Source organism: Tyto alba, unplaced genomic scaffold (genome assembly GCF_018691265.1).
Source record: "Tyto alba isolate M040663 unplaced genomic scaffold, T.alba_DEE_v4.0 Super-Scaffold_46, whole genome shotgun sequence".
In the NCBI taxonomy this organism is placed as follows: Eukaryota; Metazoa; Chordata; class Aves; order Strigiformes; family Tytonidae; genus Tyto; species Tyto alba.
The window spans coordinates 10,494,377-10,566,280 of NW_024881322.1; the positions used below are offsets into that span (position 1 = coordinate 10,494,377).

The 71,904-nt window shown below is 41.8% G+C and overlaps 1 protein-coding gene across 5 annotated transcripts; it reads left to right on the forward strand.

Annotated features, from left to right (window-relative positions):
* Positions 1–10,263: 10,263 nt before the first annotated feature.
* On the forward strand, positions 10,264–40,596 carry DCLK3 (doublecortin like kinase 3). Of its 5 annotated transcripts, none has more exons than XM_042806518.1 (5): positions 10,264–10,455; positions 23,894–25,782; positions 33,132–33,264; positions 34,189–34,356; positions 35,231–40,596. In XM_042806518.1, the coding sequence occupies exons 1-5, from the start codon at positions 10,386–10,388 to the stop codon at positions 35,425–35,427; spliced, it is 2,457 nt and encodes an 818-aa protein (XP_042662452.1). In that variant the 5' UTR covers positions 10,264–10,385; the 3' UTR covers positions 35,428–40,596. The 5 variants fall into 5 exon arrangements, with proteins under 5 accessions (XP_042662452.1, XP_042662453.1, XP_042662454.1 ...); XM_042806519.1 differs by having other exon boundaries at positions 35,234–40,596; XM_042806520.1 differs by having other exon boundaries at positions 34,268–34,356; positions 35,231–35,349.
* Positions 40,597–71,904: the final 31,308 nt, after the last annotated feature.

The following is a 71,904-nucleotide window of genomic DNA, read 5'->3' on the forward strand; positions in this document are numbered from 1 at the left end:
GAGGGAAAAGTGGTGTTTGCAGGGGGCATTTCTGAAGTGAACATAAATTTTTGGGTGACTTCGCATGTTTTCTAGGCAAACTACTGCTTGACTAGATGAAGTGAGGGAGGCAGCTGGATTGCCTTGTGGTGCCTTTGTGTGAAGTGAGGTGCCACATGGGGTTTTGTGAAGGGATCTGCAATGGATTTAAGATGGCTTTGAGGAGACTGTCTGAATTTTCTCGGAAGGAAGGAAATTGCCACCTGTTTTTTCTTTTCTCACCTTTTCACCATTGAAATGTCAAGTCTAGTTTTCCTTGGTTTAGACAGAGACTACAAGGAACACTGACAAATGAGAAAAGTATAAATAAAAGGTTGTAGCCGTCTGTAGCTGTAACAATAAATAGCATTGCCTGTAAAGTTAATACTTTATCCATGTCTTCTGCCCGAGGAGACTGAAAAAGCATTTGCGTCAATGCACTATTCCTCATTATTCAGCATGTACAGAAAGATTTCATCCCTTTCAGCAGAAGGAAAATTGGTCTAGTCTTAGGTCTCTTAGTTCAAAGCAGTTTAAAAGCTTAGTATAGCTGTTTCAGGATGAAATTTGAGTGGAAGTGTGGTAGAAAGGCGCTCTTCATCTGTTGCAGAACAGCTAGTTTAACCCTGTAACATCATCTCAGCAACGGTGCACCTACATTAGCTGTTTCAGTTTGAGCCTCCTGTGAAAACAAGACCTTACAAATAGCATTGGATAGAGCTCTGGAGAGTAAGTTGGGACCACAGATCTGTGCCAGGGAAGGAGGGACAGAAAACTTCTTAACCAGAGTATCTTATGCCAAGTTCTGTTCCAACAAGATGTCTCTGAGATAGGGGCAGCTGTGATCTGCCTGAGCTGGGAGCGGGGACGAGGGATTGTGCCCGTACCATTTGATGTGTAATGTATATGTGTAGAAGCAGGGAAAGGAGGTTGTTTCCTTCTCCCTCTAAAGGAGCTTATTACCGTGTCTGAAGGACACGTGAGAGGAGAGGCAATACTAGGCACAGTCCTCTTGGCTGGTTTCAGAAGCCCCTCAACTTTTTCTCCACTTTCTTTCACTTCACCACTAGAAGGGCAAAACCAGAAAAAAAATGGCTTGCTGCCATGTGAGTGTGTGCTAAAACACCATCTCCATCAAAATCTCAATGAAGCACTTAACTGCCTGCTCTTGCCTTTTACATCTTTCTCCTTTACTTGAGTACAGGTAGATTGGCAGCTATATAGAAGCACTTTCAGTACTTCAGCTTCCCCTGTGTTCTCTGGGGTTGAGCAAAGTTCATTAGGGCCAGTGGAAAACAACACACTTTCTCGTGGTTTTTCACTTTGTCCAGTTATGTGCATCTCTTGCACTCTCATTCTGCAAGACTAAGGAAAAGAATGAAATTAATGCACAAAGAGCTCAAAAGCTTGTAAATAATGTAATATTGCATATTGGCACAGGAAGCAAAGGAAAGTGCTATCAAAAAAAGGTGGGAAGACTTTTAAAGTGCTTCTCCAAGGGGTCAAAATTAATACCATATGCTCATTTTACTGTGTTGTTCTAAAACTGACAGAGTATCTGTGCTGTGGCCCCTATCTTAAAATCTGTGAGATTTAAACAAGTTGTTCTGTGAGCAGTGGGACTAAGCAATCCTGGTTTCCTACGAATTGTCCTTTGCCTCCAGTCTTTTATCTCCCCCCTTACGCTTTCCTCCCATTTGAATAATGTCAGCTCTCCGTTTGCTGTTGATGGAGCAGCTGTCGATGCCAGCCCTGAAAAACAGGGCCAGGGCTAATGTGAAGCTACCCATGGATGTTTACTTAGAGTTGACTGCCAGTTGGTTGTCAGCAGTTGCTTGTGTGAAGAGCAGCTACATCCTAGTTGCTCTGCCCTCATGAGGGAAAATAATTTGGCTTGTTGTGTGCTAGCCGGCTTTAAGTTTCCACAAAGTGTGTACAAGACAGTTATATTTCAAATGTCTACTCTCTTGTCAGGTTTGGCAGAAGTTAGCCAGTGGTTTCAAAAGTATTGGGTGAGGAGAGGGAAGATAACAAATGAGAAATTGGAGAGAAAATCACAGCCTCGAAAGTGTTTCTTCCTCGGCAATTCAAGCTTGAAACAGTTAATGCCAGTATTTCATGTTTGTCTGCTCCTGCTTCAACCTGCAAAGTTGGTATTTTCACGAAACTCTCAATCAGGAGGGCTGAGCATTTTTTTTTATGGTGATACAAATTGTTGTATAACTGTAGCTGAGGCTTCAAACAATCGTTGTTCTATTGTGAGATTAATTTGAAAAAAAGAAGAAAAAAGTTGCCAGAACATGTTCTCCTGTTTTGGTTCTCTTGCTGATTTGGTGTCTTGTCCATCAAAGTGCAGTATAAATAGCTAGTTCTAACCAGGGGTCCCAAAAGTTATGGAGTGGCACCAGCCATCCCAAGCATGTGGAAAAGGAGCAGCTGCTGACTGTTTTTACACACCATTTTCCTCTAAATGTTAGAGGTGCTTTGCAATGTGTTATTATTTATATGTCAGTAATACCAAAAAGGTCCTAGCTGAAAGTGGAGCCTGAAGGTACTATTTTTTGTATCTACATTCTGTAGGAGATAATCCTGTCCCCAGTTCCCCTCTATCCCTTCCCACCAAAATACCATAGCTAATTAGGCAAAGAGTGGAAGAGGAATGACGGGCGCCACGAAACGAGGTGATTTGCTCCTGGCTCCAGAGCAGATCGGTGTTGTCTGTGCTGAGAATAGAGCTCAGTCTCCTGCCTCCACATCGGAATCTCTTCCTTGGACTCCCCTACTGCATCGCAAGGTCCCAAATAAAATGTTGCATTTTTAACAGGGTGTTACAAAACTCAGAGTTTTAAGGAAACATTATAAATACTTAATAAATATAGAAAACTATGTAAAACACTTGAAATACACTGCGTCTTGGGATATGGCTGAGCAGTATTCATTCACTTTTATGCAAGGTTGTTAAAACATTTATTGAGACTGGGGAAAAAAAGGGGGAAAAACAAGTAATTTGATTTCAAGGATTCTGCTTCATTGCATGCCTTTCAGACATTCATGAAGTGTCACGCTGCTGTGACCTCTCAAGGAAATTATATTCCTATTAAATGTATTTGTGTTTACTTTATCTTTAATGTAAATGCGTGAACACTCTGTGCATTTACCATGCACAGGCTTGTCTTGTCTCTTGGCCTTGTCAAAGTGATACAATGTTTTTCCTCACCACATTCTTTTCTTTAATATACTTTTCTCTCTTGCAGGACTTTTCTTTTTTTCTTACTGCCTTGGATCATAAGTGGTCTTTATTACCCTATTCTTCTGAACTAAATAGCTAAACGCAGGTTCCTGTGGATATGAAAGGGTTTAGGAGTCATACAAACAAAAATATGTTAACTTCTCCTTGCGTGGGTTGTAATCTATTAGAAACATTCTTATTCCATATGGTTTAACCTTGTCATTTTTTCCTATTGTAACTGACAAACCACAATTAATTAAAGCGCAGTTTTGAACCCAGTTCATCAGGCTGCTACACCTGTGTGTTGCAATGCATTTATATAATTCCAGGTGCCACTTTACACCATCGCCTCTCAGTATTACTGCACTGTGACGGTAACGGATTGAGTAACGGGGATCGCAAGGCAGACTTTTGGGGGTCAGGGTAGTACAAGTGAAAGTAAGTTACGTGCTCGGAATCCTCCTCCTTGCTGGGCACAAAGCAAAAGATGACCTCTTGTTGCAGGGGCTCTGTATTTCTGCACAGAGGTCTGGCTCCTTTCGGCTCTCATGAGGATACGTGAGGGCAGGCTGGTCCCACCTTCCCAGGTGGTCTGACCTGCCTGACGTGACTGCCGAGGGGTCCCACTGGGGTCTGTGTCCAGGGGACCGCCGCCTGTGTGGCCTTACCCCGTGAAGTCTCCTTGGGGAGAGCTGGTGAAATGCTGAATCCCTGCGTGCCTGAGCTCTCTCCACGTCCTGCATGCTTCTTATGGAGAGACTGGGAAGGGCACCGGGAACTCTGCCATGGTCGGCACTGGAAAAGCGTGGGGGAGCAACGAGTTCTGTCCTGGGGAAGAAAGGGAAAAGTGATATTGCAAGCAAACAGAAAGCAACAGCAATAGTGCCCTGTTTGCTGTCTGAATTTTAACTGCAGTGGAATGTATTCAAGAGTGAGGAGGAAAATACGGATCATGGACCTTGTGCAAAAGACAGTTTTCATGTGTCCTTAATGAAGGCACAGAAGTTGGGATGTTTCTTATGATGATGCTAAAGCCCACTTTTTGTATAATTTGTGAGGTTTCTCAGATCAGATCTTCAGTTTTCAAATTCTTGTTTTTCCCACCAACCATAGGCCAGGGCACTGTTTGTGTGACAAGTCCTTATTTCAAAAGATAAACTTTAAATGAGAATTAATTTAAGAAAGATCTACAGCTCTATTACACAGAGGACTTACTGCGCTAACTCAGCGAGTCCCTCCCTTTTGCATGTATGAACACAGCAGGCTGTGGCTGCATTTCCCAAAGATGCAGCAGAGGTTGGGCAATTTGAGTCCTGCTCACTCACTCCTAGAAACAGAAACACATTCTGTGTTCCAGCCTTTTCAGTTAATGCAGAAGTAAGGAATTGCATCTACTTGTCAAGCCCAGCTGCTGAACGTGGGAAGAGAAATGTATATTGCCCATTAAGTTACCTGAAGACGTGCCTCTCTTGCCTTGTCAGGAGCAGCTGCCTTGCTCAGACATGTTCATCACTACTGACCTCTGATAGATTAAGTGACCTTGAGGGAAAGACAGTGTCAGACTGGCACCATTATTTCTGGTTTACTGATCTGTTTTTCCCATCCATCTCTATTTTTCTGGTAGTAGTCCATTTCTACAGTAAGAATACAGGCATGATTAGTACGTATAAACTGTCTGCTTCCAAACACTATGAGTTGTGTAATTTAAAAATGTATCTGTATAAACACTGTCTCACACTGTTTGCAGCTAAATTCTCTGTTGCCTGAACCATTAGTGGCAATGAAAATCAGTGTCTCTCATAAGCCAAGGTTCCTCTTCACTTTACATGAGGCACGAAATAAGCTGATATGCAGCAAATAGAGGTATTCACAGCAGGGAGAATGTTCAAAACTTCTAAGCAAGGAAGGGAGCATATATGTAAAGCTATCCCATCAACCAGGGAATCTGGCTTCTTACAAATCCACAGGGAGCTTATGTGTGTATGTAGGTGTCTAAATACCTAGGGTACTTTCAAGAAACACATCCAGCATTAAATATTGTAATAATAATGGTAAATATTGAGGCACATGAAGTCAAGCAGTTTGGGTTTTGCTTCTATTTCTGTCACTTGCTGTGTGCCCTCACTGAGTCTATTTGTCCCTCAATCATATTCATTTAAGATGATAAAATAAAGTTTATGTACCTTAACTGTTTCTCTCCAACTCTAGGTTTTGATCAGGTCACCTACTAATGAAGTTCCTACGTGCCTTACATCACTGTGTGAGGTTTTGCTGAATGTTGATGAGCTTTGAGATACTTGAATGAAAGGCTTTATTAGGTATATAAAATGTCTCCTTTGAGAACTGTCTTAATGATGAACACGGCATTCCATGAGTCTTCCTAGAAGGTAAGAGTCATGATCCTGTACGTATTAGATTAGCACAGGTAAGGCACGAATCTGGAGTGTCTGGGGATGTCAGGCGGTCACAATTTCTACTCATTTGATACCAATGAGTCTCTCTTAAAAGAATACATTAACAGTTTCTAAAACCAGTCATTGAGAATTATCCCACATCATCAAAATGTTGCCATTTATAATACACCTATTATCAATGCCCTTTTCCATTGCAGCTTCTAATTATCTGAATTTGACACTGATTAAGTATATTCATGACTTAGAAACTGAAATAAAGCAGTATGCTAGAGGAAGATAACACAAATTACTTTGGTAAAACTGAGGTGCTTTTTTTTTTTTTTTTTTTCTAAATGTGCCCTTTAAACAAAAAGTTAATTCTGGAAAGAAGTACAGGATTATGTTCACTATCATTATTCTTGGTTAGGTAATAAGTTGCCAAAGTCTGGTTTTTGCTTTGAGTATCTGTTGGTCTGTTGACTGAGGCTGAGGATGTTTTGGATCCTGATCTTTTTTTTCTTGATCTTGTGAATTTGTTCAGTGCTGCTGTTGTGTAAATGACTGTAATATCACTGTTCTGGCAAAGTGATACATTGTCTTGGTTCCACTAAGGTATTAGGACTTGATTCTATTGGGAGCTATTTTCTTTGTCACTTTTAGCATACATCTAAGGAGTAGCATGGATATAAATTCTTTGATTTTTATTTTTTTTAATCTGTTTCTGAGGGTGGCGGGTAAAACCTGTATTATTCACATACAGTTTGGCATTTGTTTTTTGTGGTTTGAATAATGCCTGTCATTTTTGTTATTTTACTGACGGCTTTTGATTTCTTATTGAGGATGTCTGAAAAATTTGCTCCTGCAGTTCTAACATCAGCTTTATTCAAATTAATTCCTTCATCTTTTGCCTCTTGTATTTCATATACTCAAGTCATAGAACATGAGATGAAGACATGGTTTGAAGAGAACTCAGTCTTATTTTTAGTCCTCTGTAAAGGTCAGATTTTTGTCTTTATTTTTATATTAAATGTATTGGCCTTCTTTTTTTAAAGGGAGCCATATTAACTGCTGTCTTATTTACAATATAGATATTTTTGCAAATATGAAATCATCCCTGTTAGTTCTGCCAGCAGCATCAGTGTCACACATGTCTGTACTTCAAGTTCTGTGTCAGTGAGAGCTATTCTATGCCACAAAGTTTAATGTGCCCAAAGCAACCATCGGCCCCTGGGTGTTTGGAATATACCCAGCACCATGGGGTATTCAGATTCATCTGAAAAGGATACACACACTATTTTTATAGACTAAGGACAGATTATGTTACAGTGCTGGACTTCAAGACTTCAAGCCTAATTTGCCTCCTCGAGGGCTATTAGCAAGCTGGAAAACCGCTGTGTATGAATGACTTCCACATACAAATGCCAAGCTAACATTTTTATTATTGAAACCACATTATGAAACTGCTACTTTTATCCTGATTTCTTCAATATTCTAGGTTAGATTTCTGGACGCTAGGAAGACAGGTCTCATCAGACTTTGTGAATAAACTGATTAAGTTTAAAGTAGCTGTCTTTTTTCTTGTCAATGGGTATTAAGTTACGTAAACCAGAGGCAAATAAACATAGTTCAGTTGTTCCTCTGATCCTGCTACTTCTTCCTCACTTGATAAGGTGTGTACAGGTGGTTTATCATTTTCCAAACAATGTGTTGTGATACCAGAAGGGATGATTGTGTTTGGGGTACAACTTAATAGATTCACCATAAAAAAATGTGGATTTTATTTTAATGATAATTTCTTGAGAACATGGTGAGAAACACAAAAAATGCTATCTCTGAGCATGATCATCTAGAAAGAGTAATTCCTCAAGAGGATCAGTAGGATCTTTTGTTTTACAGATCTGTTATTTAAGTATAGCCCTTGAAACAGAACAGGTGCCAGCAGAATCCTGGGTCTCAAGGGAGGGGAAAATGGAGAGAAAGACCAGGTGATTTCTAAGACAGAAGGAAATACTTGAGTTTAGGACAAGGTCAAAAAAAAAAAGCAGGATTTATGTCTAAAAGAGACTGAACGTCCGTTTCCAAGGGTTTACCAACATGCCTGTTGTCAGTCACAGGCATATGGAGATACTGCGTATGACCTGGGTGTGCAACACATGGAGATGTGTATTTGACAACTTTCTGCTAATTAGTCATTAGCCTGCAATTTCAGTTGGTGAAATTACGCATTCTTACAGGGTAAAAGACTTTTATTGGAAAGCAAATCTTGTGGTTCTTGTTTGCGTTTATTAAGAAATAGTAAGGAAGTCGCAAATGGTTTAGTAGAGGAACAGGGAGGTTGAGATCACCAACTGGTTAAAAAGTGGATTGAAGGGAAATCAGCTTCACTGTCTGTTGAAGAGAGAGGTGACAAATTTCCAGAGGCAAGTAGGAAAGAGGTGTCTTCAAGAAGTCTGTATTCACTCTTCATCTGTTTTTTTTTTCATTCTGCTATAAGAGATATGAGTACTACCAATTTAGTGATGACTTTTGAGTCATGTTACGTTCTTATTTCAGAAACCAACTGCAGAGAGTAAAACCAGATAATTAGGACTGATACTTAGCTCTTCTAAGGATTTTACATCTAGAGACAGCAAATCCCTTTAACTGGTGTCATGAAGCGCATTTTACAGGTGGAAAAGGTCACACACAGAAATGTGGAATAACCTGACAGAGGAGTCCCAGAGCCAGGAACTGAACACAGTCCCTGAATTCTTAAGAGAGTGTTAAGTCATTGAGATGCCAAGAACTGCAGAAATGAGTTGTAGCATTGTTTAAAGACCCACGTGAAAGATGGCAAACAGGAAAAGCCTGCTCCCATTGACTTTAGTGAAGTCAAGATTTCACATAGGCATTGAGTGTGATAGGAGAGGTAGCCTGTAACTTAACAAGTAAAAAATGACTTAAAAGCCACACTTTAGTTACGTTCCTCCAGGAACTAATCCTGAAGACCTATTATTTGAAAATAACTTCAGTGCAAATGGGCAAACAGATAATGATGACTCTAAGATTAAGAAGCTCTAGACAGTGGCATAAGGGAAAAAAATAAGAAAATAAATTTGGAATTAGAGAGTTTTTGATATTTTAAACAACTTGGAAGATTCAAACAAAAGTGAAATTATGCTAGATTTTTAGATAGCGACTTGACAACTCGGTATTATAATGTGTTGCAGGTTTTGACAAGCTGGGGTTTGACCAGTTTACATGATGGTTTTTGTCTACACTTTTATTTTACATGGTTTCATTCACCAGATAAGTCTATCAAAATATAAACGCTCGGTGTCAAAGAGCCAGAAAACGTACTTGAGCTTTATGTCCATGTCTTTGCACTCAATGCTTTAAGAGCAGAGTGAAATACGTTTCAGGATAAATATTGATCAAGATCTACATTTACAAAGGTATTTGTGTCAGATTGTGTTGTCTCAAAAATGACTAAGTATTCCTGAAGTAAAATCATAGAAGACAAATTAGTTAAATGGGGCAGCTGGACAAAACTTTCAGCAAATGACAGAAATGAGAGTATAAGGGTTACGTTTAATATGTTTGCTTTGTCCTGTTCATACAGGGTGAAGCCAGAATGATGAAACACTAAGTCTTTTAGCCTGACCTACTAGCTATCCCTGGCCCCACTACATTTTATCCAATTATACCTGTGGTAAGTCCAGCTACTTCTATTGAGATAGAATATATTTTCCACAGAGACATCTTGCTTTGTTTGGAGATTTCCAGAGAAGAAAACACAGCTTCCCTCCGTAATTTGTGCCAACGATTACTCATTCCCATCGATAACAATTCTAATTTGAATTTGCCCAATTTCAGCTTCCAGATGTTGGTTGTCTATTACTCTTTTCCTCTACAAGATTAAAGGGCCTTTTGATTCCTGGTATTTTCCCCGATGAAGGTATGTACGTGCTGTTATCCAATTGCATCTCCTTCTTAGCATGGTAAGTGGTCCGACTTCTTTTTATACAATCTTTTAACCAGCTTTGTGGCTCGCCACCTCACTCTCACGTATTTTCCGAACATGCCTGTACGACTGCGAGTGCCAGGCGTGGAGCCACCATCCCATGGGCAGCCTTGGGTGCTGCAAGCACGGGGAGATGAAATTAACTCCTTGCTCCTCCTCACCTTCTCACACTTCACAAAGACGTTGGGCAGTCAGCTGTTCGTGCGGCCAACATGCGTTATATTTACCACTTGCCTTTTTTTAATCCGAGACAAACGGAATGATTTACCAAGTCCAGTTGGCGTGTAAGGGGCTACGACGGCGGTGTCGGCACCCGGGAGCGGGCTGGCTGCCGCGGAAGGGCCGCGCGAAGCCCCCACGGCACCTCAAATCGGGCGGGTGGGCTGGGGCAGGGCAGGGCACGGCGACTTCTCGGCGCCGGGGCCCGAGCACGGCGCTGACAGGAAGGGGAGCGGCGGGAAAAGGCGGGAAGCGGCGGCGGGGGCGAGCGGGCGGGCGCCTGAGGAGATGGCGGCGGGGCGGCGCCCGTCCCGCCGGGCTGCCCCGGGAGGGCGGGCGGGCAGCGCCGGGGCGGGGTGTGCACGTTGGTGTGAGCGTTGCGCGGCACCGCCTCCCTCCCTTCCCTCCCTCCTTCCCTCCTTCCCTCAGGCTGCCCTGGCAGCTGGCGCGGAGGTACCGCGGTTGCGGTGGGGAAAAGCCGCGGAACCGAGCCGAACCGAGCCCCCCCCCCCCCCGCCGCGCCATGCCGGCCGCCGCGCCGCCCCCGCTCCACCCCGCGGCGGGCTCCTGCTGCCCCTACGGCCACTGCGCGGGTGAGTGTCCCCGTCCCGCCGCCGCCTTCCCGCGTCACCCGCCCTGCCCGAGGAGGGGGTCGTCTGGGGAGGAGGAGGAGGAGGAGGAGGAGAGGGGGGGAAGCTCCAGCTCCGTGGGGCGTGAGGTGGAGCCAGTGGCGAAACTTCCTTCGCGTGTCCGTGGGGTTGCGGTTTCAGCGCTCGGTGGCGTTTGGGCTTGAAACGTGGGGAGGTTTGGAGAGGGACGGGGGAAGGAGCCGTTCCCGCTTGGGCGGTGGGGTTGAGGCGAGGGCTTTGGGAGGGAAGGAAGGCTTTTTAAAAAAGGGGTGGGGGGTGGGGGGAGTGCGTTTCCCCCGAAGGTGCGAAGATGAGGTGGTTATTCCACCGTGCACCTTCAATAACTTGTATTTTTGATGGAAAGGGGGAAGCCCCCTCCTCACCCGCGCTTTGTATCGGGGGGGGGGGGGGGCTGTGGTCCTCATCCCCGGCTGAGAGAGCACTGCAGCGGCCGTGCCGGGTCCGAGAGCCGGTCCCCGGGTCCCCGGCGTGGGGTCGGCCGTTCCGAAAAGCACGGCAGGGTGTTACCGGTACTGCGATTATAAACCGAAGATGGGGAAGTCACTCGCGAAGTCACTGCGAGCACAGTTCGCTCGGAGCGGGTGCCCGGGGGCTGCTGCGAGAGCACCGGTGCCCGGCAAAAAAAAAAAAAAAAAAGTAAATATCAGCGATGTAAAGGTTTAAAGCTGTTGCACAACCGTGTGTTAAAACACGAGGGTGGTGAATTTTCCCTCAGGGGGGAAATTGCTGCAGCTGGCGGGTCAAAGCAGGGGGGCTGCTGTGTCAGATGGGGATGCTGTGACATGTGGTAGCCAAACCTCCCTGGGGAAGAATGCCGGTCGTGCCCTCGCATCCCCTGACTTCTGTGGTTAATATCGGTTGTGTTCACTCCTATTTAATAATGGAACCGATATTTGTAGGAAAACTATTCCATAACTTTTCACTGCTCAGCGTTATTTTCTGACTTCCTCAGGGGACATTCAGTATATGATGTCAGCAGGGCTGGATGAGCCACTGGTTTGAGCTGATGGAACAGGTTTGAGGTTGTGAGACTCTGTGTTTGGAAACAACCCCATAAACTGAAACTTTTGCTACACTGTATACTGAAAAGTTTCCTTTTTTTTTTTTTTTTTAAAAAAAAAACAAACTAAAACCCACAAACAAACAAACAAAATCCTTGCAACAGTATAACAAAACTATGGCTTCTTCCTCTGAGCATTTAGATTGCAAACTGTCTTGTGCCAGGGGATACCCTAAGAGTTTATCACCAAACCTCGTAGTTCACCATGCATGCTTTTGCTACTAGCTTTATATAGAAATGAAAATGTACACATGCATGTTTGCATGCAAGTTTGTCTTCCCACCTCTTTGTCTCCTTTTTCTTTATCCCTCCCTCCCCTTCCATTCCCACCCCCACCCCCCCCCCCCGGCTTTTATTCTTGATGCTTCTTGTGTTTTTAATATGGTCTAAATCCAGTCTTGACTCTTTGAAGTGTTGAGAACCAGCAGAGTCCCAAAACAGTCAGCAAATGAAACCAAGCTTGCAAAACATGTTACAGCTACTTTATGTAGTGGAAGTGAAGTTATTATAGCAGCTCTGTCATGCTTTTCTCAAAAGTTTCGTGTATCCTGCAGCTCTCTGGATAAAACTGATCCTGCAGAGTTAGAGTCTCTTTCTTGTGTAACGGGTGTGGATCTCCTGAAATGGCATGACTCCATGAAAATTTTTCTAGTATGTTGGGACACATCCGCTGAGAACTAGCTTCTGGTAAATCTCCATCTGTGGTTCATTAACCTGAATTGTTTAATTTGACTTAAACTGTCAACAAAGATAAGATAACTTGTTTTTAATTCAAGATATTGGCAGCTGTTCAAGCTTCTGAATTTCAGCTGTGCTAGTTACCTTGTCTTTATTGGCTTTTTTTTTTATACTTAAGTTAATTGCCTTGGGCACGCTAACCTGAGTTTTGAATATATCTTTACCTTGTAGCATGACTATATGCTTTGTATCTGTCTGCACTGCTGCTTTTTCTAGCCGTGTTCTGCAGAGCTTCACAATTTTGGCATCTGCGGGACTTCAGCATGTGGTGACGAAGGGAAGTTGTGTGGGATTCATTTCCCCATTTCTAAGATTACTTAGCTACATTTGTTTTCTGCAGAAAGATCTATAGTTTTGTAGAAATCAGGAAACCTGGTGGTCCTTCCTTTTTTCCAACAGCTCTAGGGCAAGTTGAGTTGGTTTCTGTCACTGCTTTTCCTCTTTTCATTTGACTTGATTCTTAAACATTTAACAACATTTGAAATCAGCATTAGATATATTTTCTTGTAAATATAATTAGCATCAGAACATTGTGGTGACTTTATCAGCTTCAGTTAGGTCTGATCCAGATGTCAGTCAAGGCAATGTGTATCTTTTAATTAGCTTCAGTGAAACTTGGATCAGAGCTAAAAATGTAGTAGTTGAGAGAGGTGAATGTGACACTTATGTTCTTAACAGTATAATATTTTCCTGGTTTTTCTTATTTTCAGACTACTGGGTCTGTCCTTTTGGAGTGTTCACCAGATACTGGGAAGAATGAAAAAAAGAGGGGGAGCTACTGTCTCGATTGGTTCTAATGTAAATTTGGAGTTTTGGTAATGCTTGCAAATTGTTCATCTTACCTAGCAGTAGTTCGCCTTCACTCCAAATGAAAGTTGGCCATGTTGACCATCTTCCCTTTATTGCTCGTATAGTTTACTCTGTCTAATTATTTTAAGAATGCAAAATAATTATTTGTGTCATATATTCTTAGAAGAAGCTCTCTGTGATCATTCTGAAAACACCATCTCCCACTCAATCAGTATTGCTAGCCTGCATATATACTCCAATTTTGTAGTTTTCTTGTCACCCCAAATAATGTAGTTAATGAAAATGCTGGGAAACGTCTGGTGGTGTGAAAATCCTGATCTTTCTGCTTGTGATCATGTAATCAAGTCTAGCTAGCTCTGGCTTGGAGTTTTCCTTAAGAAACCTATTTTCTTTTGTAATTTCTTCAAAACATTTTATCTTGCAGTATTGGCTTTTAATATACGAGTCTCTTCTGAAAAAGTGGTTCTGTAATAATGGGGTTGGGAATTCTACATTTATATGCGAGTTAACTGCTCTTAAACGTGCTAAATTTCCAAAGAAAACTTTTGGGTAATTGCCCCCTTTGCAAACCAGATGGAGAATCAGACTCTGGCTGGGTCTTTGCTTTAGTTATGAAACAAGGTTATTGGTAATAAAAGATCTGGAAGACTAATTAAACCCTCAGTGACACCTCTGCAAGTTCTCTTATTTTCACTGGGTTTGCTCAGTTGCAACTGATTAGTCATCAAGTTGAGATTTAGGAAGCAATGCAAATAAAGTCTCCCACAAGAAGAAACAGAATCCTGCTCCTTTGACTGAGGCAACGCTGGCTAACAGGATTAAAAAGCATTGAAAGCTTACTTTGTGGTGAAACATGAATAATTAATTTGAAATATATGGTAGTTCAAGAGTCAAGAGCATCAGTGTGAAAGTGAAACTCCCTGTACACTGAGCATTGAGAAACACATGGAGGGCTTTGCCAGATGGATCCTGGCAAATATCACAGTTGTGTAAGATGTTTTTGTTTCTGTCAGTTTTGTTCCTCTCCTGAAAGATTCTTGATGGAAGGTCCTGGACTGCAGAACTCAATTCCTTGGTTACTGGGGCAGACCCTGAAGCTGTCAAACTGCATAAAGCAGCCATGGCTGTTCCCAATAAAATACACAGCCTGTCATCTTTGAAAGAAATTAAATAAATGAGCAGTTTCATAATATTCTTTTTTTGGTTTTATGCAGGGTAACAACTTAAACTGAGCCTCACACCTCCAAAGGCACTGATTCATTTCACGTGCAGTCTTACATTTCACTTAGTCTTTACAGATTATGCATTTGTATACTTCTTTAAAGAGCTTTCTTTATGCTCGCTTTTTAATTTGCTACCCTTAAAATGTCAGAAAGAAGATAATGAAAGGGGGGTTCTTTTTAAAAAATAAAAAAAAAAAAAAAAAAAAAAAAAATTTATGGCACTTGTGACTCATTACCAGACTACATGAAGTCTTTACCTTCATCTGCTGCTCTGGGGGTGATTCAGCTCAGTTTAACACTAACACATGGCAATAGCCATCTGTGTTTGCTGTAAATATTTTATTTTTTAATTGCAAATGGCTTGATTTAGAAAATCCTAAACTGTACAGTGGGGTAGCTGTGGGCCTGCAGGGGAAGGAGGTGAGTGCCTGGGAAGGCAATTTTTGCCCAACCACTGTTGCCAGGTTGAAAAAGGGAGCACAACACCTGGAGAGCAAACCAGGCTGCCCTGCAGCAGTCGGGACCCTGCTGCTCCTTCCTGGGGGGAGCTGGATGGGAAAGGGCCAGGGCAGGCTGCAGAGGGGCTCTGAACATTTAGCAAAGGAGAGGGGGCGTGGGAAGAAGCAAGGAAAACCCTGAGTTTATCTTTGAGAAGAAAGAGGGAAAGGTGGCTGCTAAATGTTATTTATCCCTCGTGGTTCTCATACAGTGAATACAGTCACATGTTGCTGCATGCTGAGCCTCCTACATGCGTTTTGCTGTGGGATGGCACCCACAGTGGGGCTGGGGGTGACACAGAGGCACCATCCATCCTCAGGACGGAAAAATCCAGAGCTCATCTAAGCCATAGCAAGGGAACCCACGTGGACATCCCTCAGGCTTCCTCCTTGTGCTGAAGTCCAGCCAGCTGTAAGGTTTTCTACCTAGTCCCTCCAGATAGTCCTTCCTGTCTTGGCAACTCCTTTGCTATAACATCTGCCTGCTTTTTAGCTGCTCTGGTACCCTTTGCCTTAGGTTACCACTAGGATCTCCCATAAACTCAGAGGTCTCTGTCCCAAAACTGGCAGTGAAAAGGGAGTGAGAGAAATGAGCAGGGAGAAAGGAGTGGAGTTGCTTCTTTCTTTATGGAGTGAAAGACCCGGGAAGGATGAGAATGGACATTTGTGGGGCTGAAAGGTCTGGAGATCTCGTTTCCAATCTGCATGCGATAACGGCTGTTTATTATATATGCTTTTTATTTTAATAATTCCTCAAAGATACGGTTTATGATGCAAATTTTTGAAGTCTTCTTGCCTGCCTTTATGAGGGCAGGGTACAAAAGTAAGCGTCTCATGTACTCTTGTACTCTCAGAGTAGCCACTAAGGACGTTTTCTTTCCTCACAGCTGACACTTTGGCACTCACTTAATGAGACCAGACATATCTGGCTGGGAGAAACTAGTTCTGTTGGTGACATATGAGACAGAAGGAACCCAACTTGACACACAGCTGAGTTTGCAGGGCTGACAGTTAAAAGAAAAGTAATATTGCATGTGAATTTAAGGATGCTTAATGTGAAATTGTGAAAGATAATGAACTTGGCATCCTGTCATAGTAATTTTATAGGATCTTTTAGAGCTAAAACTGTATATTTATGAGATAGAGATATTATTGTGTTTTTTTTCCTTTTTGTAGATGAACCCAAATTATATTTTCTTTGGTGAACTTAGAATACTGCCTGAGCTGCTGTGTGACTTTAGTTTTCTACAAATTGTGTTTGACTGGGTCAGCAATTGATCTCCATTACAGTAGTGCAAATTGGACACGGATGTGCTGACATAAGTATAAGTGGAGATGCCCAGTAGGGTAACAGAAATGATGTTATAGAAATTAAACTATTTCCTTTTTTTTTTTTTTTTTTGTTATTGAGACAGTATTAAAACTGTTCTTGAAAGATTCCAGCTGACAAATGGTATTTGTAATAATATTGAACATGATTTTGTTTCCCTTCTGCACCAGTAGCTAATGCAGATAAGAATTTGTGTAAATTTTAAATGTAATTGGATAAAATATACTCTGGTCTTCTAAAAAATATCTAGATTGTGCTTGTTTTATTTTATTTAGTAAATCGTGTTTATAATATCATATACTGCCTTACAATCAAATATATTCTAAACACTTATGATTTGCTCAATGTATTAAAAAAATGTATTTGTACGAGGCCGGGTGCTGATAATCTAACATTATTCTGGTTACAAAGTCAAGCCTTTCTGACTATTGATTAGCAATGCTGTCCCCCCAACCTGTGTTTCTATGCAGTAAGAGATAAACATTAATTACACTATCAGATGCTGCTTTTTTTCCCCCCAGGGTCTCTGGCTTCATCGGTGCATATGATGGACAAAGCTTACCTAATGAGCATCTACTTACTGTTTACCCTGGCTGTTTGTGCCTTTCACTGCATGCTTTTTGAACCCTGCTGCTAATGCAGGCTTATTAACTTGTGGACTTTTCTGTCACGGTTATTGCTGCAGCAGCAAACATGGATTAGCATCTCTGATACCTGTAAAGGGAAGGCATGAACTGCATTCAGTGGGAGTCAAGGTGGAAAAAATAAAGTCAAAAGTACTTTAATTTGGGGAAGAATGCAACTTGAGATGCCCAGGTCTTGAATTTTGGGATGGCCTAGCATTACCTATGTATTGTGTTATATTACCTTGTGTCTGAAATACCTCTTCCAGTGTATTCTTCTGCATCTGTGAGCACTGAGCAGGTTTCCAGATCAGATCTCAGGATATTATTTTGGCCACCAGAATGTAATCCCATCTGAGAAATCTAGATTAAGTAGAATGCTTTGAAATTGAATGGAATTGGTTGAGAGGAAATCCAGTTCTTCAGGGCTGCACTGCCTTTGTGCAGAGAAACTATTGTTCTTCCTGTATTCTTTCACTGCACACTTTTCAGCTCTTCTAATTACAGATTATTTTACAGCACAGTCCTGATTCCAGTTTATCTGTAAAAGAGGATCTACTGTACCCTGGAGTAGACATGCTTTAGAAGTGCATACAGCTTTTCCTGTCTTGTATGCAAGGAGGAAGTGAATTCAAGTCATGCTGATAACTTGAATTTTGTCTTGTCTTATTGATGTCCTTGGTAATGTTCTCTTAATGTACTCACCTCTTTGTGTGCATGTAGTTTTTCCTATACTTTAAAAAAGAAACATTAAGGTGAACTAATACGGTAAGTGACAAAAAAGCAGGTAGATGTCCTTATGAACAACTGCAAAGGAGCAGACCATGTGAGGACAGTTCTGTTGCTCTCTCTCAATCCTGTCCCTGTGCCTAAGTTCAGCATCCGACCTGACTTCCCAACCCGCTCTTATTCTCACCCTCATGTTTTACTGCTACGCTATTACAGTCTCCACCAGCTTCTACTGTGACAGAAAAATTCATAGAAATTGCTATTAGCCAGTATCAAAGTTTGTAGGAATTGCTGTCAGACTGTGTTTAACTATGGGCCTCTTTGCTCCATTCCCTGCAGTCTATCCCAGTCCCTCTTATAACGTATTTTCTCTTATCCTCCCAGTCCAATTCTTCACTAGGTTTCCTTTCTCAGTTTCGATGTCTGGCCCTGCTACATGCTGCCTGGTTTCTGGATAGTGGTACCAGAAGAGCAATACTCCTTCCAATCCCCTCTCCTATTCCCAGCCCTCCTCTCCCTGCAAGTTCCAGCTCCCTCTCCAAGCTTATACGGAATTGTGTCTCACTTTGGCATTTCCCTAATCAACTTCCATTATATCCTTTGTCATGTCCTGTTTTATAAGAAATTTCTAATCCTGTCTCTTTGCTGGGCCAATTTATCTTCCATAACACATGGGAGGACAGTGACCTCCTTCTCCCTAGGCCCGTTTGTTTGTCTCCATACATGTTTGTCTGTAGTCTTACTTTCCTTTGGTAGCAAAATCCCTGTGCTCCATGTTTTCTTCCCATGCCCCTTCTGACAAGCCATTTCCAGTCTCCTTGGTTTCCATTATTGACTCTCAGTTGCTGTGTGAGAAGCCCAGCCACCTTTACTCAATCCCACACTTTCGATTCAACTGCTCACCTTCCACTTTTTCTTATTAACTTTACTGTCTCGGCATGACAGCTTGGTGAGGTTCTTGAAAGCAGCCAGACACTGACCTCCCACTGAAATGGCTTGCATAATATCTCCAAATGCCCCATTTTCAGATATGCCCTTCCTTTACGATCTGGTCTCTCTGCTTTTGTCTGAATTAAGTAGCTTCTATACAGAGGAGAGCAAGCTGGGATTGCCAAGAGGACAGAAAGACAAACTGCCTTCTCAGTTCTGGTGCCTGATCCTCCTCTAGCAGTTTCTAAAGTAGCTCTTACAGCAGAAGTGACATTTTGAAGCTTGGCTTGAAGCATGCTGTGGTCCTCAAGGACCAGCATACCTCTTGAGCTGTGTGAGCCTTTGGAGGTTGCTCAGGCTGGAACTAGTAGGGACTGTCCTGCTTCATTTGATAATGTCTCGATCCAGTCCTTGTGAAATTTTACCTTTTTTTTTCTACTCAGGATTTTATTTGGTAGCATGACTGCCTTTCATTGTTGCTGGAATAACCACCAGTCCCATCTCAAACAAAATCTCTGCATGGCAGTGAGGGAGGAAAAGAGAGGGTGCTACAACTATGGCTCTTTAGAGAAAAATTCACTAGTAGTATTTCCAACAGTAGGGATGTAAATAATGCCCATGTAAAATTTACTTGCTGTAAAAGGAAGCCTGTGATCATGTTTTGTTTCCATGTAACTAATTTAGTACATTGAGACTTGTCATACTACTGCTTCAGTCTTGGGCACTAAATGTGTGCACTAGCTCTGAAAGTTGCAACATTTAATAATTTACAGCAAGAAGAGGAGAGCAAGATGGCATCGTCTTAGAGGACTCAGATTGCATCCTGGAGCTGGCAGGTGATGCACACTGGTTACATACTTGGCTGCTCGGAGTTAAAGGCTGGAGACATTCATCACCGTCAAGTATTTTAAGATGCTTGTTGATACTTGGACATGAATTAAATGTTTTAGGTTCCAATTAAGATTATTTTTTTTCCCTATGGTGTTTGTTTTGCATGCCCTCAGCAGGAAATGCTGGGGCTTAAGGAAGAAACAGACATTTTTAGTGCTGTTCTTTCCCGTCCCATCTGAAAAACAGAATTTTGTTTATGCTGTATTGGGACCAATATATCAGAATGACTCCCAGATACACAATTTCTGTCATGTGCAACTTAACTCGCCAAAACATTAGCAACATTCTTCATGCAGGTATTCACGGTTGCTTTTGTAAGTGGAGGAATTCATATTGATCCAAGGACCTCTAAAGAAATTCAGGGCTTAAATAACACCATCTTATTCACAGAAAGCAATGCCATAACTAGATCGTATTTTAGTGTTAGCTTCTGTTTTAAATTGTGTTGTAATATTCTATGTAAAAATTTAATTTCACTGCAACCTGTGACTTGATAGCAGAATTGGTTGCTGGGTAAATGGTTCAGTTAATTACTGAAACTGTGATCTCAAGCAGGAGAGCCAAGAAGGAATGCAAGATGAGTGGTAATATTTTAAATAATGAACAAAAACTTATAGACTGGTCAAGGGAAGGGATAAGTTTTGAAGAATAAATGGCAGCAATACATTTCTAATTGCAAGAACTGGTGACCTCAGTCAAACCCTGTTACTCTGCTGTTGTAGGGGATGTAGCCAGGCAATTCCTTAAGATATAGATTGGTTGAAGCTCTGTGTATACACCCTATTCAGAACTTAAGTCTTCTGAATTTACTTTATTTTACTCCAGGTCCGGAGTATGAGCCAAAACCTTTCAAGGAAAGGTCTTCTAGAGGAATTTTTGCCATTTCCCCGCTATGCCTTCCCTGCCCTCAGTGGGATTGACTGTGACTCTCACAGATGATTTGTGAATTGGCTTTTAAAAATGAACCACAGAAGCTGTGCTTCCTGCAGCAACCATCTTCTCTCGCGGGAGCACTTGTGTTCTGGTCAGTAAATGCTAAACTTCTTGTTCCTGCTACCTGTTCAAGTGCCCAAATCCCTGTTTGTCCCATCCTCCCTGCCCCTCTAGGGACTTGATGTGATTGTTTACCCTACAAGGCCATCGTGTCTTCATCGTCTGGAGCTCTGTAACGCTCTGCAAGTCCCAGTTTTCTTTTTTTCTGTGCCCCCATGTGCATCTCAGGTGGCACACGTGGTGCCCCCCGCCAGCCGTGCCGCCTTACCCCTGCCCTTCCACAGCAACATTCCTCAGCAGCCTCCTTGGCCATGCTGCTTCCCTACAGTTCTCTGCTGTCTTAATCATTTTCATCATCCTATATATTGATAGTTGGTGATACACAAGCATAGATAGATAGATGTGCATATGGATAGAAACTGACAGGTGCGTGTATGCATCCATCCATATTAACATTTATAAGAAGTATTTATATTTGATAACCATTAGCTTTCAGTAAGACAGCAAAAGAAAAAACACATTTTATTCTCTGATGTATAATTTGCCAGTACTCAGACTCATTGAAGTGTGTTTCTGATCCCACCTCCCTCTTCCTCCCTCTCCCACTTGTATATAAATATGGAAACAAGATTTTGAAGCAATATAAACTGTAGCTATAGGATTTGTGTATGTGTGTGACCTTTGAAGGCTTTATAGAAATGTTGCTTTAAGTGTGTGCACTTTTCTGACAGATTGAGGCTTGCTTCATGTGTATCAGTTAAAATAAAAACAGCATAACTGGAAAATAACAAATTATGACTGAAATAGTTGTAACAGGCAATTGACGTTCATATTTTATTTTATGTAATATATAGTCATTCTGACCACTACTTTGACAAAATTTGACACTTCCCTTTTTCTCATGAAACATTAGGAGATTTCTTCATACATTGTTTTAAGCATTCATGTAACTTTTTTATTTTAGAAAAATAGCAATATTATTCTTATCCCCCAAATTATTATATCTTAACTTCTGGTTTGTGCCAAACTCTTTTTGGCTCGGTTTTATGCCAGTTTAAAAAGCACAAAACCACATTCCTGGATTGTTCCTAATAATTACATAAAACTGCTCTTATTCCATTAGTTTTAAAATGAAGAAAGAAACTTCGTTTCTGTTTCAAGCTTAGCTGATTTAGTGAAGAAAGGAAACATAATTGATGTTTGGGTAATTGAAACAATCAACAGTGCAGCCAGGCACTTATAATGAATGGTTTGTAGAAAGGTGTGATAATAGCAGCATAGCTGGGAGAAACACAATCTGTGGGAAAAGTCATTATTAGTGCAGCATTGTTTTTTATGTTGTACCAAGATTATAAGCAGCAAAAATGTCATTCACTGTTCCCATAAGCAAGATAATGCTTTGATGACAGTGGGTGCTCAAGAATCTGGAAATGTTGATTAAATTCAGAGCCTCAGCAGTTCCTGGTAACCAACGTGTTCTGGAGTTAATTTAGATTTCAGAGAACTATTATTAAATCTGAAATTTTTTATTTTGTTTTGTTTTTTTTTTTCCCATTCACAGTAGCCTTTATTCTGTGTAGAATGTAAATATCTGATTGCTGAAAAATCACTAGCACATATGTAGTCATCTCTTGATAACAAGAGATCATCCTTAAAAAGCAGAATGAAGACAGAAATAACTTGTACAACCACCAAGCATTAGTCACACGTAGCTCTTATATAATGCTTACGTCTTCAACCAGCGTGCTGGCAGCTGGGCTTCTTTGTAATATTTATTTGGAGAAGAAATATCTGCCTCATTTGGCAGAGGAAGAACATAAAGCCAAGAGCTAAGGGGCATGCTGGGGGCCACACAGCGCTGAGCTGGTGAGAGCATTACAACGAAGAAGTGTCCATCATGGTACATAGAGCAAAGCCAAGAGCAGAGTGGAGGTCTGTAGAAGTGCCGCCTCGTGTGTTTTCCCCCCCAACCCCTGGCTTTCTGGGTATGTTATTTTTGAGGCAGAGCGAGTGACTGCTGCAGCAGCAGTTGTAGTTCCCTTTTTGTTGTTCGAGGTGAGGAGGCGTATTTCCTCTTCCCTCTATTATGCCTTGATGAAAAGGACAAAAAAAAATACATAGCTTGAAACACTGAAAATGGCTTTTCAGCAGTTGAAAACCAACATGTAGTAGGCTTAAGCGTGCCAGAGCTCTTGAACACGTCTGTGCTAACCCTAGCACCAAGAGGAACGTTCATATGCACAGATTTTCCTTTGTGGATTTGCCCACTGCACTGTGACTCCGTAGTCATAGCAAGGTATGAAAATGGGTGGGATTCTCTGAGAGATAAGATGTTTGTGTATGGGAATTTCCTTGTAATGGTTCGGTAATCATTATGGCTGCTTTCTTTTGGTTGGTCTCGTTATTTCAAACATATTGAATGTTTGTTCCCAGTTGAAGACTATTAAGGACTATTAAATGGAGTTGGAAGCACTTGGTGATCTCATTCTGAAAGTTTATTTCTTGAGGCTGAAAAGAATTGCATTGCAATCAAGTTTTAATAAGTACAAGAAATCAGAGTACTTTAAGGGGATGCTTGAATTCTTAGCTTATTGTTGTGTTTATAGACAGTGAATTATGTTATAGCTTGGTTTGTCTATAACCATGTGTTATGTTTTCAGTTCTTCCTTTTCAGAACTACACGTAACAAATGGTGTTGTTTTCTTTGGTTGGTGTTCTAAGATGAGCTATCACAGGAAAAATTGTTGATTTCCCTAGAGATTATTCATGACTTTATGATTTTTACATAATTTTTGGAATAGAAAAGTCAAACCAAAGTATTGGAAAACCAGGACTTCAATTATCAAACAAAACAAAGGTGGCTTTTCTTTAAGGGAAAAATCTAAATTACATTGCTATTAAATGTACTATAAAATTGCTGTAAAATTGTAACAAAAGTAGTGCTTTTAAAAAAGAATTTCATTTACTTAATTTGTTATAGAAGTCTAGAAGCTAAATGAATGGTTCAGGGAAAGTGAAGAGGAGGTAATTATAAGAATATAAAGTTGTACACACATAGCCATCTGGTAGCAATTTTAAAACAGAAGTAATTGGTTTCTTTTACTTCATACAGTGTAATTGTGGAACTTGTTGCCACAGGGTTTACAGAGGCCAAAATTGTAATTGGGTTCAGAAAGGAATCGAGTGAGTTCATGGTGGATACGTAAGAGAATGTTAAACAATCTGGATGCAGTCCTGGCAAAAGTAATCCTATTTTTTTGAGAATTTCTGGAAGGTGGAAGGATTTAGGAGCAGGATCTATTTGTTTCCTTTATTATTATTTTTTTAAATGACATTTCTCTGTCACAAAGTGCATTTGCATTTTCTTGCAAACTTGAAAATGTTTGCAGATGCATGTATGCGGAGTTACTTCCTAGGGGCAGTTAAAGTTCTTCATAAGCTTTGAATGCACCTACCCTTATTCTCCGAGGTCATATACACTGACACGTAGAAAACTATTACTCAGAAAGATCTGATGATGCGAAATAAATAATATGCCTGCTCTTTGTTTGCTTTAGGACACCGAGACTTGTTTGACCATTCGTCACACAATGCAAGCTCAAAAGTAAAAGAGAGGAAACTACAAGGGACTTGTCCTCCTGTTGGTCGTGGAAACTATGGAAAACCATGTTTAAGTGAAAGCAGTCATAGGTCCCCGTTTTTTAATCCCCGTAATGGTTTTCACACGATACATTCAGAGCACAGTCCTGTGAAACCAAGGATTATTACAGTGGTGAAACCCGGTGGACGCACACTCAGAAGGATAACCTTGCTTCTCAACAGGAGATCGGTCCAGACCTTTGAACAGCTGATGGCTGACATTTCAGAAGCTCTGGGATTTCCACGCTGGAAGAATGACCGTGTGAGAAAGCTTTACAATCTGAGAGGCAGAGAAATATGTAGTGTCTCTGACTTCTTCAGGGAAGGTGATGCATTCATAGCTATGGGGAGGGAGCCCCTCACTTTGAAGAACCTAGAAGTGGTATTACAAGAACTTTATCCTGAAAATCCATATGCTGCCAGTGCTGCCATTCAGCAGAATGAGGAGCAATCCCAAAAACTGAAGAGCAGGCTGTATGACAAGGCTTCCAAAGTAGACAGTGGCTTTGATGAGACAGAAATTACCAAGAGCTGCAGTGGTAGCATGTCTCCCAAACTGGTAGCTGGACATGAAGGAAAAAGTCAAGTCAAGACAAAGCAAGAGGAAAAAATGAGAACCAAAAAAAAGTGGAGTAGAGAGAGCTGGGGTGGTGAGCAAGGAGTGAAGTCTTCTAGAAAAACCCGAGAAAGCGAGAGGTACCTTAACCGTGAGAGGAGTCCTGAGGATGGATTAGAAGAGAGTTCAGAGGAGGTGCTGAGGTGTGAGAAGTGTGAACAGGAAAGGCAGGCCAGACAGAAGTTACAAAGGGAAAGGCAGGCTGAGGCCTCATTTGAGAACAGAGACCTGAACACAGGCGCATGTCAGAGGTACAATGTAGAAAGAAATGCAAAAGTCAGGAATTGCCGAAAATCTTCAGAAACTTGTCTGGAAGGTGAGGAAGTTGTTTGGAAGGATAATGGCTGTAGGAGAACATGGAAGCCCCTACATAGGAATGTTAATGAAGGGCTGGAGAAGCAAAAAAGGAGCATTGAGAAGGAAAGGGATGTGGAGAAACATGAAAACCATGGGAAGGAGGTAGTAAAAATCAAGAAGAATGCTGCAGAAGGGCTGCAGCTAACTCATGAAGTGAAGGAAGAGAATGGAAGTAGTTGTGTAATGAACCAAAGTGGTTGGCTAAAGAAAGACATTCCGAGGGATGCTGAGAAACCATCTAAAACACATAGGGAGGGCAGAGAGGGTCAAAGGGCTAAAGAAGAGGGTGCCAGGAGAGAGGGGAATATTGCACATAGAGAGTGTGACATGACGCGACGAGAAAAAACGGGAGAGCGCAGAGTGAATAAAGAAGAAAACAAGGCTCAGGGATTGGAAAACACAAGTCGGAGGCATGCCATTAAAGCCAGAACTGATGTGGAAAAACACTATGAGATTGGCAGAACTATTGGGGATGGGAACTTTGCAGTGGTGAAGGAATGTCGCCACTGTGACTCCAATCAGATCTATGCCATGAAAATTGTTGATAAATCCAAGCTGAAGGGGAAAGAGGACATGATGGAAAGTGAAATTCTGATCATTAGGAGTCTCTCTCATCCCAATATAGTAAGCTTAATTGAAGTGTATGAGACAGAAGCTGAGATTTACCTAATCTTAGAGTATGTTCCAGGAGGGGACTTATTTGATGCAATCATAGAAAGTGTGAAGTTCACAGAGCATGATGCTGCTGTCATGATCACCGACCTGTGTGAAGCACTGGTTTATATTCACAGCAAGAACATTGTCCACAGGGACCTCAAACCAGAGAATCTTTTGGTAAGTATTGGCAAACACATTGCATATGTACAGGAGTTGAATTTATTTTCCTTTTAGTTATGGATCTTTGAATATTTGAAGAGATAATGCGCTGTGGGTGGCAGGAATGTTTGGAAAAACGGGTACAATTTTGAAGTGAAATTACTGTTACAGTTTACTTCACGTATATCTGCTGTTCACTGAAGATAGCAGTGCTTGCAGATAGAAATTCAAATAAAAGTGACCTGGCTTTCAGGGGTAGTGAGCATTTGTTTTTTTCTGGAAATTGGGTATCTTACTTAGCATCTGACTTTTAGGTATACAAGGATGAATTTTTTTGCATGAAGTGTGCACGGGATCATAAGGCATCTCTCCTGCAGACCAAAATTTATTAAAATTACTAATTTAGCTGATTTGTTTAGTGGACTTTTTGTCCACTGCAGTCACACATCCTACAGACTGCTGTGCTGGTCTTCTACTGTAGTGATTTCTATCTTGTGACAATTTTTTTTCTTAGAAGCAGAAGTATGATGCAGTTGATTGAAATATCTGACAGTAAAATGTGAGTTTTTTGGTGAAATACAGCTCTGAAGTCGGCTCAAATACTAACTTCATGCCAAAGAGAAAAGTTTTTTCCATCATATTTCTGAGGCTACATTCATTGCATCCAGCACTGAAGTCAATAGAGTTGCTCACATGTGTGAATATGCATAGAAATGTTTGCAGTATTAACACTTGACAAGACACCCATTGTAGAACAGTGACAGTAAACAACTCGCCCTTGCTAATTAGCTGTTACACTCTTGTACTAGGATTCCAAATTTCCTGAGATACTAAATATTTGCCAGTCTCTAACAAATCGGATTTGATCTGCTGGTGGAAGATTATAGTTAGCCAGAAAAAAAGGTAATAGATGATTTAGTCCTATGTGCCATTCAGTTATTTAAGGGAATTAATTCTGGGAAGATATCAGTGTGAGTTTCTGGAGAGAAGCAGTAGTGTATCCTGTGGGACATGCAGAGGTTGTACAAGGCTGGGCCTGAACTGTTTGCTCCCAAACTTTTTGACTAACCAGTAGCATCTATACTAGGTCTTGCTATGCATTCTGCTTAGTCTGATTAAAATCCTTGGTATGTAGTCCATGTGTAAATAAAAGATGGTGTGTGCAAGTGGCTGGTTTGCAGGAAGAAGGAGGCTTGTAGGCCCTGCCTTCATGCCTTGTTTTGCTGTTAGAACAAAACTTCTCTTAGAATTTCAGAGCTTTATCCAGAAGCTTATTTTCCATTATGAACCAAGCTCTGCTCCTTCCTATTTGCTGAAAATAAGCTAGTGCGTGTGAAACACCTGAGACCAGATGCTTCATTTCCCTCTCTAATATGTGGTCATTGCAATGATGCAGGCAAGCAAAGAGAGGCAAGATACAGGTCCGTTCTGGTTGTTTTCACATTTTGTTCACAGCACTGCAAAACAGAGAGTGCTGGTCAGTGGCAAAGATGTGTAGCACTGAAATAATCATGTTGCCCATTCTGGCAGTCAGAAAATATTTTCCAAATACAGACTGGCCTCTAGCCTGTAGGTATTTTATCATATGAGAACAATGTTACCCAAATACTATGGGAAAGAAAATTGTACCTGTTCCAGTTTCACCTTGCTGCTAATTGGCTGTGAACACCTGTATTAGTTATCATTTACATAAAGCATCCTTTTGAAAAGTTAGCCTGTTCAACAAGCTAAATGAGTTTATAAGCTCTTGATAGTGTTGGATAGCTTGTGCTATCTAATAAGCATCCCTATAAATACAGGCCAGTTGAGCAAGATTCTGGCTTTTCTGACTTTTTAATGTGCTGCCTCTGACTCCTTAGGCTGACTGGAGCAGTAGCAGCAGAGTAGGAAGGAGAGCTGCCCCTAAACATCAGCCAGTGCTGAACCATAACAAACAATACTGAAGCAAATTCAGTGGGTTCATCTGCTGTTGGTGAGTCAGGGGCAGCCTCTGGAGAGAGGAAGCACAGTGCTGGAAGTGCTGTTGTCCTGCAGGGATGTCCTGGGTTGTGGGATACCTCTTGCTTCACTTCAGATTCCTGCACTGCGGGTGTTTAAGTCTGAATTGGTCTCCCTAGACTTTGTACACAGAAGACAGAAACAGGTATGTACTTTTAGGCTGTTGACTTGTTTGTCCTACTTCGGGGTCTTCTTTTAGTCAGGTGAATCTTGTCCTTTCTTTTTTTTGTCAACAGGTTTTTTCCCTAACCCTTTCCAGCAAATGGGAAATTGAAGAGAAAAGATCCTTGGTCTGTTTTATAAAGGAACTGTGTTTGTCTACTATAAACCTACTTTGCGTGAGAATCCAACCCTGTTCCTAATGACTTTTTTTGGCTAATTTCCATCAGAGTTGACAGAGAAGCAGCAAACTGGGAAAAAAATATTTTCATACTTTTCACAAAAATAAGCAGCTGAGTAAAGAAGGAAAACTGTTTATCTCCCTGCAAAGGTGGAAATACACTTTGACGTCTAGTGAATTGTAAAATTATTGACACAGGAGAGAGTTGGAAACCTAGTTTAATTATTAGTTCAATGCACAACTGTTCCTCTTACAGAACTGTCCTCTAGTTTCAAGCTTCTGTAACAGTCCACCATCATTCTTTTCGGTTTTCCCTCTCCCTCTTTCACTACTGTGTCTGCCCACAATGATCAGACTCCTTGCAGCATAGCTGTGAGGCAGAAGGGTGGTGACTTGCGCTACAAAAACAAAATCTGTTTGACAGCTGGTGTGAAGACAGATGCTCTGACTCCCTCCCATCTGCTAACAGAATCACCTCATTTAGGACTAGGTGTTCAGCAAGAAAACCTTTCCTACCAAGGATGAGCAATGCGGTGTGTTTGGTCCCACAAAAGAAGCCAGTCACTTCTTTAATGCTACCACCAGAATTTGGTGGCAAGGTTTTTAGCTGAGGGACTGTTGAATTCTACAGGTGTTGGCATTTCTTGACTTGTGAGAAATTAATTTCAAAGTGTAGTGGTGTTTTTCCATATTATAGCTGTAAAAGATACAGTCACTTCCTCGCACCCTTTTAGGGGTAAAGGGGAGGGTTGCGTCTGTGATTGTATACTCATCTCCATGTACACTTCCCAGACATACTAATGTGGTAATTGTTTAACACTCAGCTTCATAAGTAGTATGTTATAGCTTTTTATATGTTTGAGCTTTTTCCTTTTTTTCTGCCCTCTTTCTCTCAAGTTTTCGTATATATATGAGAATGTCAAGTGTAGCCTTTTTGTCCTTTAACTTCGCTTTTGTGACACTACATATACACAAAGCACTGTCAGAGGTTTCAGGGTGCATTTGAGTTAAAATTCTGTTTAACCAGTTGCTTATTGAGAGTTTTCAGTATGATAAACTTTCATAGAGAGTTTTCTGTAAGATTTTTCAGAGATTCTTCTAGCTTGCAGCAAGGGATGTCTGAAACTCAAACGTGTAAGCAGTACTTGTTCTTTAGCCCTATTTCTAACATACAGAATGGACTAGCTTGCTTTCATGATGTGTAGAAGAAGAACCTCTGCTACCATATATAGGTGCATACAGAGAAATATTAATGCTATTATCATCATTTATCTTAAACACCCTGATGCATTTCACAGGGTAGATATGGAAACAAACAAGAACATGAACTACTGGGAGTCATCAACAGACAGGAGAAAAGGAAAAGATCAATTTATCCCTTCTCTGGAGATGAATTTGGCTTTGTATTAGTGTATTATAATCTTCTGGGTGTATGGCTGGGATATCTAGAAATCCTCAGACAATATTCTAATGTCCTGCTATGGCATCTGTATTTGAGTAGTGAGCAATTCTGAGAGCCTTTAGTTCAAGACTACCAGATACTGGCTTTCCTTGCAGTTGAAGGACATAAGTAGTTGTATGGCCCAAATTGTCTGTCTATAGAAAGTGTACTGAATACTGGTCTTCCTTATCTCAACTCTATAGGCAGGTAAGACAAGGCAACAATTTTAAATGGACTTCTGGAACTATTCTTTGTAGTCTTGAATGCAGAAACAGCAATAGCTGTCTTGTAGGTGTCACAGTAAGGCTAGTATGTTCGTTTAATGTTACCATTTTTGCTTTGTTCTCAACATTTCACAGAGCACATACTTTAGATGTCAGAGGCTAGATTTCTCTTGTACAGGTTATCACATTTCTGTGATACTGCTATGAATAAATAATCTGGCCTTAGGAAGGAATAAAAGCAGCCTGAGAAGCTTTTGTTTCTACAGTGAAGCATATTTTCATTGCTCGAGGTGATACCAGGTGACGGAAAGGTAGATGGGAGAGTACGAAGTTGGGAATGAAGGGAACACTTTGCCCGAGCTGACTTTGAGTTGTTCTGAGCATAGTATTAGTGAAGATGCTGAGGAGTTCTGGGCTGAGGTTTTCAGGCGTGCTGACAGGCTACATGCTGTCTTTGAAATGATTGTCACAAAGCTGTCAAAATATACCCACGGTGCATGCTGTTCCTACCTGTTCGGTTGTTAAATAAAATGAAAGCCCGGTGTTTTTTTCTGAAAGAACAGATGGTGCAGTGTTGCCACCTTGTGCTGTGATGAGAGATTAAGAGTCTGGTGTCCTGATAAAAGAAAACATACAACAGTGGTGTATTTTACAAAGCAAGACTTTTCCTGCTGATTTGGGGACTGGGATTAATACCAGTGTGTTCTCCCCACCCCCCTGCTGGTTTCTAAGAATTTATATAAACCTTTCAGTATTACTTGTCTTAATGCAGTAGCATGCAGGATCTTAGTTGAAATTCCATGTGACACTATTTTCTTACATGATTTTAGAAGCTTTATTTATACAATTGGAAAATATATTGATGCTCATATTTTCATAGTATATATAAAATTGAGCATTTCAATTGTGAGTTTCTGTAGCATTCTACCACTATTACCCCTATTGTTAGAATATAAATCCCGTGAATAGATGCTGCTATAGAATGTAACTGTTACCTTTGTAATTTATTTTACCTTTTTGTCAGCTATTGTGTCCACAACGCATCATAGCTGAGTAATGTAATGGCTATGGCATTTTAGTTTTCTCCTGCAGAAATTTTGACTGCATGGTTGTAATAAGCCTTATTTTCAGTTTCATACTGAAAAACACTTTTTCTTAGAAAAACAGAAAAAAACCCAAAATGTATTGCCTAATCAAAACTAGAAGAGTGCTTATTTTCTATAAAGAAGTTAAAAAAGGATTAGTGGGCTATAATGTATTTTTGTAATGTAATTTTTTTCTAAAAAAAAAAAAAAAGAAAATAACCAAAACCTTTTTGCTTAATCAAAATTGGGCGAGTGCTTACAGTTGCTATAAAGATGATAAACGGGCATTAGTCAGCTGTAATGTAGGAGAGCAAATTTTGTCCTCTCTGTGCCATTAGTTGTCTTGTAATGGAGACCATTTTGAGTTTTTGGCTTTCTCAAGCACTGTCTGATGGCAAAGTATGAGGTGTTAAAGCATGAAGCATACCTGTTGCATCATACTCCAGTTTGTCCATTCAAAACTGGAGTGCAGATTTCCTTGGCAATCTTGTAGACATTTTAGCTGCTGCTGTGTGACCCATAGTTCCAGAGCAGAGCATTTTTCATTTAAAGCAAAGTCATGACATTTCTGAACCTCTTAAAGAATATTTGAATATCAGTCGCCAGTATTAAGAATACTACATTCTTCATGACTTGGCCTTTGAATATAGAATTATACACTAGTTTGGATTGGAAGGGGCCTTTAAGCATCATCTAGTCCAACTGCCCTGCAATAAGCAGGGACATCTTCCATGAGATCAGGTTGTTCAGAGCCCTGTCCAATCTGGCCTTGAATGTTTCCAGGGATGGGGCATCTACCACCTCTCTGGGCAACCTGCTCCAGTGTTTCACCACTCGCATGGTAAAAAATTTCTTCCTTGTATCTAGTTGAATCTATCCTCCTTCAGTTTAAAACCACAGACCCTACTAAAAAGCCTGTCCCCATCTTTATTATAAACTCCCTTTAAGCCCTGGGAGGCTGCTCGAAGGTCTCCCCGGATCCTTCTCTTCTCCAGGCTGAACCCCCCCAACTCTCTCAGCCCGGCCCCCCAGGGGAGCTGCTCCAGCCCTCTGATTTTCATGGCCTTCCTCTAGACTGGCTCAAGCAGGTCCATGTCCTGATGTTGGGGGGCCCCAGAGCTGGCCCCAGCACTGCAGAGGGGGGTCTCAGTGGAGTAGAGGGGGTGAATCCCCTCCCTTGACCTGCTGGCCATGCTGCTTTTGATGCAGCCCAGGACACCGTTGGCTTTCTGGGCTGTAAGCTCACACTGCTGGCTCATGTCCAGTTTTTCATTCACCAGTACCTCACGTCCTCCTGCACAGGGCTGCTCTCAATCCCTTCATTCACCAGCCTGTGTTGATATCAGGCGTTGCCCCAACCCAGGTGCAGGACCTTGCACTTGGCTTTGCTGAACTTCATGAGGTTTCCACAGGCCCGCTTCTCAAGCCTGTCCGGTCCCTCGGGATGACATCCCTTCCCTCCACCGTGTCAGCTTGGTGTTGTCTGCAAACTCACTGGGGGTGCAGTCGATTTCACTATGTCATTGACATATTCTGTTTCTTAAAATAATGTTTCATTAACTGCGTTACAAATTAATGCTGAAGATACATGCATACAAAATTAGAATGGGAAGAAGTGTTTTGATTACTTTTCAGGGGGATGTAGATGGGAATTGCTGAAAAGACCCATTTAGGAGGACATTCTGTGTGGATCCATTTCTCCAGCTCTTTCTGTGTGATGACTGTGACTCATTTATTTTCAGGGCAGCAGGTAGAGTAGCAGAGTAATTTGCAAAGGAAGTAAAGCTTTTGGCTGTTTGTTTGGTTTTCTTTTTACTAGACTGGTATGAAGTAGATGTGGTTTTCAGGTAACACTGTCAAGTCAGTAGCTTACCTGGGAATATTGCATTTAATCATAAAGGTGCCCACAACAGTCTTTGCTTTCCCAGGGGAAGAGTTTACTTTCTCAAGAGGAAATAATAATATTTAATTGATTCTTGTTTATTTTTTTCTTCCTCCTTTTAATTTCTTGGAAATTACAGTGTGCCAGAGTTTGTACAATGAAGTGTTCTTTTTTCTGTTATTGAGTGTCCTCTTAAATATATGCACTTTCTTAGTATAGGAGGAGAAAAAGACACTTTCTGAAGACTGTTTATCAAAATACTGTTTCCATTTGATGTTGCTTTACTTGAGGGCACTATTATTAGAACTTCTTCATGTTTATTATTAACTGCTTCCTTTATCTTTTGCTGCCTTAAAATGCATCTGGACTAAGTATGTGTATTTTTCATTGTGTATAGGTTCAGCATAATGCAGATAAATCTACTACACTGAAACTAGCAGATTTTGGCCTTGCAAAGCAGGTTACGAAACCCATATTTACCGTTTGTGGAACACCCACATACGTTGCCCCTGAAATACTTGCTGAGAAGGGTGAGTGTATATATTTATAATTTGTCATAAATCATACAATTACCCTGAAGTTTCTAATCATGGAAATATTCCAGAATGTTTCAACTTACTGATATGTCTTTATGGGGTAGGAGGTTGGCTAGTGGTGTAATCTGTGAAAGGAAAGGAAACCTTTAAGCTTTTAACAAACACAAGCATGACATTAGTCATGTTTGCATTATTAATGTCTATGGTAATAGAACACTGATTTCCAAGCAGACAATCCATAAAATATCATAAATGCTAATTGCTGAAGTGGGGAAATGAGCAAAAGTTCATGTTGCAACCTGAGGGTATTCAGCCCCATTTCACGACTGTAGCCCAAACAACTTTCCAAGTCCCCTAATGATGCAAAAACATTGTGAACATGTATGTTAAACTTATATAGCAAGCCAAAACATGTTTTGCATCTGAAGAAATTTTAGAGATTTCATATCCAAAAAGATTCAGATCTGGAAAGGAGTCAGTTCTGTTGATGACTCAAGCGAAGCTATTTCTGATTTTTGTTCTGTGAAGCTGGGTTGCACATCTCTGGTTATATCAAGTTTCAATGGAAACTTGGCACACTCTTAGTGCTTTTTTGAGGGGAATCTGAGGAGGACCATTTTAGAAATATATACTGTGTTTTCTCAATTAGTCTCCAATTGACACTGGCCTTGTGAGACAGTGTTTGTGAAACATGTTGAAGAGAGGCACTTTGTGAGAGCTGTAGTTAATAACAGGCAGAGCAGCTCAGCTTGTAAGCATGGTGTACCAGCCACTTATTCTTCTGCTGACCTTATTTTTTTGAGAAACTGAGCAGAGCTTCTGTTTTTCTTGGAAAATAGAATGAAAAAGAAACAGTTCCCTACCAGTTGTGAGTTTCCTTTCTAAAACAGGACTTTTGTTTTTTCTTTTCTTCCTTAGGCTATGGGCTCGAAGTAGATATGTGGGCAGCTGGTGTGATCCTTTACATTCTGCTCTGTGGTTTTCCCCCTTTTCGCAGTCAGGAACGTGATCAAGAAGAGCTGTTTCAGATCATACAACTGGGTCACTATGAGTTCCTTTCCCCATACTGGGACAATATTTCTGCAGGTAAGATTCAGTATTTAGAGCAGATCTGAGAAGTAACCGACCTGTTCCCTGGAGTGGGAGGAACTCCCTTTTATTCAGGACAGTGAGCTCAATGAACTTGGGGTGTCTTACAGGTCTCTTTTGTGTGATTCTGTATTTGCTTTAAATGTAAATTTAGTCCTCTGGTAGTATTGATGGCTGTGAATCTGCATATTAGGTCTGGCTTATTTAATTGATTGCTCCCTTTCTGAGACAAGAGCAAGGTTTTCCTCACCTTGCTTATACGAATTGTCTCTGTAGAAAAAGGTACCAAATTAATCTCCAGGGTTATGTTAGATTATAAAAATGTATCTAAAAATCTCCAAAACTGAGAATTAAATCCTTGGTCTGCAGAACGCAGTGTGGATTTTCTACTGAGATCAATGGGGTCTGCATTGAGTAGTTTTTTCCTTCTTGGACTCGTACAGTGTCTTTTATACACTCTTCAAAATCAGAAATCCTAAAACATCTCTCTCCTTATACAGTATTTTAAAGAACATGCTCAACAGCATTCTACGACTTTTATGCTTCTTGAGGGATGAGATACCCAATACTAATTCCTGTGAACCTGAACCCCAAACCTGATGCCTTCAGCATGCTTTTAAGATAAAATTCCCTTCACTTTCTCCTCTCTTTCTGAAGGGGAAAATAGTATCAGTAAAAGATATGCTGGAGATTTAACATCTTCTGTCACTAGTTCTAAATTCAGTTGTTAGAATATCTCCTGGGGATAGTCACAAAAGTCATTATGGTAAAACTAATAAAAAATAAGAAGGATATTCTGTGTTGGTATAACTGTCAGCAGCATCGTGTCACTGTTCTTTTCCCCTTTCTCCTTTTCTTTCTTTCATAATAGCAGCAAAAGACCTCATAACCAGGCTGTTGATAGTGGATCCCCAGAAGCGCTACACAGCACGACAAGTACTTCAGCACCCTTGGATCAGAACAGCTGGAAAAACTAACAGCAGAAATTTGCAGAGGGAAGTGACAATAAATATTGAACGCCATTTCCGGGCCCAGCGCCGAAAGGAAGTTGCTGATGAGGGCACGTGAAGTCTCTTCAAGCTCATTTAGTCGTCCTTTTGTTGAATAACAAATTATTTGTGTTTTCTTTTCCAAATGAATTGGGCCTTTAGTGTATAGCTGTTGCTGGCTATCGCCATGCCTGTTTTTTTTTTTTTTTTTTTTTTGTGGTTCTGAGATTCTGAAGGACAGAGATTCACATCCACTTCCCCAGATGGTACTTAAGAGTCTCTCTGTTGACAGCAGTGGGGACTGGATATTTCCTGGAGAGTATCTATTATTTTTCTTTAATTACTGATTTGGGCTTTTACATTACAAAATGTATATCTGTTTTAGATAACAGATGTATGCTTTTGTGGCTGACACTAGTGATGACTCTTCTCTTGTCTTATTTGTATGATATCTTCCAGGAGTTTTGTGTTTATAATGTTTTCAAAATAGCAGTCTGCATACACATCCTGCACTAATTCTCTAAACTGTCTTTTCACCAATTCCTGCTAGTAATGGAGAAGGTGAAGGAGTTAAAAAAAAAGTAAATATATTCTTTAGCTGTAGCATATGTTAAATAAGCAGCAAGATACTATTTATTAAGTTGTGAAGGAAGAAAAATCCTTATAGACTAAATCAGATGTTTTATGATATCTCCCTTGGCAACATCTTTCATTGGATGTTCTCAGGGACAGGGTAGTAGATGGTACAGTGTTTCTGTTAAATTATGGTGGTGCTGTGTAGTATGGTAGTTTCATTTGTTTATGAGAAGTGGGAAGGTATTGTGTCTGATACCTTTTCAAGACTATAATAATAACTTTCAAGGAGCTTTTCTTCCTACTCTGGGAAGTATAAGTTAAGCAATTCTAAGAGAACTTTGGTTCTTTTCCCAAAGGTGTATTTATGGAATGATAACTCAAGCTTTTTCTCATACTGATTTTTTTTCTTAGGAGCCATCCACATGCATCTGTGACTCTTCCATGCTGATGGAAAATACAAAGCTGTGAAGCTGCTTTTGTGATTTCAGTTAATCCTTATCTTCACGGTTCCCCTTTAATCAACACACTTCACAGCTTAATTGACTGTATACACTTTTTCAGTGTAGTTTAGCAATTGTTTAGTTTTTCTCCCCTGTTGTCTTCCCTGGGGACTCTTTCCCCTTGCTTTCATGAGAATGGACAATGAGATGAAATTCCGTTAAAATTCAACTTGGGGAAAAACAACAACTTGTTGGATACAGAAAAGTCTCCCAGGGGAAGTGTCAGATGCTTCATTGCATGTTTTTCTTATAATTTGATTGGATGCGATTTTAAAGAAATCCTGCAGGGAAAAAAATACAGTCCTGAGAAGGGACATGACCTAGAACAGCTTTTGAATCTCAGAATTTTTAGTTAACTAATCAAATCCAAAAAGCACTTGAGTTGTCCATTTTATAATGCTTTGTCCATGAGTTCCATGTTCTAGCAAATAATATTGATGTTAAAATATCAGTGGTATTAGCATTGAATTCATAGCTTGTAGAAATGAATGAGGATATTTTACAATTTCAGAGCTGATGCTCTGACTATGTATTTCACAATCAGAAATGTCAGAAGCATTTCAGAATTAGTAGAACATTTTAATAACTATATGAACCAGAATATTATTTTGGGTGAGTGCTAGTATTTTGTGTGAACTTTCTGAATTACCAAAAAGTGTGGGGTACAGTCATATTTCTGTTTCAATTTGTGACTGTTCTGCTGCAAGAATGATGTATGAAAGTAGAGACAACTTGGCTCTTAAAGGAGAATTGCACTTTCAATTTAACTTATTTTTAATATATATTGGAATAAGACTTGCTGTGGAGTTCAAGAATTTGTGAAACAAACCAGTCAAATCTTTACTGTATGCCCAAGTAGTATCTATATGATATGTCTTACCTCTGCTTTAGAGGCCCTGAGTCAGGAAGACTTTCCCTTTTCCCTTTTTAAGTGCTTTCCTGAGTTAAGGCTATGTGTAACCTAATAGTCTAAAAACATTATGTAGTCTTTGAGTATTAGTAATAACTTCTCCTCTGTTAATTTAAGTCTATTTTGGATAGGAAACTGTGGAAAAATAGCTTCTGACTTGCAATATTATATTTTGTAATTATCTTATTTTTAATATAGTCATTTAGGAATAAAGTTTGAAGTGACAAAAATAATATTTTATTGGCAATGAATCTGACAGTTTGGAGGTTGTGTTACGAGTTGCCTTTTTCACCTTCAAGAACCTGTCTACAGCCTTATTCATAGTGCAGAAGATAGAGCGTTTGCTTGTAATTAATATAAAAGTAATTATTTTTTCAAAGATTTTGGTTTTCTATCAAGTTCTCTGCGTCCCAGACAGACTAAACATGGACTGTGCTGCGAACTGTCACCGCATTGCATCTGTAAGTACAGACACTGCTGTGGCAGCGCTGAGGGACTGGCTTGTTGGTGTTGCTAATAGACATGTGGCGTTAGGCCCTCCTTCAGGTTGGGGGCTGAAAAAGCTTCCAGGTGCTTCTCAGGGTTTTTGCCTCTTTCTTCCTCTCTCCTACTTAGATATTCCTCCTTTTCTCCTGTTGCTTCCAGTGTTCTTGCTCTGCCTCCATGCTACTCTAAGGGGTCCGGGTCCCCAGTCCTTATGGAGTAAGTTGCTTGAAGCAATGAGAACACATATGATTTTGGAAAGCTCAGCCTCAAGCATTGCTTGCTGATGTTGAAAGTTAATAAGATTAGAGAGGTCTCACACAGGAAAACAGTGAAAAGCCCTTATTGGTCTCAAAGATGTCCCCTCACTACTGACTTTTCTCAATCTTTTCCCACTGCATGACATTCAGACTCAGACCTGATCTTTATGCTCTGTAAGACAGTTTCTAACACCTCAACCAAATTCAAACTCTAGAGTTGAGGAGTTTTGCTGTTCTGACTTCCTTTCCTGAGATTTTTCAAATGATTATTGGCTCCTTGGGTGCCGGAGTCATCTTCCCCTTATGCTTGCATTTCTTGGTTGGTTCCTTTGTCTACAGGAGGTCTGAGGAGGCTCAAAGCTGGGGAAGATTAAAGTCTCACAGAGAGCAAGTTCTTGCTTATTTGTTAGGGAGAAGAAATATCCCTCCTTGTCCTTCATTTAATCTGTGTGATTTAGACTTTCATACAGCCTTATATTCCACCGAAAGTAAAACAAGCTGTAGTGTTTCTAACTCTTTAGATACTAACAATGAAGAAAGTCAAAATATACCAGCAAGAAAAACAAACCAAAAACCCCAAAAAGTTAAGTGCGGAAAGTGAATTTGTACTGCAGACCTCAATAGAAAATATCCACTTACAGGAGATTTGCTAGGTCTCGGGCAACAGAAAGGAAGAACCTGTTTTTCCTGCAACCTTTTGCAAATCAGCTGAGTAGGAATCCTTTCATGTTTCTTACAGCTGTTGGTTGCCAGAGATCCTGACCAGGTTCTAGTTATTCCAGGGTTATTTCATTACTCTCTGGTATTGACTATTCCAAAATTTTTAGAAACCAGAGACCCTGACTCTCTGTTATCTTAAATCATAAACATAGTTGGTTGCAGTTTTTACACACTCTCGTATTTTCATGCCCTAACTGTAAGACTTCTCAGACTTTTGAGGCACCAAGATCCAACCATATAGACTTACGTCATCAATGTGTGTCACTAGGAAATTTAATTGCTGGGTCTGCACTTAAAATCACAGTCAAGGCTTTCAACTACAGTAGTGACAAAAGTGGTCACTGCAGTATAGCTGGGGTCTATGTGAGGATGTGCCTCTCCCAGAGATCAGCTGAAGAGTCCAATTAAGCATTTTGAGCATCCTTGAAAGCCAGTGTTACTAGTTTTGTGAATGTTAGGAGTTTCTGAACGTTAAGTCCAGGCTTTTAGTGACTGCCTGTGACTGACAAACTTAGTAGTAACTCTCTCCAGTGGTAAACTTTCCATTGTTTAAAGGTAGAGTGGTCCTTGCATGTCCCCTTACCATTTGTCCACCAAGGTCAACCTCTTCACTTTCAGGTATGTATTATGTTTCATTGATCCTAGACCTCATCTCCCTATTTTCTATCGCCTATTATCTGCCTACTGTCATCTACCTCTCTTCTCCCCTTGGATGACTCTCATTACTGAAAAATGGTGAAATCTTCACATATGAATATGTTTTTCTTCAGGAAACTCTGGCCTTAGAAATGGGACATAGGGATGGGAACAGCACAGGTAAATGAGCAAAATATTTTGAAAGTGTTCAGGCATCTGTAAGTGTACAAAAGATACTAGTGTTTCACATTGCATAGTGCATATCTACCTTAAAATGAACAATGGGAATTTGGTCCTTGCTTGTATCTTTAGCAACCTAATATTTAAAAATGTGTGTCCAAGAGACTTGTGATTGAAACTTGGCAGTACAGCAAGGACTCTGTTTCCTCTGAGACACAGACACTTTGGTTTCTTTTATTCAGGGTCCCTTCTTCTTCACTGAATATTGTTCAGCCATTCTGTGGGATAGCTGAACTGAGAACCCATTAAATCTGCCATCTGCGTTCTGACTGGCATTAGAGGTGGATTTCCCATATCTGTTACTGCAATTTTTGGCTGTGGGGTGAAAGAGGGTTAGTGGGATATTACCCTCTGAGCTGGGGCCTTTTGGGTTATGGTCCTACAGTGAAAGTGAAATTTCTGAGTTGGCTGCTTGCTTTTCTGCAGGTATCCGGATTTGGGGCAGTATTCAGTCTGCTTGAGAATATAGTAGATTTGCTGTGCTTATAAACTGATCTTCCCAAACACAAGTATCAGCCTGAAATCTTTCTCCTACCATTTCTTCTGTTGCCTAGATTTCTCTTAATTTAAGCAACGTATGGAAAATGTTTTTTAAGTTGCTGGGCATGCATTTTTCTGTCCTCTCTGAGTCCACTTGTACAATTCTTTACTGTTGATGTTCTTGTCCTGAAAGGAATATGGGCACTTTAACTGGGCTGACAGTGTATATTGGCACTGTTCGTTCTACAATGTGGTTTATTTGCAACTAGGCTGAAGGTGTAATTTTCTAAATTAAAATACATTATAGACTTCAGCAGAAAAGAGGTTGTTCCTTCGCTCCTGCCTCCCCCCCCCACACCCCGCCCTAAATAAAGGCAAACTATATATTGGATGTTATATTTCAATATTCTTTCCAATAAATTGGGAAACAATTGTGTGGCTGAGTATTTTGAGATTTTTTTTTTTTTCTTCTGACAATTTAACTATCTGGGAAATGCTCATTTTAAAAGGTTTTCAATTTTATTAAGTATTGTATGTACTTTCATTTACACTTAGAGGAGCCATTCTGATGCTGCAGTCCTTTGAATGCTTACAGATATGTTTTTCTTTGCTACTATATGTAATCCCCTTAAAACCAACACAATTATTTGCAAAACTGGAGCTAAGATTTAAACACCTTTTTTGTCCCTGTACTGCATTAATCATGTCTGCTACTATGTTAGAGCAATCATGACAAGCGGAGCTAGCTTCATGGAAGCTTAATGCACACAGAAGTGAATTCTCCCATCATTAATTCTTATTGTGTAAAATTTAAATTTGTTCAGAAAAAGATCTGCTTTGTGGAAACGAGCATTCTGTTTGAAACTGAGTGGGTTGCAAAAAGTGGCTTTTTCAAGGGACACTGTTTCTTAGTAGCTTGTGCATTTTTGAGTTGTGTTATTAAAAATGGTATTTTCCTGCACGCTTGGGGTATCAGCTGAAGCAACGTAAATAAAAATGCATCTGATATCCTGATGGTGTTTTCGAAGAAGCTACCTTCTCTGGGTGTGAGCATGCGTGATAAAGTGGCTGCCAGTGAGAATCAGTACAGGCTCTCATTTATTACATATTGAGACCACAAACGCCTCACTGCTCTTGGAATAACTGTAGACTCTTAGAAATTAATGGCTTTTATGATAATCACACAAAATTATTGCACTGCATTTTAACGGTATGTATAGGCAGCTATTTAAATCTGATCTAATGCTTTGCTGTTAGGAGTGGGGTTCAGCTGTGTTTCCCATGACACTAGCAGTTGAAGTCAGAGTCTAGCGATATTTTTTTTAAAAATGGGCCATTAAAGTTGTCACTGCTACATGCTATTTCTTTGGAAAAGAAAAGATGACCCCTTGTATCATCCAATTTGCCGATTCATTCTGTGCCTTGAGTTATAAACAGATGTTGCATTCATGCAGAATTTGATCTTTTGAAATTAGAGCTGTTTTGATAATTGTAGCAAATGGCAAAACAGAACAAGTAAAGCTAATAACCGTAAACTGTCACTGGAAATGTATTTTTTTTTCTTAATTCAGAAACTGAAACAGAGAGCTGGAACCATGTAAAAATTCAGAGAAATTCAGGATTATTCGTGTAGTAAGTGTTTCAGCAATCCAAGCAGTGACAATACTTGATCTAGTGAGAACACCAAGCCATGCAGCACATTGCTGGGGATAAGCAGGTGCTGCAACAGTCAGCTTCCAAAAGTGTTTGAGATTTGCTGTGTTGGGTAAGGGCTGCAGGACTGAATAAGGGACGCTCTTTCTGATCACTGGAAAAATGTGATGCATCATAAAGAAAAGATTATTCCTGCACTGTCATTGCTCTATTGTTAAAGCTTTCTAGATTTCAGTGACAACCGCTATATTGTAAGAAGGCATTTCTCGTGAAGAATTTCAGTGTAAAACATTTTAGATAGTGTTTAATGTCAAGGATTTCAGCAATGAAGACAATTTTTCTAGAAAATTAAAGTAAATGGATGTTAACTGTCATGGTAAGTTGTCAAGAAAAACCTTATTGGTGGATTTTCAAAAAGAGTGCAATTTTGTGATCCTAAGCATTTGCAACTACCCAGCTTGCAATGTTGACAGTTTTAATGACTTTGTAATGCTTCAGCCTATGAACTTTTTTAACAGGCTCAGAAGAAACCCGTGTGCCTAGTGTAAGGATGGAACTAAATGGGTCAAAAAAATTTTATTCATTTCAGCGTGGCTGGAAGCATACTGGCCAAAATAATGTTCATGGAGTGACTGATGGATGAAAGATATATTATTGACCAGTATTTCAAATGGAAGTGTAATGATGTGTCTTTAAAAATATGAACATGTTGGCTGTTTGGCTAAAGGCCAGCATGTGTTGGGGTAGGGTATTATTTCTATGTACTTTAAATAAAAAAAGAGGGAGAGACACAATGTAAAGTAGCCCCTCACCATTTGAAAGAATAAAAATAATGAAAGAAAAATGTGGAAGAAAAAAAAAAAACAAACCACAAAACACCCAAGAAGAGAAAACGCTGAAGAAAATTGTAACTTTTTCCAAAATGTTTTATTCTCTTAAGTAAATCAATGCTGTGGACAAGTCTAACAGCGCTTTGAGTGAAATAAAAACCATCTTCCCTTCCTGGTGTGTAACATTCCCATGATGGTTCACCAGTTATTTCTGTGTCTGGGAATAACTAATTCCAGACAGATGCTATAGGAACCACTGTCTTTATCCCACCTGGATCGTAATTACCTAACAGGACAGGAAGAGATTCCCTTAAAAGAAATGTAAATAACTCTGAACAAATATTTAGCCACACAAGATTTTTGTGGAAGTTTATTTTTAAATGTTTTCATAACTCAAGCAGTTAATGTTCAAGGGACAAATAGTCAGAGCTGGATGTTAGAATGTGACAGTAATAAACCCCTCCTGACAGATGAAGCCTCACATAAATTAATGGCAAATGACTGGTAAGGTTGCAAAATTAGAATATTCTAAAACCTGTGTTTAGATACACATTTCACCTGGGGAAAGGTTGCAGGAAATAAGAGGAAAACTTGAACAAAGATATGCAGATAAGACCCTTAATGACCAGGAAAATGAATTGGTTGTCTAATTGCCAGAATGAACATCTGAATGTGATGGTCACTGAAAATGATCCTATGTTTCTATTACGATTAAATATTTCTTCTATTTATTTTAAGATCTGATGGTGGGATCTTAAAATCCACCAATAATGGGTTTAGATTATCTCTTTCTGTGAAATATTTGTATGATTTATGTTTGTGCAGTAATTAGCTTTGAAAATTCCACCCTCCATTTAAAATATTTTCTGCTGGTTGTTAATCCAGTTTTTAAGGAAAACAGAAACAGATTTCTGTGACATTAAACTTGGCTCCTATGCACTTGCCATCAGCAGAAATTCCTTCATGAACATCTTCCAAAATGTATATTTTGAAATTAAAAGATCTACTGATGTTTCTGAGGACATTCCTGTGTGTTTCAATGGATCTGAGCTGGTGTATGCCGATGGAGACTTTTGCCCCTTAGTTACATGTAACTATTGCTCAGGGCTTTTCATGTTAGCAGCTTCTGTGGGGAGTGCACGTGTGTTTTAATTATATAAATGCTGTATTCTGTGCTGGCTCTTGTGTAACATTAGTTCTTGGGGCTATCTGCCGGCATTAGTACTTTTCCATGTAGCAGTAAAAAGAATACATTATTCAAAATGTGCTATCAAAAATACTGTAATCAGATCGTTGTTTTAATGAATTGGTGATGGGACTGCTGTGAATTATACCAACAACTAAACAGCCTTTACCAGGAGGATACTTTGGACGAACTCTTGGACAGAGCCTGTATGAGGGGTTCTGGGAAGAAAACAGACAAAGACTTCAGCAGCTTCATTCTAGCAAGGTAAATCACCAGGAACCTGGATTTGCTGTCATTCGATTTGTTTTCAATGCCAAATGGACTGATAGAGGAAGGGTGAGGGTGGGACAGCTTTGGTTTTTAAGTGGAAGCCTCCTTATTAGCAGGCTACAATGGTTTGGATTCTGGGGAAATTTTTTTTCTGCCAGTCCAAACTGCACTTTGTGAGTCTCGAACTAGAAGCTTTTTGGTTCATGTAAGCATACATATTTGCTATTTGGAATAGGACAGTTCTGCAGGGGCTGAAAAAATCGTTAGTGATTTTCATTGGTATATTAGCTATCATACTTCGTTATTTAACTGGTTTTCAGCTGTGGTCTTCTTTGATGAAAAATACCACTTGCAGAACAGGATCTATATTTAAGCCCATATAACCATACATATCTAGATTTTCAAGGTGGCACTTACTTCAGATATGCTTCTTTGGAAAGAGATCCTTTGCATTGCTGAGGTGTGTGGAAATTTTTTGTTAAAATGAAGCTTTTCTACATCCGTGTTAGCTAGTAATAATAACAGGGATGCTTCTGGGGGTCCTCAGAGGCCTTAATGCACTTTAGCTCTTGTATATTTATTAGGCATTAGTGCCTTGATGCCTCAGGCTTTGCAACAGGCCTTCTATAAAAGCACAGCAAGCTGGATTCTGGGGGAGGGATGGTGGAGCAGGGGGGTGCAGGAGAGGTGGGATTCAGCCTGCCCTGCCAGCTGAGCTGATGCTGGGCTGGCTCTGCTGCGGGGAAGAGGGCTGGTGCAGGAGTGCGGAGGTCAGGGGCTGCTGCCGTCCTGCTGAGGAGCAAGAGAGGCTTCACGAGCGCGGAGCAGCAGCGACGTTTGGTTATAGCGAAGCCCTGCCTGACGTCCGTCTGTCCTCCCACTCCTGCAGCCGTGGTCCCCAGCGGCCTTGGGTCAGGGTCCTTCCACCTTGCCTTTGCCACGTCCAACTTTGAAGCCTCCGCTACTAGGAAAGGTGAAAACAGCACTTAGTGCTTGTACGGCGCTTCATGTGTTCAAAGCTCTTCGCAAACATTAGCTAATTAAGCCTCAGCAAGTCCTTATGAGGCAGGTATTTATTCCAGCTGAGTGTTTGCATTCACAATTAAGAATATGCTAGACATAATCCTGCTGTCAATCAGCCTAATTGACTTAAATATCTAATTGGGTAGATTCCCCCAAGCAATTTCACTTTAAAAAAGGTTAGCCCGGGGAGGGGAATGATGCAGTGGAGAAAAACAGTAGAGGAAATTCTCTGTCAGGGAAAGGCAAGGGCAGCTGTCGGTGGTGGTTTTAAAAGCAGCCGGGGAGACAGGAGCTGTTTTATCATTGCTGCAAAGTATCTTCAAAGAGGTTTGAATTAACCTGGTGTTAAAAAGTCAGTCTTTGTGACTGGGTTTGTTTCAACAGGAAAAATGTGAAGATAAAATCCCTAGTAGTAGCAAGGAGTTGCAGTAACAGCAAAGAGAGCAGCAAGGGACTGAGGGATGCTGCTCTGTGCATAAGCACGAGTTCAGACTCCCTCATCTGGACTTTTGTTTTGCTAGAGAATGATGGCTTCCCCTCACATCTTGCAGGAGGTTAGCATGGAACCTGCTTGCTGATGACACCAACATAAGCATTTCTTACTGTGGTGATGAATGGTAGTTAGTATCTAAAGTGTCAGTAGATGGTACTCAAAAGATGAAATATCTTCTGTCTGGGACACATGAGTGTAAGGGCAGCTGGAGATTGGATGATAAGCAGCAATTTTTAGTTATAACCACATATAGTAATGCATATTAAAAGCATTATGTGTACGATAGATACAGCGAACAGATATGATTATTACTCAGTTTTCTTAGCCAGTCAGGTCCGGGGGTGAGCTCAGACTTCACTGAACAGATCCACCAGACTTGGTGCAGTGAGTGGGGGCCTCGTGTGCTCAGGTCCCTCCCTTGCGCTTGCCGCAGCGTGGGCCGTACACGGCACGCTCGCGCCATGAGCTGAGGGCCCATGTGCCGCAGGTCCGGGCTGTCTGCCGTGGCGGGCTGGAGAAGGGGAAGAAGGTCACACATGGGAGGTCTGAGCTGGCAAGTGTGGCCACGGGAAAACCCCAGGCTCAAAGGGGTAGCTAAGAGCTTGCTTGTCTGCTGTGGTCTCCCCTAGACAATTTCCGTGACTCTCCAGGGGACGAGAAGGCATTTCACGAGGCCACCGCTCCATCTACTTCCAAGGTAAGATGCCTGTGGCATTCCTGATGGCCTGTTCTTTAAAAGCTTGAAGAAAAAGATCCTGAGCTCGAAGAAGATGATCTCATATGATTTTCAAGCAATCTGTAATAGTATTTTACTCTTCTTACTGTCAGAAAGTCTTTCCTAACTTCTCTTTTTCCAAGAGAGTTTCTCTTGCCAAAACCTTAGCTCATCGCTTCTGCTCATGGCCAGAATGGGCTTCAAGAACAGGCTATTCCCATTCTCCTTTTGCACCTGAAGATTGTTCCCTCCACAGTCAGTTCTCTAGAGATGAGATGGGGCTGGCTCATGCCTTCAGCTAGAAAATACTTGGGAGATGGGTAAAATTTCTGACATCCTCAGGCCTGTTTTCCAGTAGGCTTAATGTCATTTTCTCAGTTATTATCAATGGCTTGAGCTGATCAGGCCTACAGTGGGATCAATATCTATGCTTAGGTGCATGTTTCATCTTTCTTCACTGTCTACACCTCATTTCAGTGCTACGTGTAAGCCACAAGCACTTTCCAGGTTGGGTGTTGCACCTCCCCCTTTGCACCAGTCTCATTCCTTTATGTGTGGCTGCAGCACATACAAACCTTTATAGATTGGGACATTGCTGCTGGAGAAATACTTTTGAGAACTGAGATTTCGTGGCATTGTATATGAAGATATTAAGTACTTAGATCAGTACTATAAGCTTTAAGAAAAAGAAGGTCTACAAAGACTGTTTAAAATACCTTCTGTAGGGCAGCATCCAGAGACCCTCCAGGGTGGACTCTTGTTGTGCTAGGGGAGCTATAAGCACGGTGTAAGCAGCACCTTTCAATCAAAAAAAAAAAAAAAAAAATCCAATGCCTTGCTTCAAAATTTCTCTACTGAAATCAATCCTTGTGGAAATTCACAGTGAAAGTGAGCAGCAACTAAAATTTTTGCAATTGCTGCAGAGAAACCATGTTCTTGCCTGCATCCTTTGTGAGACTCTGCAAACTTGGCCTTGAAAAATAGATGTGTCTGTAGATTGAAGATGACAAGTGTTACAGTATGAAATGAAAAATGATACAGCTTAACCTGTTGAAAATGTTGCTTTACATATTGTGACACCAAGAAGGTTTATGTCAAAGTAAAATCCAATAATGTTACTGTGTTTTAAAAGCAAATTCTGCTTTTGTGATCACCCATTTCTTATGAATGGTGGTAGGAATGATGGTTTGAAACAAAAACATCTGAATAAATTTGCAAAGAGCTTTAAGCATGAGACAGATACTTGGGGGTTCTTCCTCATTTTTCTTGTATTCTGATGAAATTTCTTTGATGAAGTTCATCAAAAGGCTGCTAACACCTGGAAAAATCATGTACTCAGATAATATTACTCTAAGTTTCAAATTAGCGTGGGCTTACCCTTTCAGGGTCTCCCTATAAAATTGGGCCCTTGCAATTTTAGGAAACTAAAGCTTGACACTACATTTTGTTACGTAACACGTGTGTGCATGTCTGTGTTGACTCTGATGATTCTATGTGTTTGTACTTATCTAATTTTTTCCAGTGATGCTGACTTGTCCCAGAAGCGATACTGCTCAGAGTACAAAACACTTGAGAGGATTTTTCTATTAACTAAAATGATAGAGGTTCACAGCGCTGCAGTGTCTTGAAGTGTCTCTTGAAGTGAAGAGCCTTTTAGGTAATTCTATCTTTCCTACAGCACTTTTGATATTTTAGCAAAAAAACTCACCTCTCATGATGTGTCTGTATTTAGGCAAAGTGACATCCAGAAGATAAACAGGAGAAGTACTTGCTGAATATATTTATCACACATTTGTAGTATTTGTCACGGCTGGGGCTGCATGACCTGCCAGCTGGTCTGTTTATGGACGACAGAAACCTTTATTTCTAAACTCATAAGAAAAATGGAAGTGGAGAGGACAGGAAAGGAAAGATAAATGAGAGGAGAAAGAGAGAGGTGAAGGACAGCATCTGGCTGAACGCTTCTGCCACGGTTGCCGTGACCTTGTGCGGGAACGGAGCTGCGGGTGACCCACGGTGCCACGCTGCCAGGCTGAGCTCACGGGTGTTTGGTGCAGGCTGCTCGCTCCCAAATTAGACCTGCCCGACACTTTCCTCCTTCGTGCTCATACTGCTGTGAGGTCTTTCTGTTTATTAGTATTCCAGGTAACTGGTGAGTTCACTTGCCTGCTTGGTAAGGTCTCCTGTGCCAGGCAGAGCATGGCTTTCTTGCACCCATTTCAATTTTCCATCAGAGCCATTCAGCTCTTATAAAAACCTCTTCAGAGCAGTATACTAAAAGCACTGGAGCTTTCTTATCCCTTGCACGTGGCATAGCTACTGGGAAATATTTGTTAGATGGACGCACTTCTTTCTCATCTTAATAGATGTGTGCATTTTCTTTTTCTTCCCGACAATTTCCATTAATGGACAATAACACTTGTATAAACTATTTCCCACAGGGCTCTCTTCCTTGCCAGGAGTGAATTATTTAATGTATTCCTGCTTCAGGCAGCTGGGGTATACACGGAGAAACTCTACCATGCTCAAGAAGATCTTCTCTGGCCAATGTGCCCCAGGGTACCCTGTGAGTGCACAACTCCAGCCAAAGCCTGGGAGCCATATGCGAAAAACTACTGGTGAGCATGTCTTAAATGCTCTGTTTCTGGCCCCAAGATCTTCAAAGCTTCGGAGTCATGCAGTAAGCCTGCGAAACACCCAGTGTAGCAGTGAACTGATAGTGAAGGGAGGGTAGAAAGGGGGAGGTGGGTGCCCACTGCTGCCCAGGCCAGCGGTACCAGATCTGCCTCAGCTTGCTGATGGCCCCGGGAGCTGCGTGTGGAGCCAGGGGCACGCTGCTGTGTGATGCAGCACCTTCAGGGGGGTGGTACTTGTCCCCCGCAAGCAGCAGGGCTGCTCTCCTGGGAGGTGAGGTGCCAGAGGAGGAGGAGGAGGCAAGTGCTGGCCATGAGTGGGACCACAGTTTGCTCTCTCAGACCCTCTGGCAGCCCTGCCCATTCAGCTGGTCCCAGAAAAACCCACCCTGTGACTTTTCCCTCTTCTATAAGACATCTGTAATAGAGGACTTTATTCATTGCTCATTCACTGGCTGGGTTTCATACTATAAACACACAGGGGTTTTGCCCGACTTATCCCTACAGTGCTTTGCACAACCATAGGCTTCTGATTTTTCCTTCCCCTTCAAATATTTTAGTTTTATTACGGTTTGCGAGGCCGGGGAGGCCACCGGGTGGTGCTCTTGGCACAGAAATGGGGGGACTCGGGCACTGCGGGGTGCTCCTTTCTGCCCGGGAACTGGCTCCACATAAAGGTTTTGGTTTGGCTGCAGCACTAATTTGCAAATGAACTTTGACACAAACAGCTGTTTCTCTCCAGGATGCACAAAAGTCCCCTGACTTTGAAATGAGTCCAGAAAAAGCATTTTTAAAATAGATGGCTTCTCACAATATCTCCAGAGGGAAACAAAAAGACCAGTTTTGGAACAGGAATATTCTCGATAACCCCTCAGCAGGGACTGTGGTCCAGAGGATGACTCTGATGACATCCTACTTCTGCACCAAAGAGGGCTGGGGACTGGGTGCAGTGGTGTAGCTTTTGGGACACATACCACAGCTGCCGTGGGCAGCAGGTGTGGAAATTTGGTATTCTTGTTCTGAATCTCCCCAGGGAAAAATGTTGAGGAGGCTCCTTCCCTTTGCCTCCTTCCCTGGGAAGCTTCTCTAGCATTGCTGGCTCCGGGGGGCTGCCCCGGGGGGAGCCCATCCCGGTGGGGAGGTTCCAACAGGGATCTCTCAGCCATCCCCGTAGTGCATGCCAGTGCCCAGTCAGACACCTCAGCTGCCTCTGCGGGAACAGGGCTGACACCCTGAATGTGGTTGCAAAGTCGGTCTTCTCTCCTTCTCCCACCGCCATCCCTCGAGCTTTCCCCCTTGGGAAAACCTACACCCTGTTTTTTTCCTGGCATTGTTTGACAGGTGCAAACCGTGCCTGTAGCAAACACCCTTCAGCAGCAAAAGACAGCTTGTGTTTTTTACAATTTGATGGCTTGGCCGTTTTGGCCGCTGTTTTGACCTCACGTTGCGTTCAGCTTGTCTGCTTTGGAGATAAACACCAAGATTTGTGCCGGTTGCAGAGATGAGCGGAACAGTTGTTAGCGACATGTCATCTGACACCATCAGATACCAAGGAGGATCCAGATCGAGGTGAACAGGGAACAGTCTTGTAAGTCGTGTCCCTGAGTGATAAATAGTTTGAGGGTGGATGAAGATGCTGGAGATAAAACGTGTTATTTTGTTCCGTATCTTACTAAGCTCTGTGGGCTGTTTTCTTTCCTCTGAGTCAGAGCTGAGGAGCTTTGTCACTCTGCTGTGCTAAGGCTGACCTGTGCTGCTGAAGCTTAGACACCGTGGTCATGGACCAGCCATTTCTAAGCAGCTGAAACTGCTGGGGTAGACAGGAGGCAGCTGAAACACGGGGCGGGTGTTTATCTCCAGGCAGGGTCTCAGAGGAGAACTTGGGATCTCAGCAACATCCCTTTCCCCAGCTTTTTTCCCCGTCTTTTTTTCTGCTATGAGCAAATACTCAAAATTTTTTGCTCTCTGCTTCAAGTTCCTGCGCTCATTTTCCCCACACCGGCCTCCAGCATCCTCATGAGAAGATGAGGCACCTGGCAGAGAAAAGGCCTTTGAGATGCTGGTGAGTGCTTCTGTCCCCACCGCAGGAGATGGTGGCCAGTTTGTAGTCACCAGCTTTCATTTCGGGCACAGTGCAGGTGCTGTAATGGCGCTGGCCTTTCCAAATTACAGCCTGGAACCGGCTGCCCCGATACACAAAACATTGACCACTGGTGCTGCTGTTGTAGCGGGTTATGTTAAAAATGAACAGACACCAGAACGAAACACTGGCGTGTCTGTGTGCAGTCAGCCTTTAATGGCTCATCACTGCTCTTAACCACCGCACAGCCAGTGTCCGACAGCAGATTTATTTCTTCCTTTATTTTCAGGCTGTACTCAGGGAGCCTCAGATATTTATATTTCCCTTGCAATGGCCAGTAAAACAGTTGCAACCACCTCTGGTTCCTGATTCTTCAGGCCATGACAGGTATTCTGCTGTTTGTGTTTGTTTTGTTTTTTTTCCCCAAGTTTTGAGACTTGATCTCTCAAGCTGTGGATTTCAGCCATCGCTCAGCTGCGGCAAGGTAGCCCTGACACACTGACTGCAGGTCCCTGTCCTGCACTGACTGCAAGGAGTACACCCTTGAACCCGGGGTTTGAGCCTGTGGAAGAAAGGCCACCACCGAGCCTGGTGAAGTGCATTAGTTTTGCAAGTCTGGCTGAATTAGCCTTATACTGTATAAAAAGCTTTCTGATGAGGAAGGCTGTGATGACAGCAAAGCTGTTCTTGGAGTTGAGTTAGGCTACACGAGCTCTTTGAGCACTGATACGCAGATAACTCACCTGATGCCATCATGACATCCTATTTACTAAGGGTGTGTAGAGATACCTCATGGAAGACAGATTTACAGATATACTTGCACTCTGTGTCAACCGCTTTTACTTTTACTGTGTAAAACACCCAGCTCTACAACCAACCAAATGGAGCCAAAGCTCCGTGAGATGAAGCAAGGCTTCTCATTTTAGAGAAAATAAGTTTCTCTGCATCGGCTTTGGCTTTTTTTTTTGTGCTGTGATTTGCTTATATTCTTACATTCTTCCTTCTTTAAGAGACAAAAATAGAAAAGATAAACTTTCAGATGCTTGTAAAGCACTTTGAAAATGTATATAGATCTGATTTAAAATCTGTTGAAAGAAATGGAAATTTTTATGATGGATGAAAATTCATTCTCCTTCTTGGGTTAGGCTGACCCTCCTCTAAGGCTGTCCTATCAAATGGGCAGGATGGGGAGAAGCAGATTCTCTGAGGGTGTTTCCCTCTATTATTTGATCACAAAACAATGGCTAGGGTCCAAACAATTCTGGGTTTCCCAAAAATGCAGAGGGCCTGTGCATCCTGCTGTTCATGGGACCTGAGCACGTTCGTCCCACCAGGATGCCAGTGGCTGAGGTGAAATCGATGGGGAAGAAGAAATGGGTATGTTCACTAAAGAGCCCATTAGTATGGAAAGAGGGAAAAGACGAAGGAAGGTACCAAGAAAGTGATGTGGTATGTGTGCTTGCAGTATGTCCTTCTTTCACAAGAGGTCTCTCTGTTGTCTTGCAAAGCTTGGGCGAGCTGAATTTGCTAATAAAAAGTCCAGCTATGAGGGAGCTCCTCCTCAGACACTTTTTTAAAAAATATTTTTGATAATTAAAATGGTACCAAAATGAGATGGAATACGTTTTGTATACCCATCATATATATATATATATATATTTATAAACAATTCCTTTTAGCAACATATATCATTAGAGTTTTTAGATTTTAAAATCAAATGAAATTAAAGTGATCATTCTTGGAAAGGAAATAGGTTATGGGGTCCAGTAGGTATAGTAGGCCCTCTCCTTCTTCTCATAGATCAAGACTTTCCTGTTCTTGAGATAGAATGTACTGTTCAGTTGAAACTAAAAGACTTGATTTTAAACATTTTTCTTATTCCCAGAAACTTGAACTACCAAAATGACAGTGCTGCTGGCTCAATGGCAGCTGAGACTAGATTGGGTTGTAAACAGTTCTGCATATACTGCTGGCTCTCTCCATGCGTCTCTGCCTTGTGCTTTCCTACTAGTTGTAGCATGTGCCCAAAAGCAGGACCCAAGACCTTGAACCATCAGCATGTCTGGTAGAGACCCTGCACAGGGCTGTTGCAGGAGTAATGAAGTCAGAGGCAGAGATTTGTGACCTGAGGTGGACCATGAGCCATAAGGCTTGATTAATTCATCACAGGTAGCCCTTGTTCTTGTGAAAATGCTCATCAGAAAAGTAAGCTGTAGGCAAGGGGAGACAAAATTCTATGAATGTAACAAGTAGAATGGAAAATAATTTTCTTTAAAATTTCTCTTCTCAGCTGTAGGTGGAAGTTAGAGCCCTTCTTGTGCTGGCAGTGACTGAAGGACCGAGCCCTGTGGACATCTGGCTGTGGGGAGAGCTCATGCCCCAGGACCTTGGGGTGACCCTGCTTCCCCCAGCAGAGGTGGGCACTGACATGACTGGGGGGTTTGCTCTGGGCTACCACTGCTTTCTCTTCCCTGGTGTGAGTCCTACAGCATCTTGTCTGTCTCCTTGACACTGCTGGCTGGTGTTTAGTAAAAGGCACAAGATATAGGTCTTGGAGTTTCTAAACAGGCTGAGAAATCCTTTGAGGGGCATTGAAATTTGCCTCTGGAGAAGGGAGCCTACGTGTGCACAGGTGAGGGATGCATCAGTGTAGTACTGGATTAAGTAAGAGGACACACAAGTACTGAAAAAATCATAATTACACTGATTTGATGGCCTGGAAACTAAATGGGATGATTAGCATGCTTGGGAAATAGTTTGCTTTAAAAGAAATTTCCTGTCTAGAACGTACTTTCAACAAGAAATTATATTCTGCTGATGCTCTTGAAAGAGTTATGGGAGCTGTTTACATGCACAGTTTAAGGAAAAAAAGCTACATTTGAAATGTAATTTGCTTAGCACATCTTGAGGTGAAAGTGGCCAGAACTCTATGAAACCATGATGAAAATATCTGTGTGTGTGCTGCGGGCGGTTACTACCTGGTCTGAATGTTCAGGCCAAAAGAATGATGAGGGTGAATTTCCTAGACCTCCTGTACAGATTTTATTTAAAAGTAGGTCACTGCAGCACCTGAAAGTTCATGAGTAGCTGCCAGGTGTCAGGCATGTCCCTGTGACAGGGCTGAAGTTGAAGGGACAAGGTGCAGGGTTTTGATTTTTGTATAAAAAATGGGAATTTGTTGAGCAACTGTGTGCATACATCATCTGTGAGCAGTAGGTGGTGTGCTCTTTTTGATGACCACTGAAATGTGGATTTGATATCCTGCTTTATAGACCACATGCAGCACTGAGTTGCTTACAAGGAACGTGTTTTGGAAGTAAGCCTTTTGGAGAGACACTTTTTTAAAGCAGGTGCCTCCAAGACTGAGGAGCTTTGGAGGTTATACAGTTTTCCTTAGCCTAATAAAGAATCTTGGGAATAAACAAATTTTCTTGCAGTCCATCACCTGGAGCCTGGTTACATCCTTGGAGAACACAGAGAAGCTTCAGAAGACAAACCAGGGACTCCTCTGCTTCCTCAACCTCTCTCCCTGTCTCTGTGCTACAGGCACTGCTTTGAGCTAGGTTTCTCTACATAGAAAAACCCCACCAAACCTTACTGATTCCCATCATATTTCAAATCTTGTTTGATAATCAGCTGATACACCGGCCTATGTATACAAATTTCTCTCTCCCTGGGCTTTTTTTTTTTTTTTAATGTTACCTTTATAAATCCCCTGGAAGAAAACCAGTGGGTGTAAGAAACTTTTTGAAGGAAAAAATTCTCAAGACATGATTATGAGGGTTGAGATCAATCATACTCACAAGTTCACAAGAATAAAAACTTCAGGATTGGGTCCTTTAATCTGTATACATAAAAATGCTGAGGGGGGCGTGGGGGGGTGGGAGAGGGGCGAAGGCTGCCAAGTAGTTTCTGTTAGAGAATCAGCTGATTGCACAAGTTCAGAAAATGCGTGGCTTATAACAGTCTTTATTATCCAGGCACATTTGGGTTAGAGACTGCATCTGTCTTGCCTTGAATGGAGCATAAATGGCAATATGGTTCTGCTTGATGCTGCAGAAACCCCTAAGGTTTATGTAGGCTTTAAATGTTGAGCTCTGAGTTTATCTGTTCCCATTTGAAAAGGCACCTGAGTTTAAATATCTAATCTGACTTCTTTCAGCTCTTAAAATAATAAAATAAAATGGGTTTGAAAGGGAATCAAATATAACATTTAAAAAAATAATCCTTTTGGTGGTTTCTGGTTTTGCTCTGTCTGATTTGCTGGATAAGCACTTAAGCTCTGCTGGGGTTGATTCATAAGATAAAGTTGTAATGTGTTATCCCATATATATCTCTGATTATCTTTTATGAGATGGAATGTCACACCTGCCAAAGTGTTAAACATAAAATATCTTTATAAGGCATCTTTTATCTCAAAGAGCTCCATGCAGCACCGAAATGGTGCTCCAACCTTCCAGATGGTGGGGACCATTACTGCTGGGTGAGTCATGTTTTCAGAGATGAGTGAAGGATTTGGGATTTGGACCCATAAGCCTGATCTCATCTTATGCTCTTCCCTGCAGTCAGAAAAATTTCTGTTGTGTTGCAGGGAACAACTGCTTGACTTGCATGGTTTAAATCAAATCAGGATCAAAGCACTTCATTGATTCATTATGGGCATCTAATAAACTGGCAAGCAGTGAACTCTACCAGATTTAACAGTATTAACAATCCAACAGATAAACCATGGGACTAGATACTTACAAGGGTTTGCCTGCTGCTGTTACCACTTTTCTCCCCACTGCTGCAAATTTTCATGCATCTTCCACACTTGTTTCTAAGCTGATGCCTTTTCTCAAGTCTCTTGGGAATTCCCCACCCGTTTCTGTTTAATCCATCTAATTGCTGTCTTAGGGAAACTCTGTAATTGTTAATTTCCTTTGGGCAAGGTGAATTTTGGGACAGGCACCTTCTCAGAACAGATGTCTCAGGTCTTTATTTGCAAGCACTGTTGGCCCCTGCATCCCTCTCACACCATCCCTTTGTTATTCAGGTGCAGGTATCCCTATGTTGCTGTAAGTTGTGCTTCTTTGTAGAATTTGAAGTAAAAAAAAATTAATCTGTTGATGGAGTATTTTAAAAAACCCAAGTGGCTTAGACACACCAAATTGTGTCACTTTGTGAAACTGGGACTCAAGTTCCCAGGGTGCTATTGAAAAATCTGTGCATGGTGATTTTTCTAAGGACCCTCGCAGCAAAGAGCGCCTTGAGTGAAAATCCCTGTGAGCTCTTCAGTGTACGTGCAGAGTGTGCAGCTTCAGGTTTTACAGTCTCATCTGGAAGACCATCTGTCTGTACTGTGCATGGGATCCGAGAGCATCCAACAGCAGGCTGTAAAGAGGTATGTTCCCCTCAGAAGACAAACATCTCAGCCTGGGCAGCTCACCAGCCCCGCGGCTGCTGCTTTGGGGTTAGCAGAGCGACGTCGTGTCCGTGCGCGTTGTCCTGTGGCTGGAGCTGGGGAAGGACTTGCCTCGTGGTGAGCAACGGCTCGTGGAAACTGCTCGCCTTTTGGGTGGCAGAATGGCCACGCGTGGTCGCAGGGAGCCTTGGCCCACGTCCCAGCAGGGATGGATTCCTCCTGCTGGTGCCCAGTTAGTGGGCTCACTGTCCTTGCACTGACGCCGGTGCAGCAAGAACCTGTGGATTAGATGGATTCCTTAAAAAAAAACATGGGCTCAGGCACGCAGGTGTTCCTGAACCCCAAGAAACAATCGGGTCCCCAGGCAGCAATGCTGTTCTCCTTACAATTTCTCTCTCCTGATGTATTTTTGAGAGAGAAGTTAGTGTTTACAGACTGCCTGTGCAGGTGTGCTTTTGTTTGCATTTTCATTCTTAAACAGAGCGCAGGAGGCTCTTGTTGCTCTGGGGTGAGGAAGCCCTGCCAGAAAAAGCACCGAACTTTTCAACTTTCTTGGGAATATGGAAACGAAAAAAATGAGGAACATAAAAACTGAATTTCCTTTCAAATTCAAATAGCTGGGAATGAATACATCTGATGTGTGTCAGCTTGCCAGACAGAACTGTTCTCTCAGAGTCTCCATGGGTCCTTGCATGGAAGTCTAATGTTTCTGCTCTAGAGAAATCATAAAAGACACCCATTAAATAGACCCAGTATTGATAAAGATATTTAGACACCAGTTCAATAAACATCAGGCTGTTCTTAAGGGAGTATATATTCCATGAATAAATGTGCCTCGAACTCTTTAATTCCTGTGGTACAGGTCAGACCTTCTAAGTTATCTATTTTCCTTGGAGCTGCTTAGATTTTTGTGTATGCTTGAGTGAATCTTTCATTGAATTCAGTGCCTGAGATGATGATAAGCTTGCTTAATGTCTTTACAAAGAAACCTAACTAAAATCATCCAGCTACTGTGGTCCTGAGAGCTGTACACCAAGGCTATATTTATCCTGCAATGAACTGTTCTCGCACTATACAGGGGTTACGTAGGTGTGATAAGGCCCTTCTTAACGATGGTTTCTCATAATGTCTGTTCAGAGCTCGGAGAGAAGCTGCAGGGGATGAGAAGCCTCCCTGGTCTCAATGTTTCATTGTCCTGCCTTGGACTCGTGGCCTCTCCTGCAACACGAGCTCCTTGTGCTTTGTCTTCTTTGTCCTTTTTTTCCATTGCAGAGAGAAGTGCGCAGCTCTACTTTAGTCTTAGGTAAAATAACAGCTGAGATCCTGGTGACTGGCAAGGGCCTGTTTCCCTCTGCCCCTAGCACCCCAGCAGTCCAGAGTCCTTCTCCATCCTCTTCCCCCTGTGTCTTGTTCTCCTTCCACTGTGGGGTTTGTGTTGCACAAGCTGCTTCCACAGCTTTCTGGGGTGCACTTTAATCACACCCCTGCAGGCAGGGTTGTCACATACTGTTAACAATGCTTCCTGGGAAATACATGTAAGTTGCTGGCTGTCTTTTTCTAGCAAAAGCCCGTGAAAAGTGTACATGGATATGCAGAAGGAATACTGATATGTATGAGACACAGAATAAAGACAAAAAGCAGGCAGTCTGTTTTCTCTAGATTAAGTAGGTGAGAAATTGTATGTCCACCACAAACTGGAACTGAGCCTAAATGTGGTACTTGGCAGAGTGACTGAGCAGTTCAGGTATTTGCCAGCCTTTTTGCTGCTAAGCTGCTTTGCAACCCCCAGCCTAAGTTAATAGTAATTAAGAGCCTAATCTAAAAGCTGATGAACATTTTCTGTGGCTAACAGAAAGGTCCTTCCAGAAGATCGTATCTACTTTTTCACTTGTCAGTAGCCCAGATGAAATAGGGTATGCGCTTGCATAGGCTGCTGCAGGACGGAGACCTTATCTCCGGGGTGCTTGGTATCTTCCCTGACCACAAGAAGCACCATCTCTACCCATCTTTCTGCTTTCAGGACATAAACAAACATGTCTTCTGACTTTGTCCCTTTAATACAGGCTGGGGCATTTTGCAGAGCAGTGATAAAGCTCTTTCCCTGCAGCTGAAGTCAGGATGTGCTGTCAGCCCTGACTTGATATATCCTTCTGGGGCTCTTAGAGGATTTTAAGCTGACCTGCCTAGAAAGAAAAAATTCTCGTTGTATCTGTGCTGTAAGGTGAATAGTGGGTCTGAGAGCAGGCGAGAGTAGATTATTTGCTGGCTGTAGTTCCTATTCAAAGCATGCACTCCATAAGTAGCAGGAGTCAGAAAAGGGCTTAGGCTACTCCTGTATCCAGTGAGGTTTAGTCACTTTTTTGACCAATTTCTCCCCTCATCAGGACTGTTTTGCAGGTGGGTGAAAGCAGCATGATCCCCTTTTCTCACCAGGACAGAGGTGAGCAGAGCCCAAAGTTCTCAGTAAAGGAAGTGGCAGAGCCAGAGATAAAGCCCAGGGGTCAGACCTGCAGGGCCAGATGAGCATCCCTGCCGTGGGAGGCTCCCGTAAATCTGCCCCACCTCTGTCCCTTGAGAAGTTCAGCCACCACTAACACATCCTGAGTGCTTCTGTCTGCAGAGAGGTCAGTGTGCTGCCCACTGACAGAGCAATTTAACTACTAGGGAGATCTGTGTTTGGTGGGTAGCCTATTTGATCTGTTAAAATGGGTGCTTGCAGCACATACAGTAGCTTGAATTTTGACCTTGCTATAAATTACAATTTATTATAATGTCTGTTGTGCTTGAGAGTATATCTGAACTGGGAATGCTCCTTCACAGTCACTTCTCTTGGGATACAGATATTTTCAACGTATTCTTTTCATGGCAGTCGATACCCTATTAAGGTGATGACAAATCTTAGTGACTGTAATTTAGCACTGAGACTAAAGTGAGGTAACCAATTTGCTTACCTAATGATATAATCGATAGGCACAGAAATGGTGCAAGGGCAAGTCTGTGTTTTTCTGCTTGCTGCTGGCAAGTAAAACAGCAGTGTAGCTTAATGAATTACGTGAACTGCCTGTTGCATGACTTGAGAGTCATTAAAGATTACAAAAAATAAATCACATCTCTTTTGGGAAAGTTGCCAAAGTTTTGGAGGACAGAGCAATGATTCTAATCAATTGTCATTGACAAAATACCATGTTGCATTTCTTAAGATATTTTTGCAAGACATATATATATATTTTTTTTTTTTTCCTAATAGTTTTGTTGTCAGTGAGAGACATGCAGGAAACTCTTACCTGGGTTTCTCAGTGTTGAGAATCTTCCCTGCAGTGGCTAAGCCAACAGTCAGGACTTGTATTGCGTTTCAAGTGTGTTCCTGTCCATTTGAAAGCATTAGCAACATTGTCCAAAAGGAACTACAGGAAAGATATAAAAAGCCCTTTAATCCCTTTTTCTACTAAATTGACAGGAGCAAATGATGTTTCCTCCCTGTCCAATACCCGTCATGATTTGGGAGGACCTTGCTCACCTCAGCTGCAAGTGTTAGTACTGCTAGTGATGTTCTTTAGTCCCATCGTTTTATCACCCATTTTATCAAAGCGGTCTTGCCAATTAATTAGTGCCTCCGCTCTCCCCCGATGCCACGTCTATGCCCAGGGAAGCAGGTAAGTTCGGGGTAACTACACTTCCTGCAAAAGGAGTAAAAGCCAGACTTCTGCATTTGTCTTTGTATAAATAGAGTCAATGCAGAGGCAGATGAGCCTTGGAGGATGCCAGAAAAAGCCCAGGCCTTTGACATTGATTTCCCCTGTCCTCCCATAAACAACAGCGGTGCTTGGGAGCACAAGGCACCAGTAGCACTTTCTCCTTAATTTCTTTATAACGTGCCTGGGGGGGGGAGGTCAGGTGCGAGCACCTTGCATGGAGGAGCTGGTTAATGGGCACGTATCAAAGGCAGCTCTCAACTTTCCTCGTCACACGCCGCTGCCGTTTCCAGCCCCTTCGACCGGCGGAGAGCATCCGCGCACCGTCCTGGTTCACCGCGACGCTGTTCGGCCTGCCCTGCTCTCTCCTGGTGTCACGGCTCTCCAAGCCGGGCTCGCTCAGCCGCCCGTGGTTTCGCTCCTGGTGGGGAATGCCTACTTGGGCAGACGGGGCTGGACCCACCTCTGCAGTGCCCCGAGAGCGCGCAGGGGGGCTGAGCGAGAAAGCAGCCTTTTTGCAGGTGTCCTGCAAAACTTACGGTGTATTTGGGCGTCCGTTCGGAAGAGCCCCCAAATTTATTCTGAAACCTCAGAAGCAGAGCCTAACTTTAACGGCGTGTTTATGGCACTTTGTGTAACAAGCGTGCATTCCCCAATGGTGCTGCTTTCTGCTTTTGTATTAATAGCCTATGATAATTTCAGGGGTATGGAGTAGCAAAAAGAAAGCATTTTCCATCTGAAGAATTCTTGCTGTCAGCAAAGGGAATGACTACTGTAGTTTTTCACTTCTTTGGGCAGATTCTTCACCATCCAACACAGGCGGCTTACAGCAATTATATTGCTTTGCATCGCTATTCATCCAATTAGATGTGGATTGTTAAAACTTGAGACAGTTATCTGCAGATTCATCAGATCAAGTTCTAAAAAATTAAACTCTCCTGGGGCAGCAAAAAAAAAAAGAAAGAAAAAAATGAGTACATGTGAAAAAAAAAAAAAAGTGAGTCTACTGGGCTTTAACCCTGCAGTTGCCTCACTTCAGATTTAGGATAAATTAGGCTATGAAATATTGTGTGTTATCACATAACTATATTCCAAAGAGCCTATATTTTCATTCACAGTCTTTTGTAGTAAAGGTGATATCACTGAAGATTACAACATTAATGTTGCAAGGCAGGAGGGTCTCATACCTTGTGAGGTTTGGATGAGGGATGCAACCTCTATCTATTTGGAAATTACACTGTACCCCATTCAAGCATGGGTTGAACTTTCACTTCTTGCTCTGAAATACCATTGTTTTTTTTTTGTATTCAGTACTGATTTCTCTTTATTGATCTCATCTGAAATGAGTTTAGAGGTTTTTCATTAAGCATGGCTGTCTCTCACTTTTTTTCTTAAACTGAATTTTGTGAAACTGCATACATTTTTTTTTTTTTATTTTTTTTTTCTTAATAAGTCAGTCTCTAGATTCTGTGGTAGGTCCTCCACATTGCACAGGGATGAAAAACTACACAAAATGTGAGTAGATCCAGGTATGGGTCTCCACTGAAACAGGTGATCTACGTTTTTAAGAATGTGGTGGTACAAACTGAAGATCGCTACATCTCAAGACCATTTAAGACAAAAGATAGCTCCATCCCGTAAGTGCAGAGAGGTGACAGATGCTGAATCGAGTTTCCCTGTCCCTGTGGCTGCAGGGAGGTGAAGGCACCTCGGCTGCCCGGTGTGGCTGTGCACGGGAGGTGGTTGCTGTCTGGTTTTTGAGCACCTGGCGGTGGTTCCCGAAGCAGCAGGGATAAGGCTGGCAGGTCGTACTGCCCGACGTACCCAATCCACCCTCTCTGTGCCAGAACGGTTCTGATGCGCTGGTGCAAAGCCAGGCTGTGCTGCGAGGGCCTACACTGAGTGCTTGTGCTGTTTTCAAACACCTGCTGAGCAAACTTAAATTTAACCAGCTTAAATAGGGGTAGTTGCTTACCCAAGAAGTTACAACAGGGAAATTAGCCTGATCTGAACCAGATTTGGGCACACTGATGCGGGCTGCATGTGGCAGGTTGTGCCTAAGTTTCTCTGCCTGTTGTCTCAGTACAAAGCAGAAACATGCTGGTGAAACACTGCTCTTGTCTATCTTCTCCAGGGTGGTCACAAGACTTCAGTTAACTTTTTGGAAACATCGGTTACGACTGCCTTCATCCGATAAGAGTGGAAGGTTGGCTGTAGCAATGACCATGCTGACATTCCTGTCTTCCTAAAGCCAAGAGGTACCTGACCAGTCAGTCTTCCTGAGATAATGACTACTGAGTTAGACTCTGTCTGGCTGAAAACTAACAGCAGGGAAGGAATAATGTCAAAAACATGTATTAGCCAGAAGAAGCAGTACTGTTTTATTATGAGATCTTCATAAAAGATGTGGTGAAAATACTTGGAAAGGTTGCCTGGTTTGTCCCTTCCAGACTAACCTGGGGGGATTCGCAATGAATGGAGCAAAATAATTGTTGGGGGGGGACAAGCAGTCACCTGCAGTCTCCTTTGTGTCTCTTTCTAATCTCCTTTGTGGTTCCCTGTTAGCTGTTGTGCTAGTCTTCACTCCCATCTGGCTAAACTTGGTTGAGCCTGCAGCTATTTTTATAACACTCCCTTGAGGTGCCCAGTTGGAAGCTGACTGTTTGCCTCATGTTAATGGAAGTCAGGCCCAATAATATGCATGTGGGGGATAAGTTGTTTCCTCTTACTCATAATGAATCCTGACCTTTCCCAGGATCTGGCTTGTCTGTTTATTCAATAACACGCTACCCATCACACTAAGGAGGGAAATGGAAATATCCCCAAACCTGCCCAATGGCAGCCATCTGTCTACTGTTTAAGCAGCTAAGGATGATAAAGCACATGTATTAAGCAAGCAGATATGACCGCCCAAGTGGGCAGGTTTGACCCTTTGGCAGAAGGAGCATTTCAGCTGCAGTATTTGACTGGAGAGTGCAAAAGAGAGCTCCCACCCTCAGCCTGGAGAAGCAGCAGTGGGCATGGGGTGTACAGTGCTTTTATTCTGGTCACACTGGTTTACCTCTCTAGGGACCAGTCTCTGAGAAGAGCCCAGCCTTCTGGGGAGCACAGCTAGGTGCCAGGATAGTATGGTTGTGGGTGGGGATGTGCATCTGCCTTTGTGCCTTGGGGCTGTGGTGCCAGCAGGGAAACTGGATTTCTACATAATGGTTATGCAAGAGGAGACGTGTCATGGAAATTTACAACTTGTGCTCTCCGGTAGGATGTGAGTGCATAAGTCACACTGTGTCTTTTGAAAATTTTACCCTCTAGCCTTTGGCCATGGTAGTTTTAAGCCAAATTTTTCTCTTGTTGTTTTAATCCCCGTGTGTGTTCGTGAAGATGAGGCAGCTGCCAGCTGCTAAATTACTGGAACAAAAGCAAGTTTTCTAAAGCATTTTATATAACACTTGTTCCCTTTCATTTGATGAATGATTCATTAATGCCTCTGTTTGAGGTAATTATTATGAAGGCTATAACCTTTTTCATTATTTGAACGAACACAAAACATTACAAAGGAAAACTCTGGAAGGACTGAATTCACACCCAGCAAAAGAGGTGCTGTTCTCAGCAAGTTGTCTACACATCAGTTAAACAGCAAAATTGTACTTACTTCACAGGTTGCAGAGCAACAAAATCTCCCTAAATATTTGTTTAAGAAGCTGAAGCATTTCTGTTGATGTTTAGGAAAAGTCTCCAGTCAGCTTCCTTGCTGTTTGTCCAGCCCTGGGTTTTCCTTGGCTGCTCCTGGCTCTGTTGGGCACGTCTGAATAGACCAACACTGTCAAACCACCAAGCAGGTCTGAGGGCTGGTCCAATGCTTGGCCATCAGAATATATGTTTAGTTTCTGTAGTTTCTCCCTACCTTGTTCTCCAGCCCTGAGAGGAAAGGTTTGCTCTGCAGAAGGCAGTGATGGTGTATTATCCCAAAACCTGTAAGTGGGAAGGGGATGGCACAGCCCTGCGGTCTGGGTGGAAGGGAGGAGTGAAAAGGGACTGGCCACACATAAAAGAGCAGAGAAGGGGGAAAAAGTGTGTCGAGCTAGAAGAGTAAAGTAGCTCTTATGACCAAGTGTGCTGTGGTCCTCTTTCACCACCCTTGGTGCAGCATGGTGCATCCATAAGTTCTTGAGGTGCAGGATCAGTCTGGTGATGTTATCCATGGCCCAAAAGCAGTGTGACCCTTTAAAAGAGGATGGTTCACTCTGCTGGTAATATCTGAGTTCAGCAAAAAATAATCCCTGCTCTGTTAAATCTGAGCTGGGCTTCTTTATTTTTAGTCTTTGTTTTCTTTGGTGGCTTCTGTGCCTTCACAGGAATTACAAGGGGAGCACAGCCACTTGCTTGAAACACAATCCAGTCTCCTGGTTATTTTCTGACAGTTCAGTTTTAATTTTACTGTGTGCATTAATGTTTTGAAACATTAGTGTTCTAGCCAGCTGGAAAAATGTGAGATGACGGCCTCACTGTTCAAAACCTTAATTGAGAATAGTACTTTCTAACCTGCTGCACAATTTCATTAATTTGAAATTTTTCCTCTTGTTTTCCAATGAGTTTCTTAGTTAGTATCAGTTCTGATTCACAGATTAGAAGGCCAGAAGCGCCATTAGATCATCTAAAATAAGACCAGTTTCAATGAGGTATTCCTTGAAAATATTATTTTTGAGTACTGAAGCCTGAGGATGGCGACGTCTTTTTCCCAAAACCAGACTTTTTCTATCAATATTTCTAAACTTTTGTTGTTCATCTTGTGCAAAGGAATTTTCCAGAATTTTCCCAGAATTTTTATGACTTCATAGGAAGCCCTGTTGCTAAAGTGTCAGTAAGTGATAATTTCATAGCAGGTTGTCAGCTGGCATGAAAATTAGTGACTCTATGGGTTGTTTGTAAGTTTGCCTTATAATTGTGCAATAACAACAGAAAGATATGTTACCGATGCAACATCTCTTTAGATCTGTAGGTGATTTTAACAATTTATGAATGGAAATTTGGTGTTAAATGTAATCTTACTGCATTCTGTGCCATGAAAACTATGAGGAATAAATAGTATTGTCTCATTTTAATGGGTGTGCTCTGCCCTAGGAATGAGCAACATTACTGCAAGTGACTGCGAGCCAGGTATCAAGACACTGATCTGTCATGTAAACACCGAACAAAGTAATTGCACTCAGGTATCAGCAACGATTAAGGTTCACAGCGTGTGGCTCTTTCTTCAGTCGTGGTGAGGGGTACTCCTGAAACACACCTGGTGGTCCCGGTGGGTGGGGGCAGTGGGCTTGTGTGGAAGGCAGAGTGGGATGGCACTGCCTCTCCGGCTGCCGTGGAAGGGCACCGTCACCCACCGACAAGTTCCCAGGGGTAAAACTTCACAGGCAGGATTAGCGTTCCCAGGGATTAGCCGTGGGAGCACCGGCTGTTTGCTCAGGCACGACGGCAGCTCTGAAGGGATCAGGCTCAGGAAAATATCTTCCTCTTTTGCCTTCTTAAGCATGATAGCTGTGCTGCTCTAACTCCGACAGCAGTTGCAGTTTTCTGATGCAATGGGATTCAGTGGGGAGGAGGAAGGTAACGATCCACTTCGTGAAAGGGTTTCTGCAAGGCAGCCCTGTCCTGCTATATCTTTCTTTTTGACTGAGCCGCAGTTGTTGAAAGTACTTTATTAAAAAATAATGATTTGTTGCACATATTTCTCTCTGCTGGACTGAAATGTTCCATGTATGCCATTCAGTACCTTTTATTTAGTCAGAAAACGGAGCAACTGGAAGTTGGAAACCATGCGTGTGCACTTTTTGCTTCCAAACTGAAATGCTTCAGCCTAAACACGAAGCATTTCTGGAATGCCACTCTTCCGCTACTTTGGAGCCGTCATCATTCCAAACTCCTCTCTAGCACCACAGTTGTTCTCTGTCTCCCAAAGCTGCTGAGCAATTGCCATGACCTCAAGTCCCTCTTGACCAGCAAGAGATATGGTACTGAACCATGACAGCTGTAGCTTGATCCAGATGGCAGAAGCTCTTGGAGAAATTAGGGATCCAAAGCACAGCTTCTCCTAGGCATCATGTGACATTTCAGTTGGTGGTTCCCCACCCCAACCTTTTACATTAATACTTTTTAAACATTTTATTTATAGTGGAAGCTTGCCCCTCCCACACAACCCAACACTTTCCAAATCTCTGCTCTGGGATTCCCTGTGTGAGAATTAGGTCACAGTCATCTTGATAAGCAAGGATGCTTCACTGACAGATGTGAGGATCTCAGCTTGCAACTGGTGATGTGAAGGGTTAAATCCCAGCCTCCCCTGTGCCTGGCAGGAGTGCCTAATGAATACAAGAGCGAACTCTCCAGAGCAGTGAGGATTGCTGCAGAGGTGCTGCAGTTACCGCTGGTGCAAGTGAAGGTTTCAGAAAATTGAGGCTCCACCAGCAACAGCCAGACGTGATGGTTGATCACCTCTGGCATTTCACTCAGCGCTGGCTTAGGGATTGACACACGTATGGGTTACATACGCACCCTGATTGCAGTCAAGCCTTCTTGGGACTGTGAGGCTACAGGAGGTTGTTGCACGTTGGGCTTTTTATTTCCCAGGAGCAGGTGCAAACCTTGGAGCTGTGGCGTTCGCTTGGGCTTCCCAAAGGGCTGTCCCAGGTAGCCGCTGCCCTGCGGTTCCCCATGCTAGCAGCCTGCCCTCACAGGGGTTATTTATCTTCCAGCTGTGTTTTTGTCAGCATGTGTGCATCACCAATCAGAACAATATGTCTTGAGGGTTTAGCTTGTCTGCTCACTTTACCTTCTTTCCTTTTTGTGGATTTGCCGATGGAGGGTGCCAAAGGGAGAGAGCAAGCTCTGAGGTGAGGTGGGGTGAGATGGATTCAATTAGGAGAACATTTAAAGAATTTGTCTTGGAGGATAATTCATCCATAGTTTATCTATAAAAACAACTCTCAAGGTCCTTACTGACGTGAGGTCTTTTGAAGGGTATGTATCCTTTGAGCATTTGTGCTACTTAATTCAGCAAAGTCATACTGTTGTCTATTAAGTTCAACAATAGACAGAGACAATTAGTGACTGGTCCCAGCAGGTTGGGAAGTGAAATTACATGTAAAAGCATAAAGGCATTTGGTGGTAAGTGGGGTAACCAAGTCTCTGATAGAAATGATTTTTTCCTTAGTATTTTGCATTAATGACAGAATTGTGTGAGCTTTGAGATGGACAAAGTATCATTTCTTAGAGCTGTCCACAAAGCGATGCAGATAAAAAAGGCTTTATGTTTACATTTTGGGGAGCTTTTTTTGGCTTGTTTTTTTGGTTTGTTTTGTTTTGTCTGTTCTGGTTTTATTTCTTTTGTGTGTAGTTAGTGGGTTTATTATTTTACCCCAGCACTATGACTGGGGTTTTATATGGAGGTACTAGTGGAGAACTACCCTGATTGAGTCATAAATATATACATCTAGAACATGCCAAAGGATGACAAAGATATCAGGGAAGAATGGGCTATGAGTATCTTCCACCCTGATTCAATATAATTTTCCTCTGGCAAAGGCTCCAGAAACCTCTATAGAAGGAAGAGGGTCCCCATCTACTTGCCAAAAGGGGAGATTTAGAGGCATCTTAGTGTTTTTGCAGACTGTACTTTTTTCTATCTGACAGAACTGGAATTTTAATTGGAAAACTAATTATCCAATTACTTTGGGAGGAGTTAAACAAAGAAGTAAATGGGTTTTATCTGATGAACTGTGCATAAAAGTGATATCTTTACTGTTGTTCAAGTGTAAAATGGAAGGAGAGCACATATAAGATATAAACTGCCAGCTGTTATTTTGATTCTTGCTTTCCACTGATGGGAAGCTAGCAAGTTCTGCCACTGCTAGTCCGCAAGGCAGGATTAGAAATGGATGAACCACAATGTCTATACTGACAGCTGGTGTAAATTGAGAATTATGAATTGAATTCTAAAGCTTTCAGTTCTTTGTGTTATAAAAAAGAGAGTTTTTTGGTGTGTTTTTTTTTTTTCTTTCTGTTTGTTTTGGTTTGGTTTTTAAAATTTTAATAGTTTTATTCCTTTTTTTTTTTTTTTTTTTTTTGTTTCCCCTTTTTGCTTGTATATGCAGCATGCATGGATAGGAACAAAATTAGGGAAATAGAGCAAATATCTTGGACCTAGAGAGTTTCTTGTCTCCATTGTTGTCAAAGTGGGGTTGAACCTGAGGAACTGGAACTATTTTCTTGCGGCTAGACAAAGCAATTTCCATCCTTTATCCTTTCATGTGAGATAGACAGGAAGGAACAAAGGAATCTTCCAACCTACTCCTGACATGCAGGGAAGGATTTATTTTAATCTGGTGTAATATAGGGTGGTTAATGTTATATTGTGCTCTGGTTCAGAAATATTTCCATGTGGCCCAAGGATGGGATTGAGAACTGGAATAGTCCAAGTTTGTTCTTAGCTCCTTCAGAAGTGGAAATAAGGCAAGCTCATTTGATGTTTTTATGTCTCTGCAAAATGGGGAAAGATACATTATTTAGGATGAATAAAGATAATTTATTAACATCTGAAAAGCAGTTTGAATTCTCTAGACACAAAGTATTGTAGGAAATGTAAGAAATGTAGAAAAGAGACACTATTATACATCAGACAAATCTTTCTTTTCCCCCATCAATCAACTTAATTTGCTGTGAAATGCCAATGAAATGTATAGTCCTGTAATAGGTTTAAGCATGACTCGAATTTTTAACTGGGCTAAGTCATCCTTGCGGCTGGCCTGTGTTCTTTGGAATAGTGGCCAGTGTGAGACAGTGATGCATGCTATGGACTAATGTGTGGTTGGTGGCCCTGGGGAAAAAAAAAGGTTTTTAGAATATTGTAAAAGTTTTCTGGCTCATTATTTCTTAGCTGGAAAAAATGGAAGTGACACATTAGTGACAGGACTAATACAGAGCATCCCTGCACACTGTCAACCGAAAGCACTTCTGCTTCCTTGCATTAGTCCTGGTCAGTTTTCATAGACTTTGCTAAATACTGGAAGTTCCTGAAGAAGAGAGGGAAAGGAATAAAAACCTCACTCCTCTCGCCTGCTCTCCGCAAACGCTGAACGCGGCCCTGTGCCTGGCAGAAGGATGACAGATATGGCTCTCGGCAATGGCTCTGTTGGTCCTGCACTGACAAGTGTAATGTGTGCACGTTGATGCTCTCTGCCAACAGCTCGGTAAATCACCCGTGGAAGCATCGTCAGGGGGTCTGTGAACTGGGTCGCTGCTCCTGGAGGAACCAAGCTGAAACAGCACGCAGACAGTGCCCTGATTTACAAATGTTTCCTCCGTCTAGGCCAAGGACACCTCTACTTCTACAAGGAGCTGGTTTCTCTTCTGTCCACTGTCTCTTGCCTGTAAAAATACCAGTCCTTATTAGCTCTCGTTGTTCAGCTCCTCATATTTGTTGCTGTCCTCACGGTGCAGCAAACCCTGTGCCCTTTTTCTACATATTCATGTCCTGAACAAAGACCAGATGCGCTGTCACCTTCAGTTCAAGCTAGGTCTACATCTGCATGTGCTCACCATATTTTCTGTGACTCCTCAGGCAGACCTGTCCCAAAGCTAACAGGAGTCAATGTGAAGTTTTCCTTTGATGAAGGGAAACATTGTCTCGGTTTTCTCAGTCTTGTCTTACATAGAAATGTATGAAATAGACGCCCAAACCTGCAAAGTTATGGTTTTAAAGGTATACCCCTAGTAGGAGTGGCAGGTCCAATGAAGGCACAAGGTTTACAAAAAAGGGCCTTTCTGGATGGCAAAAACCTACCTCTCTCCTGTTACTTATGGCTTATGTGATATGCTATTGTTTTCCCAATTGGAAGCTGAGATTCACTTTGAATTATTATTTTTTTTTTCATTCCCTCTCATAGGTGAGCCCATCTGAGACACTGACACACAGTGAACATCATCACCTTTGAGTCCATATTTGCTCCAAACCAAGGGCCACTGCCAGATAGTTGCATTATTGAATGTTTTTCATCAGGACTGATTTCCTATTTACATATTGTTGATTATGCTGAATGTATGGAGAACATGATACTGCCCTGTAGTCTGGAATATTAGGCAGCCTTTTTAACCTCTGCTTTGTGTCAGGAGATGGAGATGAATAAAATCTTCATCTGTAAGAAAGGACCTTTAGAAACACCTACACACCATTTAATCCTACCTGAATGTGTAACTGCTCTGAGGGCCTGGTGCAGGCTGCCTGTGTAGACAAGAAATTATACTACTGTTGAATTAGCTATACAGAAAATCTGCACATGCTTTGGTTAAAACTTCACTGGTTTAATTCTGGTGACACAAAGGATGTCTGGAGAGGTAAGATTGTACTGAGAATAAAATGATGCTAGATGCTGGCTAGATAAATCAGGGAAATATCAGACTATGTCCTGGTTTTTTATATGTTTCCCTGACCATCTCCTGTGGGCACTGTTAGCTTCAGGATGTTAAGTTAGCTAGAGTTTTCATCTGACCCAGTATCTTTGTTGTTTTGCTTTTAATAGCTTCAGCATAGTTGTTTGCACTTCTGGTTTGAAGACTTGTAGACTGTGAGCAGTCTCAGGCAAACGTGTCTGTTGCTGAGGTGCAGTTACACAGTTATGTTAAATGACCTCAAACACCATGGGTGAATTTTCTTCCTCCTTAAAGGTAAAAGGGAGGCACTTTTAAAGAACACTCTGGGATAAATATCTAAAACAGGTGACATGAATTACTCTATGGAGACAACTCTGTCAGCTAAGGAGAGTAACCAGACAACTGCCTTAACATACATGCCTAAATTTTGGATCATAAAAGTTAGGAGAGATGATATCTTTTTGTAGTGTCATTTATCAGCTGCGCTCTTAATGGCAGGGTAAGATCTAGCACTGGTCCAAGATCTAGGCTGTATTAAAGCTATAGCTTACAATAAGTAAAGAGTATGCCACTCGAATTATGGTTGTCCTGGGTATGCCACTCGAATTATGGTATCTGGGAAGGTTTTTTGGTCAGTTCTTGCATCATGTCAAGTATTGCTCTTTCCTCAAGGCTGAAATTTGCTGAACCAAAATGATATGCCCTTGGGTACACATCGTCTTAAAGCCATTCAGCAAACGTCAGTGAGAGGTCGATGCTTATTTATTACACTTTGGGAAATTGCTTGGGCTAATTTATGTGGGGAGCTTTCCTAGATAGGTAAGCATGGCAATCCCAGCGGTCTCAGTCTGGAGGGGGAGGATTAACAGACAGCTTCATCTGCTATGAAAAAAACTTCTCTCTGACATCTGGGCCATTAAAGTAAATGACAGGTTTTACTGCAGTGTCCATCTCTTGGAGGGACATTGACAATTTTCTGCTTAAAACCCAAGTCACAGCAGAGCACTTATCTGGAAACTGGGACCTTGGTATCAGCAGCCAATATTGATAATATACAGCAGAAACACCACACGAAGGGTAGAAAACATCATTCAGACATGCCTTGTTGGGGTAGATCAACAAATAATGCTGCCTTCTCTGTTATACTCCATGAAGAGAACCTTTTTGCTCAGTGTGTGGTAAAGACAGAAGGTACCAACTTTGATTCTGTTTTTATTTATTCCTGACAAACATGATTTATGAATTAGAACACTTGTTTCACTACTGAAAGGATCTATCTGCTCAATATCCTGACACAATGATTTCCTTCTAAGATTTTCTGCCCGTGCCTTTCTTAGCCCCATTTGTACA

Coding starts and splice junctions, on each gene's coding strand:
- DCLK3 (XM_042806518.1), top strand. CDS start 10,386: ATGCCGGCCGCCGCGCCGCCCCCGCTCCACCCCGCGGCGGGCTCCTGC. Junction 25,783..33,131: donor TCAAACCAGAGAATCTTTTG/GTAAGTATTGGC, acceptor CATTGTGTATAG/GTTCAGCATAATGCAGATAA. Junction 33,265..34,188: donor TGAAATACTTGCTGAGAAGG/GTGAGTGTATAT, acceptor TTTCTTCCTTAG/GCTATGGGCTCGAAGTAGAT.